A 71,839-nucleotide genomic window follows, 5' to 3' on the forward strand; every position below is an offset into this window, starting at 1 on the left:
ACAGCCCACGAAAGCTCACGAGACCATCTACGTATTTGAGTAGTCTTTCAAGTGCTTCCGGACTATTGGTTGTTTTTAAGGTTTTCCTGGTACAGACTAACTCGGCTACCCCTCTGAATTTTTTTTTCCCCCCAGTTATCAATCCACGAGAGGATCTTCCCTCTTATCCTATGATAACATACTTGACGGGAGAGCCTTTGGCGAGGGACCTTGTCAAAGGCTTTCTGGAAATCCTTCTAGTACACTAAAGCGGCTGGCTTCCCCCTCTTGTCCGCATGTCTGTTGACCCCTCCCCCTGAAAGAACTCTCCAGCAAGGCATGACTTCCCTTTCCAGAAACCATGTTGATTTCCACTCGGCCCTCCCCCCAAGAACAAATTCTGTTCATCTGACAATTTTATGCTTGAGCATGGGTCCAAGTAATTTGCCCGGTACCGATGTTAGACTTACCGTGTGTAATTGCCAGAATGCCCTCTAGAGCCCTTTTAAAACTAGGGGTGGTCCGGTTGGCTGTCTTCCCAGTCATTAGGTACAGAAGCTTGATTTAAAGGCTAGGTTACCAACCCCAGTGAAGACTTGCGCAGTTTCACATTAGACTTCTTCTTCTTTGGGAACTCTTGGGTGAATGGCGTCTGGTCCCGCTGACTTGTTACCGTGAAGTTTGATCAGCTTGAGGTGTCACTAGAGGAGGTTTCGGAACAGTCAGGGACAATGGCTCAGATTTGTCAGCTCGAAAGATTTGCTCGGCTTTGGGAATCTCCCTCACTCTATCCTCAGCTGTGAAGACGAAAGCGAAGAATTCCTTTAGTTTCTCTGAGCACCTCATGGTCTCGGAGTGCTCCTTCAGCATTTGGATGGTCAAATGGCCCCGCTGGCTGGCTGGCTGTTTAGCAGGCTTCCTGCTTCTGATGTACTTAGCCAAATGTGTGAGTTGGTGTTTTTTTTTTTTTTTTTTCCCCAATTTCTTTCTTTGGCTGCTTGGCTAGCTGTTGTTCAAACTCCTTTTGGCTTTTCGTCTTCTATTTTTACACGTAATTGGACCATTTATGCTCCTTTCTGCTTTGCTCAGTAGGATTGAACTTGCACTTCTTTTTGGAACGATGCCTCTTTCTCTCGCTGCTGCTTTTTCTTGGTGGTTCTGCTAGAGTGGTTTTTAATGTGGCGGACGCATTTAAGTTGTTGGGCCTCTCTTCCAGCGTCTTTGAAAAGTGTCCGGGCAGCTTGCAGGGATTTGACTTTTGTCACCGTACCGGTTTGATTTCTGCTTAAGCAACTTCCTCATTTCTGTGTAGTTCCCCTTTCCGAAATTCAGTGCCACTGGGATGTCAAACTGGATGACATTATGGTCACCACTTCCAAGCAGTCGGTTTCTATTGAGCTCTCGGATCAGATCCTGTGCTCCACTTGGGACCAAGTCAAGAATTGCCTCTCCCCTTGTGGATTCCGGAACCAGGTAGCCCAAGGATCAATCTTTTTAAGGTATGAAGAAATGTTCTCTGTGCATCCCGTCCTGAGGTGAGGTGTAGCCAGTCAATATGGGGATAGCGGGGCATTTCAACTATTATTACTGAGGTTTTTATGGTGATAGCCTCGCTAATCTCCCTTAGCGTTTCGTAGTCACTGTCGCTGTCCTTGTCAGGTGGAGGATAATAGTTCCCTAGGGCTATCCTCCTCTTCTTCTTGGAGCAGGAGATGGCTACCCACAAATATTGCGTGGCATATTTAGGTTCATTTAAGGTGTTTACTTGACTCGATTCTGCATTTTCTTTCACGGATAGTGCCGCTCCCCCACCAGCACGACCTGTTGTGTCCTTCGCATCCCTGCCCGGGGTATGGCTGTGTCCCATTGATCGTCCTCATTCCACCAAGTTTCCGTGGTGCCTATTGTATCGCTATCCTTCTTTGATACGAGGCAGTCTGGTTCACCCGCTGAATATTTAGACGTCTAGCGTTTGTGTAGAAGCACTTGAAAAGTGTCCCTCCTGATCTGTCTGCCACTTGCAGAGGTGTTAGCCCCTGTTTTGTTTCTCATCTGCTCTTACCCATACCCTCTCATCTTCCATCCTGTCTTTCTTACTAGACCGTAGAGACTCTGCATGAATAGAGCCTCCCCTAAGAGATGTCTGTGTAGGATCCAAGTGCTCCTCCGCACCCGTGGGCTTTCCCTTAGCCCTTAGGATGTACGGTTGGTGTATTGTGGGAGAAGAGGAAGAAAAGCATCCATTACAGCATGTCCCTGGAGAGGGATTGTTCATTGGGGAAGGAGAGGATTTGAGCCCAGGATTTGGAGTTTTAGTCCTTTAGCCCTGCCTACCATTGAGCATGGCCCTTCTGCTTGATCAGTGATTTGCAGATAGTTATGTATAAGATGTGTGCTGGGTATCAAAAGTAAAGGAGCATTTCATAACTTTAGTAGATTTTTCATGCAAATATATGTAACTCAACAATATTAAATTAAATATTCATTTGATATCTCTCCTCCCTTAGCATGCAAGAAGTATTGTGCACAAATGAAATTACGTAATGTGTGCTATTCATTTTACACTGCTTTGTCAGCAGTGTATGTCCTGTAACAATGTTAAGCTTGGATGAATCCTGTTTTATAAATCTGATTTATTTCTTGGAAGGAAAAGGAAGAAAACATCCTTTTTTGTGAACTCTCTAATTTATCCATCCTCATCAGGAACATGGTAGACTACAGGAGTAATCTGTAAGCCTTTAAATATTTCTAACAGTTTTGAGTTGAGTAAGAAAATGTTGAGTTTCTTTAATCTTTGATTTTTACTACAAGGCATACTTGCTCTTTGGGTAAAGATCCTCCACCTAGTGTTCAAGTAAATAAAAGCCTATTGTACACTAATGAAACATCGTAATTGATGCTTTAAAACTTAGATCTAGAAACTCAAAGCTACACTTCCCACAGTAACTATAATACAATATAAGTAAGTAATGATTAATAGGGCACAGTTACTGTTCTGGAAGCTTAACTTTAAATCTCATAACTTTAAATCTCATCCCCCAATCACAAAATACATGTCTCAAACAGCACATTACAGATGACCATTTCTGTTTCATTTTAAGAAAAACAGATTACACATTCAAAATAAGTGCATTGAGTTTATTTCCATGAGAGAGGCTCCACAACGAAGAAAAACAAGAGATCACAAAAGCTAAATACTGTAACAAATAGGGCTGGTTTAGATTTTATTTTGGCATTAGTTTTGTATCGTCGCTTCAAATGTTTTGAGAGGCACGGAAGAGAACCAGTGTGCACTTTGCTCAATGGCCAGCATATCCCTATTATATCAGTGACAAATGCCATCATTAATATGACAGTAGCTTTCTCAATGAGAATACTTATGTTTACATATATCATTAAGATCTGGCAGACATACATTATTACATGATTTACATAGCTAACCATTATTAGTAGGAACGAATAGCAGGTGGAACTGTTGCGCAGTCTTCTTCATTTAAAGTTTTGTCAATTACAGGTCTGTATTTTAAAGTAACCTAAAGATACAAAAGACAGTATTAACTAAAGCAAACAAGAGCAAGAAATCACAAATTATGTCATAGAAAATACTGGCAACTACTGCTCCATCACAATATTCAGAATTAGAAAATTGACAAAAAAAAACTTGCAAAAAGCAACATTAAGTCAAAAGCATCTCAAATGGGAAAAAAACCCACCTCTTTCCAGATCTAAGTAAGATTTATTTCTAAGTTCCTTCTTGCTTCCCTACCAGTAACATCTTGGAGCATTTGAAGGCACAGTCTGTATTCAAGGGAATAAAATGCCTCATGTCACTCAACAAATCACCCTTCTGGTACTTAAGGAGGTTAATCACCTGGAAGGGGAGGTGATCCTGAGTACTTCGTATTAGAGCTGTACTGTAGATCACCTTGCAGGGGGAGTGTGCATATAGGGAGGGGGTTGTAAGAGCAGAGATTTTTAAAGCTGTAAATTATTTATACTAAGCATCACCACACACATCTGTGTAATAAGAATTATGAACTAGCCTGTTGTAAGATGAAAAACTATTCCAGTTCCCAGCCAAGTACAAAATCAATTTTCTACAAAGCAATTCAGGAATGGCTCTCATCTTGCACATTTAGTTCTTATACTCCTAAATTATACTACTGTACAGTAGACTTCCACTAATCTGGCACCTTTGGGACCCAGGTGGTGCTGTATTACCAGATATGTCCGAGTACCTGGAGGTACTATAAAGGAGCATACTCCCAACCCAATCCCCCTTCTCTCACCTCCCCTCCCCTCCCCTCTACCAGAGCCAAACTCCTCCCCTCCCTGCTGTAACCCAGTCTCTCTTCTGCCCCAACCTTATGTCTGGGTTCCAAGGCAGCTCCCTATGCTCAGCAGCCAACTGCTAGCAAGTGCAGGCTGGACGCTGTGTGCACTGGGGACTGTGAGCGGAATGGCGCATGATGGGAGTGTGCATGCGGTTTATAGTGGCCCGGCCATGAGAGCGGCTGACTGAAGCACTTCCGCGTTCCAGTTACTGCCCGACTATTAGGAGTACCAAACAACTGGACACCAGACTATTGGAGTTTTACTGTATTTAACTAAATGAGGTACTTCATAAAGAAATTTCAACTAACTTCCATTACATTAATGCAATTTCCACTTGAAAAACAGGATGGGACAAAAGCCCCCCCAACCCCAGAATCAACATACCTTCCCAGTCTTGGCATCCATAAAAGAAAGGGTGTGTTTTCTCCAATGCTCTTCAAAGGGTCTTTTCTGTTGCCCTTGTATTGGCTTGGAAAAGTCATATTCATCTACCCTTACCTAAGCAGTAAAAAGAAAGTATTATGCAGTAGATCACAAACTGCATTTTCCAAATGAATTTAACTACCAACAAGATTAGGTCACTTCTAATTATACTGCTGTTAATACCAGATTAAGTTTTGTTCTACATTTTATGTTAATTCCTGTTTTTATTTCAAAATTAGTGCAGAATTTCAGCAAGTTAAGTAGGATTGTAACTGTGTGGAAATTTTAGAGTGCATTATCTTTATATAATGCGTACACTGTTTTCAATCTTTTTATTGCTATCCAGTGACCATATCATAGCTATTCTTTTTATCAATATTTTAAAAGTAAGATTCAATGGGACTGATTAGAAGCTGTGTTTATTGCATCAATACCCAGCTGATTCTGGTTACTGAGATACTGATCAATGGGTGTGAAAGGGTCATTTAGATTTACTTAAACCATTGAGGCCACAAATCAGTTTACAAGCTTGAAGTCAATATCAGGAACACTTTTTCAAGCATCTTAAATCAATTTTAGAGTTTTAGGAATAAGCAATGCAAACTGAAACCTCACCCTTCTCCCAACCTCAAGTATATGTGATTTAAAACCAAGATATGTTTGCCAAGAAAAGTTGTCCCATATGTATGAAAACCCTATTTATGAAACATGTTTAAAGTACACAAGCACCTTGTAGTCCTCTCTGGCATGAGCACCACGAGATTCTTTGCGAGCCTCAGCACCATAAATAGTTTGCATAGCACAAATCATCAAATTTTGCAGTTCCAAGGTCTCCACTAAGTCAGTATTCCACACCATACCTAGCAAGACATTACACTACATTGAAGTATGTTTAGCAACAAGTGTAAGTACTTCTCATCAATCTCTTTTGTTTGCTGGTACTGTACTTAGAAGACAGTACTGTAGTCACAACACGTTTTCCTACGCAAAAAGTGCATCTCCATCATAGCATGCAGACATCTCTCGCCAGTCTTGCATCTTTCATAAGCTGACAATCAATTTTCCCTCTTTTCCATCCATGTGCAGAATAAACTGTGTGCGCACTGAGGCATATGCAAGTGTGCGCCCCTAGCAGAAAGAGAAAACCAAGCTTTCTGCTGATCACTGGCTGTTGCTGGAATCTCTCCTAAGCAGCCACACAAGTGCACGGTTTACAGGCAACATGTCTGATAATACTGATTAACTGTGCAAAAGTAGCATATTTTGGTTTCGAGGCATGTGCCTGCCACTACTAGAGACAATTGTGAAATCAAACTTAATTATCAGAGTCAAAAATAATTATTAAAGACTAAATGTGCCCAAAATGAGATTGAATCTTGCATGTAATGCATCAAAACACAATTTTGTCCTCATACTCAAGCAGCGTTTGTTTCAGCTTACAAAACTTGGCTCCAAATTTAAATGAGGTCACTTAAAAAAAAATCTTTGGAGCTAGCTGGGCAAAAAAGCTTTTCCAGCAGAATTTTACTGGTATCCAGTGGATACAGGCTACGTTTTTAAGAAACTGTATAATCCAATTGCAGGGATCACCAATACGCTGATATCATGTCATTCATCCATAAGATCTTAAATTGTATGACAGGCTTTTCCTCAACTTGGTGTCTAACAATCACTACAGCCTGTAACACAGCCTCTTTTAGAATGTTCAGTTCAAAGCCCATCTCTACAAGTAGCTACAAAAAGAAAAGTTGCGGAAAGGAAAAAAATAATTTACCGATTATTTAAGAAACTCTTGAGTTGTATCCTATTTTTAAAGGAAAAGGTGTACACCCTCCTTAGAGAGCTTAGTAAAGCTGGATTTGTGTATCTTTTTTCCCCAAATAAACATATACCAGAACATTGTTAAGAATAGATTAACCTTTACACATTATACTATTTTCAGGATTTGTTTATAATAAATTAAGACTAATATCCTTCTGCATATTTGAGGTGAACACACACACAAGTTTTCTGGGAAGGAATAATATTTTCCTTATATTGAAAAGTGTTAGGTTTTTTTCTAGTTTGTGTAAGTTAACTAACATTTACACATGTCTGATTTTTTCTAATCTACATTTGCATTCTATAAAACATTCAAACAGAACCTCTTTAAAATGTTTCCATGCAAATTCACAAATGTCAAGACAACTACAACAATAGTTTTGAAACTGCAGCTCAAGTCAGTTGATTTTTATATTAACTCTTCATTGTAACTGAAAATACCTTTGAAATGTAGAGGTCAACACACGTACACCCACAGGTAACAAAATGAACACACAAGCTACTGTAGAACTGTACCTCTGTCAAATGTCTTCAGGTCATCCAAATCACGATAAATGTGGCCAAGTTTCTCACAGCCTTCCTGTAGTACAGAACCTGTTCGGAACACTGCAGCATGGCTTTGCATTGTCTACAAGACACCAAAATGTTTTAAAAAATAGTATACTTCCAAAACCTGTAAGAAGTTTCAAGGAAGGCATTAGAATGTCTTTTGTAATCTCAGTTTCTACAGAATTAAGCTTTCTTTTATAATTTCCCGTCATTGTGGTTGCAAACCCATTCTGTATGTGAAATAATGCAACGATTCCATCCTGAATAGGAAATCTGAAAAAGTTCTAAGGGCCAAACAATCCCCCACATATTTATGCAGGGATCGTCGAATTGAGGACATAAATGCGTGGTTGCGCAGGTGGTGTCGCAGAGAGGGATTTGGTTTCTTCGATCATGGGACTCTGTTCCGGGCACAAGGATTGCTAGGAAGAGATGGGATCCATCTAACCAAGAGAGGAAGGAGCATCTTCACGGGCAGGCTTACAATCCTAGTGACGAAGGCTTTAAACTAGGTTCGTCGGGGGACGGTGACCAAAACCCTGAGGGGAATGGGAAAGTCGGATACGGGGAAGAAATGCAGAGAGGAACTAGCAAGAAAGGAGGACCCCTGTTTCAAATGGAGAAGATAGGGTGATCAACTGGTTACCTGAGGTTTTTGTACACTAATGTGAGAAGTCTGGGCAACAAACAGGAGGAACTGGCCCAGTCCAAGAAATATGATTTAATTGGGATAACAGAGACTTGGTGGAATGACTCGCATGACTGGAGCACTGTCATGGAAGGGTATAGACTGTTCAGGAAGAACAGGCAGGGGAGAAAAGGAGGGAGGAGTTGCACTATATGTAAGAGAGCACTACGATTGCTCTGAACTCCAGTATAAAGAGGGAAAAAAACCTGTTGAGAGTCTATGGGTTAAGTTTAAAGGCACAAACAACAGCAGTGATGTTGTGGTTGGTGTCTGCTACAGGCCACTGAATCAGGTAGATGAAGCTTTCTTTGGACAACCAAGAGAAGCTTCCAGATCGCAGGCCCTGGTTCTCGTGGGGGACTTTAATCACCCTGACATCTGTTGGGAAACCAATATGGCAGTACACAGGCAATCCAGGAAGTTTTTGGACAATGTTGGGGATAACTTCTTGACAAGTGCTGAAGGATACAACAGGGGCCGTGCGCAGCTTGACCTTCTGCTCACAAACAGGGAGGAACTAATAGGGGAAGTGTGGAGGTGGGTGACAACCTGGGAAGCAGTGATCATGAGATGGTAGATTTCAGGATCCTGACCAAAGGAAGAAAAGAGTAGTAAAATATACACCTTGGACTTCAAAAAAGCAGACTTTGACTCTCTCAGAGATCTGATGGGCAGAATCCCCTGGAATGCTAACATGAAGGGGAAAGGAGTCCAGGACAGCTGGCAGTATTTTAAAGAAGCCTTATTGAAGGCACAGAAAGAAACCATCCTGACGCGTAGCAAGAGAGGCAAACATGGTAGGAGACCGGATTGGCTTACGGGGGAAATCCTTGGTGAACTTAAGCACAAAAAGGAAGCTTACAAAAAGTGGAAACTTGGACAAATGACCAGAGAGGGGTTTAAATGTATAGCTCGAGGATGCCGGGGGTTATCAGGAAGGCGACAATGGAATTACGACTGGCTAAGGATGTGAAGGATAACAAGAAAGGTTTCTACAGGCATGTTAACAAGAAGGTGGTGATCAGAGAGGGTGTGCAGCCCCTACTAGATGAAGGAGGTAACCTAGTGAAAGATGACGTGGGGAAAGCTGAAGTACTCAATGCTTTCTTTGCTTCCGTATTCACGGACAAGGTGGGCTCCCAGACTACTACGCTAAGTGACGCAAGATAGGATGAAGATGGACAGCCCTTGGTAGGTAAAGAACAGGTTAGGAACTATTTAAAAAAGCTAAACGTACACAAATCCATGGGTCTGGACTTAATGCATCCGAGAGTACTGAGGGAGTTGGCAAATGTCATTGAGGAGCCTTTGGCCATTATCTTTGAAAAGTTGTGGAGATCAGGAGAAATCCCGTATGATTGGAAAAGGGCAAATGTAGTGCCCATCTTCAGAAAGGGGAAGAAGGACGATCCAGGAAACTATAGCCCGGTCAGTCTTACCTCGGTTCCTGGAAAAATCATGGAAGGGATCCTTAAGGAATCCATTTTGAGGCACTTAAAAGAGAGGAAAGTGAATAGGAATAGTCAGCATGGATTCACAAAGGGCAAGTCGTGCCTGACTCATCTGATTAGGTTCTATGATGAGGTAACTGGCTCTGTGGGCCTGGGAAAGTCAGTGGATGTGATATACCTTGATTTTAGCAAGGCTTTTGATATGGTCTCCCACAATATTCTTGCCAGCAAGTTAAGGGAATGTGGTTTGGATAAATAGACGGTAAGATGGATAGAAAGATGGCTAGAAGGCCAGGCCCAGCGGGTAGTGATCAAGGGTTCGATGTCAGGATGGCGGTCGGTTTCTAGCGGAGTGCCCCAAGGTTCGGTTCTAGGACCGGTTTTGTTCAATATCTTTATTAATGACCTGGATGAGGGGATGGATTGCACCCTCAGCAAGTTTGCGGATGACACTAAGCTAGGGGGAGAGGTAGATATGCTTGAGGGCAGAGATAGGGTCCAGAGTGACTTAGACAAATTGGAGGATTGGGCCACAAGAAATCTCATGAGGTTCAACAAGGACAAGGGCAGAGTCCTGCACTTGGGACGGAAGAATCCCAAGCATAGTTACAAGCTGGGATCCAACCAGTTAAGTAGTAGTTCTGCAGAAAAGGACCCGGGGGTTACAGTGGATGAGAAGCTGGATATGAGTCAACAGTGTGCCCTTGTAGCCAAGAAGGCTAATGGCATATTAGGTTGCATTAAGAGGAGCATTGCCAGCAGATCCAGAGATGTCATTATTCCCCTTTATTCGGCTCTGGTGAGGCCACATCTGGAGTAGTGTGTCCAGTTCTGGGCCCCCCACTACAAAAAGGATGTGGACACACTGGAGAGGGTCCAGCGGAGGGCAACCAAAATGATTAGGGGGCTGGAGCATATGACTTATGAGGAGAGGCTGAGGGAGTTGGGTCTGTTTAGTCTGCAGAAGCGAAGAGTGAGGGGGGATTTGATAGCCTTCAACTTCCTGAAGGGAGGTTCCAAAGAGGATGGAGAGAGGCTGTTCTCAGTAGTGACAGATGGCAGAACAAGGAGCAATGGTTTCAAGTCGAGGTGGAAGAGGTCCAGGTTGGATATTAGGAAAAACTATTTCATTAGGAGGGTAGTGAAGCACTGGAATGGGTTACCTAGGGAAGTAGTGGAGTCTCCATCCCTAGAGGTGTTTAAGTCTCGGCTTGACAAAGCCCTGGCTGGGTTGATTTAGTTGGGATTGGTCCTGCCTAGAGCAGGGGGCTGGACTTGATGACCTTCTGAGGTCTCTTCCAGCTCTATGATTCTATGAGTAGGGCCTGGACCAGTAGGAAAGTAGAACCACACAGCACCACTCTACTCCCAGCTCTGCTCCAAACCTTTCCGAAGCCTCTGCCCCCAACTGAAGTCTGGCTCCAGACCTGGCCCTCAGCCCCCTTATCCATGTCTGCATTTTCCCCTGGTCTCATGTCTCTATTCTCAGTTCTGGGAAGAAAAGGGAGGGGGGCACAAGCCCGAAAAGCTTGGGGGACTACTGTCCTAAAATGTAAAAGCTACCAGGATTCCACAATGTAATAGGGAAGACTATAAAGGAGTTTAACTAGGAAGAGCAGAACTGAATGACAGAAAACTCCAATTATTCTAAGATTGTGGGTAGGGTTTGGGTAAAGTACCAACACTTTATACACAAAACTGGATCCCTGAACAGCATATACTGATTCTAGGTGCAAAAGTCACCTGTTTTGCTATAACCCCTGACTGGAATCAAATAAAGCTTGATGCATTTGCAATCTCCAATTATTAATTTGTGATGTTCAGAATTTTCAAGAGGTCCTGACTAAATCAATGAAAGTTTCTGAATCACAGTGAACTCAACTTACAAAAAGAACTGTTGTATTTCGAGTATAAGTCAATTCTGTGCTGAGTGAGGTTCAGAAGCACTTTAAAATGACTCATTAAAGTTATGACTATAGCCTAAATTATTTCTAAAAGGGCTTAAACTCACTTGGCCCACATTTTTGTTTGTAACTGGATACCCTCTCTCTACAAGTTCAACATGGAATGATCTCTAGGCTGTTAGTTAAGGTGGATTAAAGTTCTTGGAAGTTTAGCTTCATGTTGTGTTCAGCATCAATTTTCTAGATTTTGCTATAATTAATAAGAAAATTAAATGAAGGCATTGCATGAAATTAAAGGGGGTATTCAACACAGGTAAGAAGGATTTTTTTTTTTTAATACAACATATAATTATATTGTGGAACTCACTATTACAGCACATTGTAATAGTGAGCAAAATTCCGAAAGGGAAAGGACATATGTATTGATAACAAGAATATCCACTTATAAAAACATTTGGAAGAGATTAAATCTTACGCTTCAGGTTTTAATCCAATCTTTAGTAGAGATCATGGCAAGGCCTAATGTAGGTAGAAATTACATCACATGTTTACTGCAAGGTTCTTGTATCTTCCTCTAAATGATAAAATATGGTTGGAAGTGAATACAGGACTAAATGGACCACAAGTCACATCTAGTATTAGCTCCCGTGTTCCTAAAACTGTTGAAGTGGCTGTCTTACTACATTTCACTTCATGCATGAAGTGTAGTTATAGCCATGTTAGCCTCAGGATACTAGAGAGATGAGGTTGGCAATGCAATATTTTTCTTGGTCTAATCAAAGATATTACCTCATTCACCTTGTTTATATTTCACTTTTACAGCTAGGTGTTTCCTTCAGGAAGTAATCTTGGCTACCAATCAGATCCATATATAATGATTTGCAAACTAATCACTTAAGTCTTGTCTAAACACTTATAAAAACATAGTTATAGATTTGGCTTCTGGAAAACAGATTAAAGGCCACATTTTCACTTGCCGTGCTAGAGACCGATAATCTGGCATATGGTTTAGCAAGCCTAGTTAAAACCCATAAATCAAATGCTGAGGGCAGCTCCAGTCAGCAATGCCCTCAGTCCCAGTCATGAGAAGGGAAGCTGATGGGAACATTTACTCCTGTCGTCTTCCTTCTGTGAAGATGGCACCAAGCACATCTTAAGGTAAGCCAACTCCAGCTATGTATTTTACATAGCTGGAATTGTGTACCTTAACCCAACCCTCCTCTCTAGTCCTTATATATGCACAACATCTCAGAATTTGTGCGCGCTATGATTTATCAGATGCTGAGCTTAAAGCATAGACCAAAGAGCAAGAACAGAGCATTTTCATTGGTGAGTATGAAAATATTTCATTGGGAAAGGTGCATCTGATCAGATCAGACAAAAAGTAGATCAAAAGAGGATGACTGTTTCAAATAGACAGGAATAGAATTCCCTATAATCTGAGCCCTTGGACAGCTGCCCAAGTCAGATTAAAATGCCGCTCAGTTCATTAGTAGAGCGCCCACAGCTCTGATTCTATTGAAGGTGCACATCTGCTCATGCCTCAATGCACATTTTTTTTCCATCTAGGTATAGAGTAAATTGAGGGAACATTGGAGATTTCAAGTGGCATTTCTTTTTCCTAATTTAAAGGACAAGGGTGATCTTTTGGGCAGGTGATTCAAGCAGAAAGATCTTTGTGTAGAAAAAAGGCTGATATTGATAAACTTCAGTTTTCCAAAGCCTGAGCTTCATTTTACTAAATATCAACTTAGCTTTCATAAATATCCACAGTATATCTTAAATATCAACCTCAACTCAAGATATTATGCTCCAGTCACTGGTACTGAGGTCCTTACCTTCTGCATATTAAGTCTCAATTCTGATGTTCTTATGTTTCCATTGGCAAATCGTAGTTTGTCAAGATTTGCAACAGATTCTTCTCCAGCATTTGGTTTAATTGAGGGAACTGATTCTCCTATGAAGGGTAAATATCTTCATTTTTCTTATTCAATTATTTCAATAAGATCAAGATTTAACGATCCTCAGGCTTTCACAATCTTACAAAGCAATAATTATTTTAAGTGTTTTTTCTTCATTTTAATACATCAAAGTAAAAGTCTATGAATAAACAATAGAACCTGGAAAGTGATAAAATACACTTTTATGAAGCAAGACACATGTACTTTTTCTTGTATTATGTGGGATGCTTATATGAAAACATGAGTTCAGGATTCATCAATTCTCTGTGTTTATTCTCCACCGGAACTTGTTAGAAGCATGTTTAGTGGCTAGAGAGAGTATAAAATGAGATCACCCATGTTCCATTCCTGTCTGCCACTAACTTCATGTGACTTCAGTCAAGTTACAGCCTAACAGTACTATGCTTCAGTTTCCTCATCCGGAAAGTGCAGCTACTACTTACCTGCTTCATGGGGATGGGTATATTCAGTTCATTTATGTTTACAGAGAACTCTGGGATTAAAGGAACCAGAGTGCAATATATTAACTATGCTGTCGAACATACATTTTTGTATGTTTTGCATCACAGGCGGGCGGTAAGTCAGGATGCATAGTTGAACCAAAACATTTCAGAACAGACTTTCCACACTACCATTAAGTATGCAGTGTTTTACAGCTTGAAAATGGTTTAAATGTTAGTGTTAATTCTACTGTAATTCTGAAAATATATTTAACTTAAATAAAAGTGTAAATAGAATGTTAAGATAGTTAAGCTCAGAAGTAAGACAACAGTAAAAATTCCAGCCTTTACTCACACTATCCTTGATAACACTTCACACTGTGTCAAAGAAGACCTCATCAATACAGCCGCTCCCCGAGTTACGAACAAGTTATGGACCAACACTTGGTCCGTAACTCGAAGTGTTCGTAACTCGGATCCCATAGAGTTACATAGAGACCGCACAGTTCGTAAGTGCGGATTGCTGTTCATAACTCGGATCCGCATTTACGACTACTTTGGTCATAAGTGGAGGTGGTCGTAACTCAGGAAGTGGCTGTAACCAAAGAGGAAACCAAGTTTTATCAATACTATGGAAGTATGCTATCCTATGCCAAATATCTATCCATTTACATTCTGTATTAGGTCCCAAGGGGGATCTACAGTTGATAATCCCAGAGTGTAGAACAGGCCTGGGCAAAGTACGGCCCGCGGGCTGCATCCGGCCCACCAAGCTACTGGATCCGGCCCACAGAGACAGGACCTCCTGCTTGCCCCGCGTGCCATGCAGAAAATTAGTTGCCGGGCTCTGTTTCTGTTTTGAAACTGGAGAGCAGCGGAGCAGTTTTAGGATCTGCCCCGCCCCCAGCACATTCCCATTGGCCGGTTTCTAGCAGAAATCAGCCAATGCAACTTGCTTGTTAGAATAACAGGCAGCTAAGAAGAACCATGCCCCCTCTCCTGGGCTCAGACAGTCATGAAGCACATGGCCAGTCAAGCAGGCTGGGAAACATTTTAAGCTCTGTAGGCAGGCAGGCAGGCAGGCTAGTTTGGCAGCTAACAAGTAAGTCTCTTGGCCACAGCCTGCTTCTGGCACCCCAGCCCTTTCCTGCCCCAACTCTCTGCCCCCCCCCCAACATACCCAAACCCTCTGTCCCCCTCTCACACCCATACCCCCTCCCAGACCTGGCACCCCAATCTCCTACCACCCTAGGTCACATCCCAAACCCCTGCATTCCAGTCTCCTGCCCTAGATCACAACTGCCTGCTTCATCCCAATTCCCTCCCAGACTCCAGTCTCCCTCCTGCACCCCAGTCCCTTACCCAAAGCTCCCTTTTGCACCCAACCTCCATTCCAAAACCCATGTCTCCATGAATATCATGGAAGAGTGCAATCCTTGACCACTTTCCAAAATCTTGGAGTGGCCCCCCATCAAAAGTTATTGGCCACCGCTGCTGTAGAAGTTAATGTAGGCTACAGGACACACACAAGCATATTTGGGCACAAACTGATCTGTAGCACTTAAATGATGGGTGTAGACTCAAACTCATACTGAGGGAACAAGAGTGGTACAGCCCAACTGAAGTGGTAAATAAGGATGGAGTATCACATCTACTCCAGAGAAAATGCAGTGATTATCTTTGTTGACAAGAAAGATGTGGGGAAAAGATCTCAAGCCTATACCTAGTAGACAGACTCACAGTTCTCAGAGAAATATGTATATTTGTACTGAAGAATTATCAATGGGGAGGATGAGTGGCAAGAGTTAAGGTCAGCGCTGGTCATGGGAACAGGAATCTCTGATTTAATTTAGATATAAGAGATCTGTTTTTTGGTTGAAAATGTAAAGTGTTCTATTATGATTTAAGTTATCTCAACCTTAATGCTTAGAGTTTCATGACTATATATTGTTCCCAATTTCAGAAAGGCATAGGAAGTGAGCCTATCATACAATATTTAAATCCCATTTCTTCTCCCTGGCTAATATTAATAAAGCCTCTCTAATAAAAGAGTTAATCCAACTAAGATTCCTAGTTTGAGAGTACATTCCTTCTATATCTTGGCCCACATACCTAGTGGGACAGGGCTAAAGAGAGGTAAGTGGATGTTGCTTTAGATACAGATTTTATTTATACATGTAAACTAACCAGAAATGAGGGGCATTATGCTAACCTTTTTAAATAAACTAAAATAAAGTGTTCTTCTGATCCATAAAAATCAGAAGTTATTAAAATCAAAACCCACGGTAACCGTTTTAGAATGAGCTCATGTTTTTATATAAAAGTAGAACAACAGAAGTTACAGTGGAAAGATCTAAGTATTAAGTCATTCTGTAAACTGCTTTCTAAAGTATCAGATATGTTGCCATCTGACATGCACCTAAAGGAATTAATTTTATGTTAACATTTTAAAATGTAACATGTTATACATGCAAGGCTGCAGCAAATGTCATCATCTCAGACTTGTTTCAAGTAAGAACAAATAGTATAAGGTGAGTTTGCACTGTATCTTCCATCTTAAAATGTAGTACACTCCAAGACCTTGTTTCTTAAAACTCATGATAGCATCAGTAGTATTAAATTGTTCTGGTATGGAAGAAAATCCTCTCAATCACATCGTCCAATTGCTTTGTCAGAATTATATTGCCCTACAATTAGATACAATATAGGGACGTATGAGACTAGCCGACTATCCGATAAGCAGAAGTTTGTGTGACGAGTCACTTTCCACCCCCCCACTTTGCTGCCGGGGAGGGAGGAGAGAAGCCGGAGCTGGTGTGGGGGAGATCCGGCTTAAAAGCCAGTTCCCTCCAGCACCATCTCTGCGGAGGGCAGGGTAGGTAGAGTCACAGCAGGGAATGGCATGAGTGGGGACTGAAGCAGTCTCTGCTCACACTGCTTCTGCTGCAATTCTGCTATTGAAATGTACAAGAGCCCCATTTCTAAAGGAAGCCCTGAATTCCCTGCACGGCTTCCACTTTTGAACTGTAGCAAGAGTTCAGAAGGACTCTTGCTACAGTTCAAAGGCGGAGGCGCTCTTGTAGAGCAATTGAATAGTTGATGGAAATCCCGTCAACAATTTGATTAGTTTATTCATCTAAATTTAACATCCCTAATGCAGTATGGTGAATTCTTGACGTTAGTAACACTGCACATTATGTACAGCAACAATAGAAAATTGCAATAGCTTTATATTTTCAATAGTCTAGCTATTAACCCTATAATTACTTGCTAAGATGTAAAGATATAAAGTAATAGAATGCCTTTTAGAGGATGGGAATTGATAACAATTTGTTCTGACAATATTTAAGGAGTTAAACTTGAACAGTCTTACCAGGCTTGCATAATTCTGCAATAGTAAGGGCACAAGCACGACCAAAGACCACCAAGTCCAAGAGAGAGTTTGCTCCAAGTCGATTAGCACCATGAACAGATGCAGAAGCTGCTTCACCACAAGCATACAAGCCTGGAACAACTTGATCTTTGCCATTCACATGTGTAATTACCTGTAATTTCAAAAGAAATTCACTCAACATGTTTGCAAAACCATCTGTAAAATAAAGATCACTAGCAGATGAGGCCCGTTTTTGTCTGGGCAAAATCTTATTGCCTAAATTAACATAGGAAATTTCAAGAAATTAAATATACGTAATAGAAAATTTTATTCATGTACTTGCAAGAGGTAAAAGAGTTTTGAAATCCTGCAAAATTCAACTTCAAAGATTCATTTTATTGATTTACCATATATAGTAAATTTGAAATCAGAAACCTGTAAAGCTTTCATTACTCTTTCTGTAATTAATTTGAATTATTTTGTGATTTGCAACAGTAAAACTTTTCTTTGCACTAAAATTACAGTAGAATAGGTGACTCAATGTTAATTTTGTTAAATATTTTGATGAACTCCACTCATAATAGCCAGGACTTTTTTCTGATGGAAAACAAAATAATTATTTAAATCTTTCACTCAGCATATTCTGGTGTAAAAAGTAGTGCATTCAGCAAATTTAAGTGGCAGGATTTTATGAAAAATTTGGTATCTTAGGAAAGCATGAAGTATGACTATTTGGCACTAATAAATCCAGAAACTCACTCTTCAAAATATGTAACAGATTTGTAGTACAGCATCAAAGTTTCATTGTATTTGAATATCAGTTATTTATCTTGAAAGCACAAAGTCAGTTCAAATAGTAAGCAACCAATTTAAAGGTGGGAAAGGGAACACCATGAAAATAATTTATTAACTGAAAAATTGCATAAAAGAATGTGATATTAATTATCAGGGCTTGACAAACGGGGCGAAATCTACTAGCCAGCTCCGTGCTGCGGATGCGCAAGACCCGCATTGTGCATGCGCACGCCGCTGGTGAACGGGGTGACCGGATGAAATCTACTCACCATGGGCGGGTAGAAACAGTGATTTGTCGAGCCTTGTTAATTATGATGTTTTACCGGCATCAATGTGAGACAAAGCAGCATGGCTCACCAAAATATTTTTGTAGTAAAATTCAGAGCAGAGTGGGAAGAAAATTGGACTCTATAATGCCAGACCATGTTGACAAGGCAGAATTTTATATTTATTTTAAAAACTGATCTAAATAAACTAATCCAAGAAATCAGACTGGTAAATTCTCAGATTCGCTCAGCCTGACACAGGGACTGGTTGCCATTAAAATTGGTATTTACACAGCAGTGAACTTAAGTTACCAATTTTAGTGCAGAGAATGCAGTAATGGAGCTAATAATCCATATCACCTAAACCTTTAATGATTTATAGTTCAAGCCCATCTATACAGCCATTTTTAACTATACAGTATTACCCTCGTCTGAATAAACTTTCACATGGACAGTTTAAAGAACGCCTGTATACTTAATGCATATTGAAAAGACTACATTTCATATTTTGCATATTGTCTCTGGAGTTCCATCCCTATGCAAACATCCCAAGAATGCTGTGACAACTTGTTTACAAGACAAAGTTATAACTTTTTCAAGTTATCGTAATATTATATCATTTAACATACTTGTACATATAAATTTAGTAGCAAGCTCACTTCAGACTAATTTTATAAGGAACCCAATATTTCATTTCTACTAGAGAAAACAAGATTTCACGATACTGATCTATGATAGTTACCTGCCCTTTGTAGTTAGTAGGAATACCTCCCATATTGTAATGCACAGTAGGAAGAACAGGAATAGGTTCTTTTGTGACATCCACACCAGCAAATATCATAGCTGTTTCTGAAATTCCAGGGAGGCGCATTGCTAGCTGTTGTGGTGGTAAATGGTGCAACTGCAAATATACATGATCTTTCTCAGGGCCACAACCCCTAATGTGAAAGGAAATAGGAGTGAAAGGTTGGAATACTGCTCTCCACAGAATTTCCCCTATATAAAAGCACTCATTTCTAAAGTATCTTGACCATATTATCTAGACACTATATATAAAGACTTCAATTTTATCCAGTCATCTGCATGGTAACATGAACCACAAAAAACACCAGAAAAACAGAATTTAAGTCATTTTATTTCTGCTTTGAATAATCATTTGGGAGTTCAAAACAGATATTCACAACCAAATGTGTGTGTGTGTGTGTGCGCGCGCACGCGCTTACAGATGCATCCTATTTAGAAAACTGATGCATCTGGAAGCACAGAAGAGCATCAATAACTGACCTCCTTCCCCAACCTTAGTACACGTAAAATGTTCCCCATTCTACTGTCTTTCCTACCATAATTATGAAATTCCTGTATTTTAAATGAATTTCTAAAACAACTTTAATATGAAGTCTCCTAGTGTCCTGCAAAGATGTTGATGTTACAGCAATTTACAATTTGTAGATTACAGTTATCAGACCATTTAGAAATTATCTAGTGAATCATCAGGTGAATGTTAAGAACATCTGTGGTATCTTTTGACTTCAGAAAAATATCAAACAGGTATGGGCCAGATTTTCAAGAGCACAGCAGCTCTTGCTGTCTCCAATGAGAGCTGATGCGTTCTGAGTGTTTTTGAAAATCTGGCTTAAAGCTTTAATTTTACTAAAACAAAAAAGACTAGAGAACTTTTCTGATTACCCTTTTAAAAGGGATCAAGATTTTTGCCTAAAATATATGTAAAATCTTCAGCCTTCTACCAGTTTAACATGGCTGCTCGAGATGATCAAAAATCTTCCATGAACTATTGCAACTCCCTATCTGCTTTTACCAAATACAAAAACTTATGTCACTGAAAAATTAAACAAACCTTCCTTCGCGGATTTCAATCGTCATAGAACGAGACACAACATCTCTGGAAGCAAGGTCCTTTGCAACAGGCGCATATCTCTCCATAAATCTTTCACCTTCACTGTTAATAAGAATACCTCCTTCACCACGACAACCTTCTGTAATAAGACAGCCAGCACCATAGATGCCTGCAAAGCAAGAAGCAGCAATGTTATGAAATACTTACAAGATAATTTTGTAATCAAGTTATTGTAAAAACAAAAGTATTTAATTTAAAAGATACGGAGGATTCCATAAGACAAAAGTGACACAGATCTCTGGCAAAAGGTCCCCTGTTCTTTGCAAACTGCTCTCACTTCAGACCGACAAAAATATCTTATAGGATGTTTATCTATAAAACAGTAAAATGTAAGGGTACGTCTAGACTACATGGCTCCGTCGACAAAACCATGTAAACTAGTTTACCCGGCATAGTCAATGAAGCAGGGATTTAAGTAATCCTCGCTTCATTAAAATAAAAATGGCCACTGCGCTGTGCCAACGATCAGGTGATCTGGCACAGCGCAGCAGCGTTTCACGAGGCATACTAGAGCAGTCAACAATGGCTTCCCTTGTCGACCATGCCGCATCTAGACTACCGCGCTGTGCCGGATGAGCTGATCGTCAGCACAGCATGGTGGCCATTTTTATTTTAATGAAGCTGGGATTATTTCAATCCCCACTTCATTGACTATGCTGGGTAAACTAGTTTACATGGCTCCGTCCACAGAGGCATGTAGTCTAGATGTACCCTAAGGTATCTACAGAAATGTTTGACTTGTTAAGACTCAATACTTGTGAGATGTATACAAAAGTAATATTTACTGAAAATGTATTTATTCTGAAAGTATGCTTTATGGACTTGGAGTAAAAATTAGTCATGGGGTATTGTGTCTTAGTGATGACCTGTTCAAGCAAGGTAAATACAGGGCTGACATAGCCTAGAGAAGAATGCTTATGTGTTTGAAAGGCTGAAGGTGTCAGAAACCTGACACCCAGCACAATAAAAGACAGTCCCTTTTCCCAGAAGCGGGGAATAATAAGGTCACTCACAGTACTGGCTACCACGAGAACTGTTACACCTCTGAATATTAGAAAGTTAATATTTTAAATTGCTTTCTATTATATTCCACCCTTGGACTGATTTTATGACAGTCTGCAATTCCACATAATTGCTGCTCTACTCCTTACAGCTAAAAGGAAGGAGGAGGAGTGCAACAGATATGCTTCTGTGGCTCCCTGGATCACCCAGGGAGTAAAGACTTAGCTCAGTATTATCTTCTCTTCCCTCAAATTTAGCAAGACCCTCTTCATTCCTCTGGGTGATCCTGGGAAGTGACAGTGTTGACTGATTTACAAAATTTAAAGGAATACTGGTTTTGGTAATTCAAAAGCTTAATTAACATTCTTTGACCAAAAAAAATATTAATGTTATACATGTGTATATATATTATATGTACCACCACACAATGAAATAGTCAGAAAATTGTAGTTATAACACCTTTGACAGTTAAGAAATTCAAAGATCAAGTAACCATATCTCATTCACTTTTCAATGTGGACCATTAGCCTTCATTACCCCTACGTTAAATACAGGTTCTTTACTACAAATAACAAGGATAATCCGAAAGACACACTGTACTTCACTTTAACACCAACACCTAGTTTCTTAGCTTCCATAAACATTTTTATAATTACAATATAAGAAGCAGTCCAACAGATTTCCACCTACCCTAAAAATGAACAATTGCTGGAAGACGTCATGATATTTCAATACATCTTCCCCTTCCCACTCTCACTACAATTCAGATATCTAGCCAATTTACTTGGTAATTATGTCCCCACACCTTCTGAAATCACACAAACTGCACAACAATAAACTTATGACAGGCCTGGCAGGATGCAATTTAAATTGATAGTTGTCCATAAAGGTGGGCTTCTCCTAATAGAAATTAATGGAAAATAAATAGATGACAGTCTCAAACACATCCTCCCTCTCACATAGCACCCACAGGAATTCATGTTGTAGGCCCTGCAATCATATAGGCAATTTTTACAGTCCTGATGTTATGATTCCACTTGCTAACTGCTAGGAGCACAGAGGCTGCTTTCAGACAGAATCCACTAAGCAGCTGGGTTGGACTTCCCTATGGCTGTGGGTTAGTCATCATGGCCCTCACCAACTGCTTCTGCTCTCTCTGCCATCACCAGAGTTTTCTCCATACCTTGCACCTGCAAGGATCCAGTCAGTGTTTTCTCTAAGCTGCCTGGCAGCAGAGCTTCACAGGTGATTAATTAGTCAGTCAGCTCCATGCAAGGAGCCCTGGGAAGCTGTGCCACCACACAGCTTAGAGCAGCAGTTTCCAACCTTTTTAAGCCCAAGATCACTTTTTGAATGTAAATGCAACCCAGGATATAGCTCAAACCCAAATACCCTTGCTCTTCCTCCTTCATGCCTCTCCTCTCCGAGGTCCTGCCCCTGCTCACTCCATCCTCCCTCCCTTTCACCAGGTAGGGGCAGATGGGTTTGGGCACAGGCTCTGGTCTTGGACTAAGGGATTTGGAGCGTCAGGGGCTTTGAGCGGAGCCTTGACCACAGAGTTGGGGGTGCAGGAAAGGGTTCAGGTTACAGAATGTGTAAGAGTTTGAGTCCAGGGGGCTCAGGACTAGGACAGGAGTTTAGGGTGCAGAAGGGGGTTCATACCTCTTGTGGCTCCTGGGTGGTGGTGCAGTGGGGCTAAGGTAGGCTCACCCCTGCCCTGCCCCACTCTCAAAAGCAGCTAGCAAACTCCCTACAGCCCAAGCCCTATTGTGCCCCCCATCCGTTCTGTGGGGATAGAATACATGGTGGGAAGGGGCACCCTGACATCAGTGCCCCTCCTCTGCACTACAAGCAGGAGGCTCTGGGTGGGAGGGCGGAGGGGAGAGCTCCAAGGGCAGAGGGCAGGAGCAGCATGGCAGTGGGGGGAGTGCAGCTCAAGTGCTGTGCTTGATAGCCTCTTAGCCAGCCAGTCACGATCACCTGTCAGAGGCTCTAAGATCTATCAGTAGAGCTCAATCTACTGGTTGGTGACCATGGGCTTAGAGGGAACACTGGTCAAAGCCTGCTCACTCACTGGAGGGCACTGGGACTGTCAAAGGAAGAACCTTTCAGCAGCTGTGTGGCCTTCTCTACAACTGGGGGTTCATCACTCTCCTTAACATCCCTGGCCAAGGATCTCTCTTCCCCAGACCAGGACCAGAGTCTCCTACAACTTCTGTCTGGGTGCGTCTAACCCCTTGGCCATGGAGAGAGCCCCCTGCAGCCCTGCTCTAATCCCAAAATTCCCTTTAATTTCCCACAACTGTGAAAATAATGTATATTAATACTTAAAACTTCCTCCAGAATACTTGATGAATGAAATGGACGTAACATGGAAAATACAAAGGCAAACGTGCAGGGGCCTGAACTATGAAAACCCTGACTTCAGTTATTAGGATGTCTTTAAAGTTCAAAAATACAGTATTGATTAATTTGTTTCTTAATTCTGGGAAGCATTAGTGTCAAGAAATCAGTTGATAATTCCTAAAGAAATAAGATGAAAGTGTACAATCTAAAATTTAAAACATGAAAGGAAGAATTCATTTGTTATTTTAAAGAAAGACTCAAATGGAGGCAATAAATTACAATTCTGAAAGGTGAATATAAATTGATGTATAAAATTATTACTAGGGGGCTGCGCCCCATGCTCACCAATCCCCCTTCTTGTGGGGGTTAGGCAAACCCAACTCTCCCCACAGCCACCGGGGAGGTTGGGCTGTGGCTCCGCCAACCCAGGCCCCTTCTCTTCTCCCTTCCCTCTGATGGTCCAGGCCCCTGCCCCCCGCGAGCCTGGACCCCTTTTCCATCCCTCTCCCCTCCCCCCCCCCGCCAAGCTAGCCTGGGCCCTTTCTCCCTCCCCCCACTCCCCAGCCAGCCCAGGCCCCTTCTCTCCCCCATGCCTCCCCCCCACCTCGCCTCTCCCAGCTGCGGTGTGTGCCAGGCTCAGGTCTAACCCTGGTGGCCAGGGAGGCACAGGTAGTGCTGTGCACACACAGTGCTTTGGGGCACTGCAGCCAGCTGAAGTGGGAAAAGCAGCAGCGTGAGGGCCACTGTCCCGACCTCTTCCCCATGAAGTCCTGCCTGTGCTGCTCACTGCCCTATCCCTACCCACAGAGCCCAGGGTTGCCATCCACCCACCGAGAGCAGAAGGGAAAGAGCCTACAGGCCAGTGTGATGGCTCCCCGGATGGCTCGGGTGCTTTGTCAGCTGCGGCAAGTGCAGCTGCTGGAGAGGGGGTCAGTCTCCATGGGGGTAGATGGATTCCAGGAAGTCGGGCACCACGCTCCAGCTCCCCAAGAGCCTGGTGGCAGAGGAGCCTTACTCTTAGTACTTGTCACCAGGCTGCTGTCCCAAGCACTGCACAAACACTCCCACCCCGGTCTATCACAGCTGCAATGTGGGGTCTGCCAGCCACTGTGCCATGTTTCTTGACACTGAAAAACCTATGGGGTGGGATAGAGGAAGGTGAGTAGGTGCTTGGTTTAAAGAAACAATTGCAAGTGGTGAGAGGAAGCAGCGAGGTCAAGCTTCAGCTGGGGGGAAGGAGGAGGCAGGATGCAGAGTGACGTGATAACATCACCCTGTTGTCCCGCAGGAAAAAACTTTACTATATAGAGAGAGATTTGTTACAGTATTTGAAGCCCAAAATTAACGGAATGCAAGTACCAAAAGTACGTAAGTACATTTCTATGCAATTGTAAAAGTTTCTCCCACTTTACTTCATAAGACTCCTGAATTGAGGGATCTATATTTCTCCTACCACAATTGCAGATATCAAAAACATCTAAACAATTTCAATGAATGGAAATTCTTTGCTCCATTTAGTTGCTTACAATGTTAACTTTTGCATGAGAATCTGTAGCCTGAAAAGAGGTGGTAAGGGTAAGTGGTAAAGCTTTTAAGCTGTTTAACACACCACAGATCTTAATAATGTAAAACTGTGAGGCTTAATATTTCAGAGATGTTCTTTCTGAATATTTTAAGTTCCTGGAAAACAAAGGTTGCCTTCCTAGACTTGTAATCAAGTGGTTCTCAACCAGGGACAAACATACCCTAGGGGAGAACATAGGGACCTTCCTGGGTACTGTACATCAACTCATCTAAATTTTTCTCTAGATTTAACAATCATCTACACAAAAAGCACTATCAAAGATAGAACTAACTAAAATTTCATACAATTATCTATTCATACTTCTCTATATACTGAAAAGTACAATATTTATATTCCAATAGCTTTATATGGTAAAAGTCAGAAAGTATACAATTTGAGTAATAGTGTGCAGTGACACTTATATTTTTACATCTGATTTTGTAAACTAATTGTTTTCAAGTGAAATGTAACGTGGGTGTATGCACACCAAATCAGACTCCTGAAAGGGATACAGTAGTCTGGAAAGGTTGAGAGCCAATGTTATATTGTACCTGTAGGATGGAACTGTACAAATTCTAGGTCCTGGCAAGGAAGGCCAGCTCGTGTGACCAGAGCTGTGCCATCACCTGTGCTGGTATGAGCAGATGTGCAACTGAAGAAGGTGCGGCCATATCCACTAGAGAAAACATTTCAAAAATTAAAATTTGTCTGCAATAGTTTCCTTAAGAAATCAGTAGAGAAGCAGTCAGATATCATTAGAATATTCAGCTTATTCACTGCACTTTGTGCAATGCAGATTTATAATTCAACTAAAGCAGAGGATAATTTCAACACAGCATTCAGTCAGCCACTGTAATCATTTATCACACAATTAAGATATTCACACATTTAAAATTGAATCAACGGTGAACAAAACTGATAGATTATCTGCTATGTAACTTGACCACAGAGAGCATCATCTAGCGCAGGGTTTCCCAAACTATGGGTCGCCTTTACATTTCAAAAGGGTCCCCAGGTGGCTCTTAAGGAACCATTCACACATTTTTTGAATTGCCCTGTGCCACCAAATCTTCCTGAATTGTCAAAATGGGTGCCCATCTGGAAAAGGTTGGGAACTGCTGATCTAGCTCAATTAGTATCTGAGAAATAACTTGAGACCAGCAGGTGGCAGAGCAATAGCACTACCCTTTCTTCACAATTTCTAACCAGAGTTCTTTTCATAAACTGTCAATAGAATCCACTGGACACGGGTGGAGGGAATCGGGGTACAGGAAAGGATGCAGAAATTTGAGTTGTGAGCTAGGGCAGGAGGGGACTGATCTGGGGCAGGGGACTGGGGCGCCAGATCTGGGAGGTAATATGGATATAGGAGGGGGGCAGAGGGTTGGGGAAGGGAGGGATTGGGGTGCCAGAGGTAGGCTCTGTCAGGAGACTTACCAGCCAGCAGCAGTTCCCGAATCATCCTCCCTGCCTGCTCCGCCCCTGCACAGGCCGCAGCCATGTGCTCTGGAGCACCTTGTGCTTCATGGCTGCCTACTATTTAAATGGGCAGCTCCCATTGGCCAGTTTCTGGCTAGAAACCAGTCAATGGCATTGTGCTGGGGGTAGAAGCAACTCCTGAAGCTTCTCCCCTCCCCTCCGGACTCACAGTTTTTAAAGAAAAACTGCCCCACAGCTGCATTTCTGAGCGGTTTGTGTGGGTGAGGCGAGGCAAGCAGGAAGCCTGCCTGGCACTCCTCGCAGCGTTCATGGGCCGGAGCCAGTGGCTTGGCGAAACGGATCCAGCCCATGGGCCATATTCTGCCCAGGCCTGCAGTAGGCCCTACATATATGTTTTCCTGCCATAGCCAGTTTACATCTAGCATTTTAAGTAAAAGAAGAAAGTACAATGTAACTAAAATATTTAAAGATTATCCTTCACTTCACAGACTACATTAACTGCCTCCACAGACTCTAGCTTCATAACTTAAAGCCTTTTAAATTACTCAACCTTAAAATTCAAACTTCAATCAATGCAGTATATTAAAGCATGGAACTAAAACTAATTAGAGTAATTAAATTGCATGTATTCTGTTTTTTTACCCAAAAGATAAAAAGTGATTTAACTAGAGCAGGGTTTCCCAACCTATGGGTCGGGACCCAAATATGGGTCGCCATTACATTTCAAAAGGATCGCCAAGTGTCTCCCCCAGGTAGTTCTGCCCTCCCTACTCACCCCGTTTTTGAATTGCCTTGGGTCACCAAGTCTTCCTGAATTGTCAAAATGGGTCCCCATCTAGAAAAGGTTGGGAACCACTGAACTACAGGCAGTATTATTCTCATTTAACAGATAGGGAAATGAAGAAATATGAAGTAATACGTATTGTGCTAGGTCACAGTGTTCCAATAGCATAATTTGAACTCGAACCCTTGCCTACAACCGTATTTTTCTCCTCTAGCTTCTAGATTATGCTACCTCACATTATAAAACATTTTTCCATTACATTACCCAGTGGCAATAACAGTGTTCTTTGCTCTTAAACGATGTATCGATCCATCTTCTATGCAAAGTGCAATGACCCCACAACATTCACCATTTTCCATCAGGCGATCCAAGGCAAAATACTCAACAAAGTAGCTGGTATCATATCGTAGAGACTAGAAAAGAAAACATTTGTAACAGTTAAGGAATGTGCAAAAGTTAAAGCCACCCCACTTTTTCAATGTCTCATTAAAGGGCTTAGTTAACATAAGAATAAAATCAGACTCCGTTTTCATGGAAACTATTTTCCAGATAAGCCTGTATGCAGAAAGTCTGCGGCTCTTTTAGGATGATTGTATTCTAGAATATAAAAAACTTTTAGATTGAAGAGGTCACATTTAATTACCAAACCATTTAAAGGAATACAGTCTCACATCAAACTTGTCTGAAAATGTTTAACCTATCAACATGAAGTTAGGTGAGAAAAAAAAATACATTTTTCATTCTACTTTGTGTGTTTGACAATACCTAGTATATGGTGAATCTCTCTTTTTAGGTGATCTGTTTCTATCCCATACACTACTAGCATGTTATCCCTCAATTTACCAAGGGGAAACTTCACTTTACACTTCAAGCACTATAAGGGGGTGTTAATGGTGTGTGTTTTAATGGGACTGAGGAATGGACTGGCTTTTGAGATTTTGCATTTCAAATGCCACTTTGAGGATACAGAGTGCCAGCAATAAGTGGATCCCTGGCGCTCCCTTCATTTCTGAAAGAACCAGATAGCAAATTGAAGCAGGTTTCTGATCTCTCTTCACCTTCCCTCACCCACCCCCATACTATTTCTCTGTATTATGGTTCCACATACAGACTTCATTCAAGATTGAGAGGAACAATTAGCTAAGGCTCAGTAAACAATGCATGAAGTACATGGGCTGTTAAATTAGGTCTAGAAGCCATTTACTAGTTCTTAATGGTATGCTGGGTATTTGTTCTTTTTTATGGCCTTGCACAGCAGCGTGGTGGTAGCATTTTTTCATTGTCAGAATCACGCTTACTGTAACTGCCCATTTTTCTTGCTGTGATCGTGGAGGCTAGTTTTACTTGATACTTCCTTGTTGGGGTGTCCTGCCACTCTACTTGACCCATGAAAAGATCAAGATGAACTCTGATTTAAAAAAAAACAAAAAACCCCACCAACCAACAAATGGTCTGGCAGCAGTTTATAGACTAACAAAACATGTAAATGGTATCATGAGCTTTCGTGGGCAAAGCCCACTTCTTCGGATGACCGGAGTTATGAGTTTGGGATGTGAACACTCGAAATAAATAGGAGCAGGGAAGGGGGGAGGAGGAATAAGGGAGGGGCTGGGAGACAGATCAGTAAGTATCTGGAGAATGGATACTTAAACATAAGCAGATAAAAATCAAAGTCAGTCCTTCCTGACATAGGAATCGATCTATCAACCGTGATTTTTATCTGCTTAGGTTTAAGTACCCATTCTCCAGATACTTACTGAAACACACACACACACACACACACACACACACACACACACACACTCTCTCTCCCTCTCCTCCTCCCTCCGAGTGTTCACATCCCAAACACATAACTCCAGTCATCTGAAGAAGTGGGCTGTGCCCACGAAAGCTCATGATACCATCTACATGTTTTGTTAGTGTATCAAGTGTTACCAGACCATTATTTGTTTTTTTTTCTGTAACAGACTAACTCTGCTACCCTCTGAAGCTCTCCTTCTGAGTTGCCAGGGTAGGAGAGAGTGAGTGCGTGAGTGTGTGAGAGAGCAGCAGTAGGCGAGTGTATCATGACAGCAGCAAAAGGAAGAAACAGTAGCTTTCTCTGGACACAACACCGGTATACAATTTTTTAGACGCCATCTGCTTCAGAGATAAAATGTGCTATTTATTATGTTTTTTGATGTGCTGAATTCAAATATGACAATTAAAACAACTGATTGGCTAGTGTTTCAAAGATATTTAAGTTTTTACATTTTACGTCTATGTATATTGTGTAGATAGAGTTTTAATCATAAATTGTAAACCTAGGTCTTTTCATGTGTTTATGGTTGCTTTACATGATAATATTTCACCTGTCCGGTTTATGTAACACTTTAAAAATCAGCAAAAGGGTTATATAAATAAAAATTATGAAACAAAAGGCAAAAAACTACTATGTACATAGTTTAAGCCTATTCAGTGTCTACTCGGAACTTCTTGGATTGTCTCGTATTATTAAATGGAGCATCTCAACAGTTTTGGAACAGTACACATTTGCACATACTTATAGATAGTTAAAACGTCTCTAGTAGCCGTGTCAGTCTGTACCTTGTACATTGTTATTAATACTTTTTACTGTGTTGAAGTATAGAGTAACATTGCACTTCTCTAGTTCTCATTTATATAATCAGAAGTCTTATTTGCAGAAAACTTTTCACAAAATCACTGTAAAAATGTACATTTTAGTTACATAACAGGACTAAGCACACTTGTTGAATCTGTACTGTTTATTCTCACCACTCACGTTCTTTTCAGTAATTTTCTCAGGAATGCAAGACACGTGTGCTCACCTCTCACAAGAATCACACTGCACCTTTAATAGTACATGAGAAAACTAAATTAAAAAGTCACAATTATACAGATAATTTTGATAAAATGGTACAATTTACAAAATAATATTCCTTCAGAATATAATCCCCGCTGAAGATGACTATGAGCATTAGTGGAAATACTTGCTAATGTAAACTTTCTAACCGTCAGAGTGGTTAAGCACTGGAATAAATCGCTTAGGGAGACTGGGGAATCTCCATCACTGGAGATATTTAAGAACAGGTTAGATATACCTCTGTAAGGGATGAGCTAGATGGTGCTTGGTCCTGCCGTGAATGCAGGGGCCTGGACTTGACAGCCTCTTGAGGTCCCTTCCAATTTTAGTATTTTATGAGTCTATGAAATTTATTACAAAAAACATGATCCTTAAACAATTATTAAATTGGCACAATATGCAACTGGTTACATTTTTGGCCACCAACTTTGTGCTTGCACTGCTTGTGTTTTTCTCATTAGACTCCAGCCCGAATACAAAATTGGTATCCACATCTAAATCTGCAAAAATGAACTGCATATATCCGCATCCGTGGATGTGGATACCCACAGATACAAATCAGATATCTGTGGATTTGTAGGGCTCAATTTCTCGTAGCTTTTTCTTTCTTACCATCCTTCCAGCTGTACTTTTTTTACTGCAAGTCACAGAATTGCAATATAAACAATAGTCCTTTACTCTCTGGAAAAAACAATGAAAGATGGACAAAGCATGGTTACATTGTAAATTGTAAATAGAATTCTTGACTTATTCAGTAGCATTAATTCCATTAAAAATTAACTGTTTTGCAAACTTTTCCTTTGAGTGTGTGTGTGGGGGGAGGGGAGTGCTCATGGGTCAAAGTATATTTGGAGCCCCAGCCTATATTTCTATCCATTTTGGTTTATGGATGGTGGATATAATGGTATCCAAAGAGATTTCCCTGCTGAATCTATAGCACCCATTCACTCCCACCACATTTTTAACAGTACTTCCAGATATTATTCATGCAGAATCACCACTATAGAACTAAATCTGTTATAATATGTTAGAGTCCCACTAAGAATGTGGCACAGTTACTGTAACCTGATTCTTTTATTTAAAAAAATTGTATTTTTCTTCTGACTGCATTTAGCGTCTTTTGTGTAGTCTGCACTCTGCTGATGTCTTTAAACTATAAATATGTTTCTGCAAACTAATTACACTTCCACTTAGAAAAAAATTAACTCATGTATCACTATTAACAATGATGAACATTATAAAAATAGTTGACTTCTGGCACTGAATACCTTGAGGATTAGTGGTCCACAGTTGAACCCATCCGTTTATCTGTTGTGTTCTACCATTTTTGTTTTCCAATTCCCTGTTGGTGTTTCGCTTCTTTGAAAGAGGAAAGACCTGAAATTTGAAGGATGTACAGTAGCCAACTGTATAACAGTGCTTTCTTTTTTGTTGCAGTTTCTCAACATGTTTTGTAACCCTTTCTTTTTCTACCTTGAAACAATCAAATTAACACATCTATTCACTTGGTTTCATATAATCGTATCAGTGCTGCTACTAACTTCCTATGACTCATACTATGTGCTAGTGTTTTCTGCCCACTTTCAATGAAGAAGTTGGCCATGATCAGATTTCACAAGTTGACTCAATGTCCATTATGAAGCACAGTCTTCCTCAGTGTCACTAGTTTTTAAAACAGCTTGCACAATAACTATACATGTGAACAGGACCGGCTTTCGGAAGTGCGGGGCCTGATGCACGGGGGCGGCACCGCACATGCACCGTGCGGCCGGGGCGGGAGCCACACATGCGCCGCATGCCTGGGAGTGGGGCCCTCTTAGGCGTGGGGCCCCACACATAGGCACGGGGCCCGATTCCGGGGAATCGGCCTGAAGCCGGCCCTGCATGTGAACTATGAAACTAAGTGTCTAGAAAGATCCCTTCCAATTCCTCAGGAATTGTCTTTCATGCTTTATTTCATTGCCCAGGGGATCAATTATTACCAGCTCTATAAGTGACCATTTATCCACATGGTATTTGGAATATGATGATTTAACAGCTTTCTAATTATTTTTGTAAACATCAAACACATCTTATCAATTGTAAAAATACAGCAATGCAGACTATATTTACATTGCTGATAAAATTATAGCAAGGGTGAGCAATAATTTTTGGTGGGGGGCCATTCCAAGATTTTGGAAAGTGGTGTGGAAGAAAACATTGTCCTCACTCTGAGTTTGTAGCAACAAGTAGCCAGAGGCAGTTTTATTACGAGCTGCAGCAAGGGAAAAACTGGTTCGGACAGGGGAGAAGCCCCCCCCCTCCGAGGCAGATCTTCGAATACAAGCAATTATGAAGCAGTTTATATACTGTCTATTAGATATAATACCAATAACAATTAGTCTCCTTCCCATTACAAACACCAATGGCTAACAGTTATTTAGTTCCACCCAGATGCTCCTTATCTCAAGGTCCCTGCCAGAGTCAGCATTCGTCCTTATCTCCGTATGGAGGCGAGAGGCAAAGGCAGCGTCTAATTACAGATCTCGCGTTGTCAGGCCACAGACTTAGCCTGACTCTTGCTCTCTTGTTAACAAGACCAAGATGGCTGCACACAAATTCCCTTATTCCCTTTTCCTGCCTCCACAGTGGTCAAGGGCCACACTTTTCTGTGGAGGGGGTGCCAGGACTAGGATGGAGGTTGGATGCAGAAGAGTGCATGGACTATGGGACTCGGGCGCAGGAGACAGTGTGAGGTCTGGAGTTTGGGTGAAGAAGGGGGTTGTGATCTGGGTCATGAGATTGGGGTGTAGGATCTGGGAGGGTATTTGGGTGTACTTGAATTGATTTTATTCGCTTTTAGTCTGTGAAACCCTGTTTCTTTAAGTCATTAAGTAAAGGTGAGTTAATTCTAATTTAATCAATTAGATTGTTATTTATAATTGTTGTTTTGGAGTTAGGTCCAGATTATTACTGGAATAATTTTATTCCTGGAGACTCCTACGGCATACCATTAAGTGTCTAGAGGGCCAGCCAGGTGGAGGCACCGCCATTGTATGTTCCTTTAGGAGCAAGGGACTGCAGCAAGGGGGTAGATAGGGAATCCCAAACTAAACAACATTGCCACTGGGGTACTCAGGATATCTTTTTATGTTAAAACTATCAGGCACCTAGGCACACAGGTGAGCGTGGCATGCTGCCGCATAACCCAGGGAGGAAAAAGCAGGTTACACAGGGGTCAGGAAGGAGTCCAGAGAATCCCAGCCTGCCAACTATAGATTCCCCATTCCTGCTTTAGCGGGACCTCCTCATACAATTAGGCAGATTCAGTATATTGGATATTGGGGAGGGGCTAGTGGGGAGGTTTTTCATTACTTTTGCATGGCTGGATATTATACCCTCAAGAATGCAGCACTATAAAGGACAATCCAGGAAACTACAGACCTGTCAGCCTTACCTCAGTCCCTGGATAAATCATGGAGGGGATCCTCAAGGAATCCATTTTGAAGCACTTGGAAGAGGAGAAAATGATCAGGAATAGTCATTAAGGGCAAGTCATGCCTGACCAATCTGATTAGATTCTATGATGAGGTAACTGGCTCTGTTGACATTGGGAAGTCACTTTAGCAAAGCTTTTGATATGGTCTCCCACAGTATTCTTGCCAGCAAGTTAAGGAAGTATGGATTGGATAAATGGACTATAAGGTGGATAGAAAGCTGGCTAGACTGTCGGGCTCAACTGGTAGTGATCAATGGCGCAATGTCTGGCTGGTGTTTGGTTTCAAGCGGAGTGCCTCAAGGATCGGTTCTAGGGCCGGTTTTGTTCAACATCTTTATTAATGACCTGGATGAGGGGATGGATTGCACCATCAGCAAGTTTGCAGAGAACATTCAGCTAGATACTTTAGAGGATAGGGATAGGGTCCAGAGTGACCTAGAGAAATTGGAGGACTAGGCCAAAAGAAATCTGATGAGGTTCAACAAGGACAAGTGCAGAATCCTGCACATGGGACGGAAGAATCTCAAGCATTGTTACAGGCTAAGTAGCAGTAGCAGTTCAGCAGAAAAGGATCTGGGGATTACAGTGGGTGAGAAGCTGCATATGAGTCAACAGTGTGCCCTTGTAGCCAAGAGGGCTAATTACATATTAGGTTGCATTCAGAGGAGCTTTTCCAGTTGATCTAGAGAAGTTATTATTCCCCTTTGTTTAGCACTGGTGAGGCCACATCTGTGTCCAGTTCTGGGCTCCCCACTATAGAAAGGATGTGGACACATTGGAGAGGGTCCAGCGGAGAGCAACCAAAATTATTAGGGGGCCGGAGCACATAACTTATGAGGAGAAGCTGAGGGATTTGGGCTTATTTAGTCTGCAGAAGAGAAGATATGATAGCAGTCTCAACTTTCTGAAGGGAGGTTCCAAAGAGGATGGAGAGAGGCTGTTCTCGGTGACCGATGGCAGAACAAGGAGCAATGGTCTCAAGTTACAGTGGGAGAGGTTTAGGTTGGATATTAAGAAAAACGATGTCACTAGGAGGGCAGTGAAGCACTGGAATGGGTTACCTAAGGAGGTGCCAGAATCTCATCCCTAGAGGTTTTTAAGTCCCAGCTTCACAATGGGTGGGATGATTTAGTTAGGGTTGGTCCTGCTTTGGGTAGGGTGTAGGATTCGATGACCTCCTGAGGTCTCCTCCAGCCCTAGGATTCTATAATTCTATGATAACAATAACAATAAAAGGTAGCAAGTGCTATAAGAGAAACACAGAGGCTACGTCTACACCGTAGCCTTCTTGTGGAAAAGCTTATGCAAATGAAACACGGAGTGGAATATCGCTCCCCTAAGAGATGTCTCTGTCTGATCCATGTGCTCCTCTGAACCCATCAGCTTTCCCCTAGCCCTTAGTTTAAAAATTGGTCCACGACCTTTTTTATGTTATGTGCCAGCAGTCGGGTTCCATGTTGATTTAGATAGAGCACATCATTCCAGTATAGGATCCCCCTTTCTCCAAAGTTCCCGCCATTCCTGATAGAGCTAAATCCTTCCTTTCTACACCATGGTCTCATCATGCATAGAGACTCTGCAGTGCAGCCTTCATACTTGGCCCTGTGAGTGGAACTGGAAGCATTTCAGAGATAGCCTGGGAAACATCCGATAGGAGCTCTCAGGTAAGTGTGGCTTTTTTGGCGTGACGGGGTGGCATGGAAGGTGTGTTGGAGACAAGGAGCTGTGCTGTGGGCTGGTGGGATGAGTATCCTAGTGTCTGTCTCAGTGGTGCTAGTTGCAGGGAGTGTGTGACCATGTGTTTGGCAGTTGAAAGTGCTTTGTTGCAGATGGGGGGGGGGGGGGCCTAGAGAGGCTGATTGGGTTGGAGGCCAGGCTTGGAGACAGCAACCTTCTACCAGAGGCAGCCAGAGCAAACTAAATGAGCAGCCAACACACAAGTTTGCTTAGAGGCAGCCCCACAGAGGTTGTACTTTTTCTTGGTTTTTGTTTTTTCTTTCTTCTCTTCAGCCTTCAGGGGGCAATAAAAACATAGGAGCCTCTCAGAAGGAAGGTAGAATAAATAAAGATAAGCTGTTGGGAGTTGCACAGCATGTGCTATGTTTGTCTTCCTCCCGGAAGATTGAAGAAATTTCATCTGGATAGAAGACAGCATTTAATACTGCATACACTACATGCTGAAAAACCATTGAGGGGAGCCCAGAACAGAGAAGAAAATTGGCAGCATATGACTTCCAGGAGACGACAACTCCAGAATCCTGATAGAAGCAAGTAACCGCTCTTAGGGTCTCTTCACACGTATTACTGTGGGAAATGCTTTGGCAGAGACCTCCAAAGGAAGGCATCAGGAGGAGACCCCATTGACCAGAAGGCATGGATTGCCTAGGCTCGAGGGTTCCACCACCACCAGTCCCAAGAGGAGGAGAGGGGTGGTGGTGGTTGTCGTGGTCTCCCTCTTAAGAGGGATGGAGTCATCCCTCTGCTGTCCAGATCATAAATCTCAAAGTGTGCTGCTTACCTGGAGAATTCAGGATGTGACGGAGTCTTCCGAGACTGATCAAACTTTTGGATCACTACCCCTTCCTACTTCTCTATGGGGGAATCTAACGATACTGCCAAGAATGACCTTGAGTGGGTCACTGCAGATTATGCAGTGATGGGAAGAAGGATCAAGGAGTTTGAGGTGCAGGTGGTGGTCTTGTCAATCCTCTCTATTGAAGGAAATGGTCCAGGCAGGCATCTTTGAATTTTGGAAGTAAATGCTTGCTTGTGGAGGTGGTCTTCAGAGAGGGCTTTTGTTTTTCGACCATGGGATGCTGTTCTGGGCTCATTGATTGCTAGGAAAAGATGAGATTCATCTAATGAAGAGAGGGAAGAGAATCTTTGCAGGCAGATTACTTGCCCGTTGAGTCTTTAGGTTAAGCTTAGAGGCAAGAACAACAGAAGTGATGTTGTACTTGTTGTCTGCTATAGATCACCAGATCAGGTCGATGAGGTGACGAGGCTTTCTTCAGACAACTAAGAACCTTCCAGATCACAGGCTCTGGTTCTCACGGGGGACATCTGCTGGGAGACCAATACAGCAATATACAGACGATCCAGGAAGTGTTTGGAGAATGTTGGGGTACTTCCTGGTACAAGTGCTGAAGGATCCAACAAGGGGCTATATACAGCTTCAGCTGCTGCTCACAAACAGAGGAATTAGTAGGGGAAGTAGACATGGATGTCAGCCTAGGAAGCAGTGATCATGAGATGATCGACTTCAGGATTCTGACAAAAGGAAGAAAGAAGGGCAGCAAAATACACACCTTGGACTTCAGAAAAGCAGACTGATTCCATCAGAAATTATGGCCAAGATCCCCTGGGATGCTAATATGAAGGGGAAAAGAGTCCAGGAGTGCTGGCAGTATTTTAAAGAAGCCTTATTGAAGGCCCAGGAACAAACCATCCTGATGTGCAGTAAGAAAAGCAACTCTGGTTGGCCATCAGCTTGGCTTAGCAGTGAAATCCTTGGTGAGCTCAAACATAAAAAGGAAACTTACAAGAAGTGGCAACTTGAACAGATGTCTAGGAAGGAGTATAAATATATTGCTGGAGTATTGTTTGGAGAGGGAGTTCTCCAGGTAAAAGAGGAGTAAAAACGGGACCCTTGTGGTAAGTGGCTGTCTGGAGTGTGTGTTTGTGTGTGAGGGAGTTATTTACTGTGTGCTGAGCTTGTGTTTGTCTGTTTGGTTGGTTTGTTTGAAGGAGATTCTAAAAGGTTTGAAATCTAGAAGCCTCTGTTAATTGGCTGAGCCTCAGTCAGGGGGAGGGACTACCAGAGCTATATAAGCCTGTGACTCAGCGACCAAGGAGCTTGCGAACAGGAACAGCTAACAGGGAGTTTGGAGAGGGAGGTTAGAGGGCACTAGTGACTTATGACCTTCTTTAAAACATAACTCGTATAATAATCTATATTCCAGAGGTTTAAAAAGAATCCCAGTTTATACTTAAACTTATTCATTAGAAAAATGGAGACAGAAGCCCAGCAGCAGAGTGGGGGCTATCCTGTTTATTGCATCAAGTGTAACATGTATGATTACCTGCCCTGTGGGTGGGTGGCATATGTGTGCACCCGTTGCAAGGAGCTCCTGACCCTCAGAGACCGAGTTTGGGTTTTGGAGGCCAGCGTGGCTGAACTGGAGGAGCTAAGGGAGGTAGAGAGCTATGTTGATGGGACTTTCCGGGACACTGTAGTACTGTCCCACCTCCAGTCTGAGAGCCCCAGTGCTCTTAAGGAGGATGAAAGTCTCAAGGGAACAGAGCATTCAATGGGAGCAGAGGGAAACCATCCCGTAGTTGGGACCTTCCTCCCAGAGGATGTTGCAGTATCCTCTCGCACTGAGGATACCTCTAAGGGGGAGGGAATGCCAGTTATGAAGAGGCAGGTGTTAGTAGTGGGCGATTCGATCGTTAGAAACATAGATAGTTGGGTTTGTGATGACCAGGAGAACCATGTGGTCACTTGCCTGCCTGGTGCGAAGGTTGCGGATCTCTCGAGGCATCTAGATAGACTTATGTGTAGTACTGGGGAGGAGCCAGTAGTCGTGGTACATGTAGGTACCAATGACGTAGGGAAGGGTAGGAGAGATGTCCTGGAGGCCAAATTTAGGCTGCTAGGAAAGAGACTGAAATTCAGGGCCTCTATGGTGGCATTCTCGGAAATGCTTCCAGTTCCACGCGCAGGGCCAGGTAGGCAGACAGAGCTTCAGAGTCTCAATGCGTGGATGAGATGATGGTGTAGGGAAGAGGGGTTTGGATTTATTAGGAACTGGGGACACTTTTGGGAGAGGGGGAGCCTATACAGGAAGGATGGGCTCCACCTAAACCAGGGTGGAACCAGACTGCTGGCACTAAACATTAAAAAGGCTGTAGAGCAGTTTTTAAACTAAGAGATGGGGGAAAGCCGATTGGTGCAGAGATGCACGTAAATCGGAGGGAGACTTCTCTTAGAGGAGAATCCATTGATAGAGATTCTCTAAACTGTAGTCAGAAAGAGAGGAGGGGAGAGGGCAAATCATGGGCCAGAGCAGACAAACAACTGCATACAAAGGAATCCAATGCATCAGGGAAGGGCAGACAAATAAGCAGTGGCAAATTTTTAAAGTGCTTCTACACAAATGCTAGGAGTCTGACTAATAAGATGGGTGAACTAGAGTACCTCGTATTAAATGAGGAGCTTGACATAAGAGGCATCACTGAAACCTAGTGGAATGAGGAAAATCTGTGGGACACAATCATACCAGGATATAAAATATATCGAAAGGACAGAGTAGGCTGGGTGGGTGGCGGAGTGGCACTGTATGTGAAAGAATGTAGAATCAAATGAAATAAAAATATTAAGTGAATCAACATGTTCAATAGAATCGCTATGGATAGTAATTCCATGCTCCAATAATAAGAAATTAGCAGTAGGGATATGTTACCGACCACCTGACCAGGACAGCGATACTGACATTGAAATGCTGAGGGAGATTAGAGAGGCTACCAAAATAAAGAACTCTATAATAATGGGGGATTTTAATTACCCCCCATATTGACTGGATACATGTCAACTCAGGAAGAGAAGTGGAGATAAAATTTCTCAATGGCTTAAATGACTGCTTCTTAGAGCAGTTGGTGCAGGAACCCACAAGGGGAGAGGCAATTCTCGATTTAGTCCTGAGTGGAGCGCAGGATCAGGTCCAGGAAATAACCATTACAGGACCGCTTGGGAATAGTGACCATAATATAACAACATTCAACATTCCTGTGGTGGGAAGAACACCTCAGCAGTCCAGCACCCTGGCATTTAATTTCAAAAAGGGGAATTACACAAAAATGAGGAGGTTAGTTAAACAGAAATTAAAAGGTACAGTGGCTGGAGCCAAATCCCTGAAAGCTGCATGGAAACTTTTTAAAGTCACCATAATAGAGGCCCAACTTAAATGTATACCCCAAATTAAAAAACATAGCAAGAGACCTAAAAAAGAGTCACCGTAGCTTAACCACCATTTAAAAGAAGCAGCGAGGGACAAAAAGGTATCTTTTAAGAAGTGGAAGTCCAATCCTAGTGAGATAAATAGAAAGGAACATAAACACTGTCAAATCAAGTGTAAAGATCTAATAAGAAAAGCAAAAAAAGATTGAGGAATAGCTAGCCAAAAACTTAAAAAGAAATAACAAAATGTTTTTAAGTACATTAGAAGCAGGAAGCCTGCTAAAAAAAACTCTGTGGGTCCCCTAGATAATCGAGCTATAAAAGGAGCGATCAAGGACGATAAAGCCATTGCAGAGAAACTAAATTATCTCTTTGCTTCAGTCTTCACGGCTGAGGACGTTGGAGAGATTCCCAAATCTGCACCGTCCTTTGTGGGTAATGAATCTGCGGAACTGTCCCGGATTGAAGTGTCATTAGAGGAGGTTTTGGAACAAATAGAAAAACTTAATGTTAACAAATCTCCAGGACCAGATGGCATTCATCTAAGGGTTCTAAAAGAACTCAAATGGGAAATTGCTGAACTATTATCTGTGGTTTGTAACCTATCCCTTAAATCGGCTTCCGTACCTAATGACTGGAAGGTAGCCAACATGACACCAATATTTAAAAAGGGCTCCAGAGACGATCCTGGCAATTACAGACCGGTAAGTCTAACTTCAGTACCGGGCAAATTAGTTGAAACAATAGTAAAGAATAAAATTGTGAAGCATGTAGAAGAACATAATTTGTTGGACAAAAGTCAACATGGTTTTTGTAAAGCAGGGGTTCCCAAACTTTTTGATGCGGGGACCAGTAAATCCATTCACGAACTTTTGGAGGCCCGGTAACATTCATTTGCATATTTGCATATTCATTAATCAAATGATGAATATTCAAATAAATTGTTTCTGGTCCTCCCAAAACCCCCAGTGCCAGCTTTAGCAAAGCTTTTGATATGGTCACCCACAATATTCTTGCCAGAGAGTTAAGGAATATGGATTGGATAAATGGACAGTAAGACAGACAGAAAGCTGGTTAGACCAGGGTTTCCCAAACTTTTTACTTTAGTTGGAACCCTTTTTTTTTAAATACTGCTTTTTGCAGCCCAAAAATATAAACACATAAAAAACAAACTGAGAAAATACCAGACATAATACATGTCTGGTATTTTCTCTTTAGGTAAGTTGTATTACTACTAGATGTATCAGTTTGTAGTTTCAAACTGCCTGGCTGGTAAATGTGCTCAGGCTCCATAAGTGTGTCTACCAGCCAGACAATTCGCAACTACTCAAGGGAGGTTGTGTGTGTGTGTGTGTGTGTGGGCGGGGGGGGGGACAATAGAAACCCCGGGCCGGACTAAGTCATGTTTTGCGAGGGGGAAGGAGGGAACAGGGACAGCGTCCCAAGATCTACATATGGCCGGGTCAGTCCCACTCCCCTCAGGCCGATTCATTCCTCCCTCCTGCTCCCCCCGCTGTGCCTCTGGCCAGCCCCACTCCCCCAACCCATTCCCGGGCAGCCAGGTACCCCCCCTTCTCCTCCCAATCTCCCTTGGCCAGCCCCGCTGTCTGCATCCAGCCCTCTATCCAGCAGCTGCTTCTTCTCTTCCCCCCTCCCCACATCTTCCCTGGCCAGCTCCCTGCCCCCAACCTTGCACCCCCTGGCAGCCCTGCTTCCACCAGCCCCCCAATCTCCCCAGCCTGCCCCGATTCCCCCGTCCAGTGCTGCTTCTAGTGGCCAGCTCTCCCCTCCTCCTCACCCCAGAATCCCCTTAGCCCTGCACCCTCCTGGTGCCTCCCCCTTTGCCCTCTCTTTCCCTGATACCCATCCCCTCAGCACTCTCTGCCACATCCCCTCCTGCCCCTCTGTGCCCTCACACCTGACTTGCTCCATCCCCACCTCTCACATGCCCACCCCTTCTTTCAAGCCTTCTCCCACCACCTCCTCCTCCAGCCCCCAATGCCCTTCTCCTCTCCTCTCCTCTCCCAACATCACCCTGTCCCCCCGCCCACTAACACCTCCCCTCCTGCCCTTTCCCTCGTTGTCTGCACTTGGCCCCCTGGCATTTGTCTCTCTTTCCTGCACCCTGTTCCTTGGTGCCTTCCCCTCCCCCTGCCCAAGCCCCTTCTCCTTCCACTCCTCCCCCTCCACGCAAGCCCGCCTCCACTGCCGCTGCTGCCTCCACCCAAGCCTGTTCCCTACCTTCTGCCTCCCACATTGTGGGGCCGGAGGCTGCCGGAGTCAGCGTGGCCCCGCCACATGCCTCCGAAGACTTTTAAAATCCCAGGCCGTGACTTCGCGTCACGCCCGGGCGTCCTCCCCACCCACGTGCAACGCCGCACATGGGCAGCAGCAGGCGGTGAGGAGGAGCCACGCATGGCAGGGATACTCTGGGGGTGGGGTGGGAGGACGAGCGGGGGAACCCGCGCCAGGCAGAGCCGGGGGAGAGACCTAGCTCCTCATATCGGTGGAACAGGACCCCCAGCTCTGTAACTCGCCGGCACTTCCGGGTTCAGGAGCGTGGGGCTCGAATAGCCCTAAGGCCGGCCCTTCCGGCAACCACGAGCCATGCTGAGGCCCATTGTTTGGGAAACTCTGTTGTAAAGGGAAATCCTGTCTTACTAATCTATTAGGGTACGTCTAGACTACATGCCTCTGGCGACAGAGGCATGTAGATTAGGGTACCGGACATAGTAAAATGAAGCGGCAATTTAAATAATCGCCGCTTCATTTAAATTTACATGGCTGCCGCGCTGAGCCGACAAACAGCTGATCAGCTGTTTGTCGGCTCAGCACCATAGTCTGGATGCTCCCCTGCCGACATCAAAGGTATTTGTCGACCACCCAGGTATGCCTCATCCCAGGAGGCATACCTGGGTGGTCGACAAATACCTTTGATGTCGGCAGGGGAGCGTCCAGACTGTCACGCTGAGCCGACAAACAGCTGATCAGCTGTTTGTCAGCTCAGCGCGGCAGCCATGTAAATTTAAATGAAGCGGCGATTATTTAAATCGCCGCTTCATTTTACTATGTCCGGTACCCTAATCTACATGCGTCTGTCGCCAGAGGCATGTAGTCTAGACGTACCCTTAGAGTTCTTTGAAGGGGTTAACAAACATGCGGACAAGGGGGATCCAGTAGATATAGTATACTTAGATTTTCAGAAAGCCTTTGACAAGGTCCCTCACCAAAGACTCTTGTGTAAATTACATGGCCATGGGATAAGAAGGAAGGTCTTTTCTTGGATTGAGAACTGGTTAAAAGACAAGAAACAAAGGGTAGGAATAAATGGTGAATTTTCAGAACGGAGAGGGGTAACTAGTGGTGTCCCCCAAGGGTCAGTTCTGGGACCAATCCTTTTCAACTTATTCATAAGTGATCTGGAGAAAGGGGTAAGCAGTGAAGTGGTAAAGTTTGCAGATGATACCAAACCGTTTAGGATAGTCAAGACAGAAGCAGACTGTGCGGGACTCCAAGAAGATCTCACCAAACTGAGTGATTGGGCAACAAAATGGCAAATGAAATTTAATGTGGATAAGTGTAAAGTAATGCACATCAGGAAAAATAACCCCAACTATACGTACAGTATGATGGGGGCTAATTTGGCTACGACAAATCAGGAAAGAGATCTTGGAGTTATCGTGGACAGTTCTCTGAAAACTTCCACACAGTGTGCAGCAGCGGTCAAAAAGGCAAACAGGATACAAGGAATTATTAAGAAAGGGATAGAAAATAAGACCCATAATATCTTACTGCCCCTGTATAAAACTATGGTACGCCCACATCTGTGTACAGATGTGGTCTCCTCACCACAAAAAAGATATTTTGGCCTTGGAAAGGGTTCAGAAAAGGGCAATTAAAATGATTAGGGGTTTGGAACAGAGAGGTTCAAGAGATTGAGGCTTTTCAGTTTAGAAAAGAGGAGACTGAGGGGGAATATGATAGAGGTATATAAAATCATGAGTGGTGTGGAGAGGGCCGATAAAGAAAAGTTATTTATTAGTTCCCAAAATAGAAAAACTAGAGGACACCAAATGAAATTAATGAGTAACAGGTTTAAAACTAATAAAAGAAAGTTCTTCTCCACACAGCGTGTAGTCAACTTGTGGAACTCCTTGCCAGAGGAGGCTGTGAAGGCTAGGACTATAATAGAGTTTAAAGAGAAGCTAGATAATTTCATGGACATTAGCTCCATAAAAGGCTATTAGCCAGGGGATAAAATGGTGTCCTTGGCCTCTGTCTGTCAGAGGCTGGAGAGGGATGGCAGGAGACAAATCGCTTGATCATTGTCTTCGGTCCACCCTCTCTGGGGCACCTGGTGTTGGCCACTGTCAGCAGACAGGATACTGGGCTAGATGGACCTTTGGTCTGACCCAGTACGGCCATTCTTATACAGGGGGTGTAATTAGGACAGCCAAAGCTCAATTGGAATTGCAGCTGGCTAGGGATGTGAAGGGTAATGAGAGGGGGGAGGACAATCCAGGGAATTACAGACCAGTCAGCCTCACCTCAGTCCCGGGAAAAATAATGGAGAGGGTCCTGAAGAATCCATTTTGAAGCACTTGGAAGAGAAAGAACCAATCAGGACTAGTTGACATGGATACACCAAGGAGGGCAAGTCATGCCTAACCAAAATGATTAGCTTCTATGATGAGGTAACTTGCTGTCTGGACACGGGGAGGTTGGTGGCTGAGAGACTTTGCTTTTAGCAAAACCTTTGATACGGTCTAGCACAGGATCCGCGGCAGCCAGTTAAGGAAGTATGGATTGGATAAATGGACTACAAGGTGGCTGGAAAGCTGCCTAGATTGTCAGGCCCAACAGCTAGCGATCAACAGCTTGATGTCTGGTTCGCCGTCAGTTTCAAGTGGCGTGCCTCAGGGATCAGTGCTAAGGTCATTTTTTCCCCATCACCTTTATTAATGACGTGGATGAGGGGATGGGTTGCACCCTCAGCAAGTTTGCAGATGACACTAAGCCAAGGGGAGAGGTAGATATGCTGGAGGGCAGGGATAGGGTCCAGATTGACCTAGGCAAATTAGAGGTTTGGGTCATGAGAAATCTGAGGTTCAACAAGAATAAGTGCAGAGTCCTCCATGTGGGATGGAAGAATCCTAAGCACTGTTCCAGGCTGGAGACCGACTGTCTAAGCAGTAGTTGCCCAGAAAAGGACCGGGGGATTACAGTGGAAGAGAAGGGAGATGAGAGTCAACAGCATGCCCTTGTAGCTGAGAAGGCTAATGGCATATTAGGCTGCATTAGGAGGAGCATTTCCAGCAGCTCTACAGAAGTTGTTGTTCTCCTTTGTTCGGTACTGGTGAGGCCACATATGGAGTATTGCATCCAGTTCGGGGGCCCTCCCTACTACAGAAAGGATGTGGATGCATTGGAAAGTGTCTAGCGGAGGGCAACAAAAATGATTAGGGGGTTAATATGTAACTGCTGAATTTTTCAGCGGTTGCACATTTATATGTCAGGGGGAAGGAGGAGGCTCTACAGGAGCAGGTTTGTGCAGGGAACCACCCCACCCTTCTGCTGCCTCTGATACAGAGGCTGGGGGGCGGGGTGGCTTGCATAAAACTGTGAAGGTTAACTGTACACTATCAGAGCCCTAGTTTACGATGCACATTTTAAAATGTCCTCCCAGAATATCCCCCTGGTCAAACGAGATGACAGTTGAGAGTAACTGCTGCAACCACTTGCCAATATTTAGTACTAAAACACCTGACGCATTTAATCAGGTTACAAGGACCACTTTGCCTGCATTGTTTTTCCAAAACACTTTCCTAATCAATATTACATGAAGAATAAAAAAGTTATCAAAGCGATGTAATGATGGAAAATATTAGGCTTCTTATTCATCAGTAGGCATCCGAGTTCTTCTGCATATAGAAATGATTAGGCAAAATTTTAAAACCTAGCATGAAAACCAGTTGCAGAACTTCTCTCTACAGTTAAAGCCAAACTGTGTGTTCTGGTTGATATTTTCTACGTTCTGCTTATAAACGCCATCTATCTGTTTGCATAGTCTATATGCAACAATTAGAGAGAAGTACATTTTTTCCTTCCCCAAGAAATGGAAGCAACAGTGTTCACTTTTTGTTTGTTACCAGGGTCTATTCTGTTAATTGTAAGGCTTTGAAGTTATTTACGCAAACCTAATTCATAAATACCACAGTAACTTCTTATTCCTGCAAAGAAGCAGCAACCTAATTTACCTCTTCATTGGAATAGTCGTAAATAGTAAGTGGCTTAATGCAATCATGCACAAACCTGCCACAATACATGTTTAGAGAAGACATTAAAAGTAGTAAAGGAATGCAATGCTTGGTGTGATGACATTCACTAAGTCTTTTAAGGATTGATACCCAATCCCACAAAATGTGTTGGCTAAATGGAAACACGATTAGCTAGGTTTTTTGCCTCCGTCCCCCAAAAAGCACTGCAGCCCTCTCTGAGAAGATGTTTGTGTAATGTGTTTTGTAAACACTACCGTAGACCACAGCTACCTTCTCCATCTTATTTTTCCCATAAAATAATTAAGATGTAGAACTGGATAGCAGAGAATTGGTCCTGTAAGGATAATTTTTAATATGGAGATATGCCATCATCTCGTAGAACTGGAAGGGACTTTGAGAGGTCATCGAGTCCAGTCCCCTGCCCTCACAGCAGGGCCAAGTACCACCCCTGACAGATTTGCCCCAGATCCCAAAATGGCCCTCTCCAGGATTGAGCTCACAATCCTGTGGTTTAGCAGGCCAAGGCTCAGTCAGCTGAGCTATCCCTCCCCCCCAATCACTAGATAAATATAACTTGTTTCCTTTCTGTGCTTCTAATGTTAACATTTCCAAATTGAAGAGGTACTATTTCTTTCAAACTTCTTTGGTGTTTAAGAAAAAATAATACTTTCAAAATAATCACCTGCACTATACAGAAATGGCTTATTTTGTTTAACGTGTGAATCTGTCTCCGGTTAAATTGGGCAACCAATACTAATGGTACAGTGTCATAGGCGGTTCTGTTATGCTGAAAAAATAGCAGTGTCATGAATGCAGGTGAAAAGGAAGCAATAGAAAAATTCTTGATCACAGCTTGTATTGTAGAACAAGAGTGAGAAGGAAATCAGCTTAATTTTCAGTCTCTGCCCACAATTTTTGCCACTAATCCGGTACCTCAAATTAATGCAGCACAAGGTTTTACATGGATTTAAAAATTAAGTATTTTAGGGTGGGTCTAGACTACGGGATTTTTTTTTTTTAAAGTGGCCTTTCTTCCCCTCCATCTAGACAGCTGCCGTGTTCTTTCGAAAGTAAATCAAAAGACTGTGGCAGGTTTTTTGACCGCGGAAGACCTCGTTTTATGAGGAATAACACCTTTCGAAAAAAGGCGCTATGTAATGTAAACTGTGCTTTTTCAAAAGAAAGCATCCAGACTGCCTGAGTGCTCTCTTTTGAAAAAGCGGTTTGCTTTTTTGAAAGTACTGGTTATAGTCTAGATACTTTAGAAAAAGAGCATCTTTCGAAAAAGGCTTGCAGTCTAGACGTAATGTGAAAGCTAAAAGATGCCTTTAAGGCACTAGAGAACCAGTACTTAATTCTTGGTCACTGCAACAGATCAGTCAGGATGATCAGTGCCACAAAGCAGGCTTTAAAGCCAGAAAGGATGGCCATGATCTTTTAGTCTACTCTGACATGCACACTTCAGAATCTTGCTCTCCCATTCCGCAACAGACCCATATCTCAGAAGGAATAGATCCCCTCAATTCTTTGGTGGCAATTCTTTCATTACCACGTATGTACGGATCGATCTCTCATTGAACACGATTGCTTTCATAAAAACAAATTTACAAAATGCTTGCAAAGTAACCTTATTTTAAATTATGTAATTGCGGTAATATTAATGTGTTAAAGATGCAGTAAGATGAAGGCTACTTACGATGTTATGCTAACGTAGGCAGATGGTATTGCAAACACACAAATTGGTGCAATAACGACAGAGGTATCATGTGTCAGAACTCACAGTCCAAGCAGAGACTTCCCTGAGTTTGCCCCACCAGCTCCCCAAATACAATCTGCAAGAGAAATCAACTGTCTTGTTTTCTGCAATCCTTCACTGTTGGTTCCTCATAATAAAGCTATATATGTTAAGTCAGATCTGTGACCGTTGGAGTGCTTTTATTTATAGAAGTCTTGCTTTTAATGCATTGAATATTTAATTGACAATCTCATGCACTAAGTTTACTTTTACAGGATCGTTTTAAAATAGAAGGTTTAAAGTTAGTTTAGCTTAGTTAATAATTTCTTACGTGTTTAGTCAATTGAGTAAAGAGCAAAGCAAAAGGAACCAGTCCTGGACAACAATTGGTTCAAATGCTTAAAAAAAATAAATAAAAAATGCAACATTGAACAAGCCAAGCTTTGCGAGGAAACTATGCTTGAAATATGATAAAGAGAACTCTCCTAACAGCTTGGTTCTAACAGACAGGGGAGGGTTGTTGTCAGGGGGTACGCCCCTGACGGGGGCTGCTGAACCCCTTATACTGACCCGCGTCTCATTCTGGGCCCATACCGCACCCCAAAGTCTCCAAAAGTTCAGGCCCCTCTATCAGGGGATATACAGTATCAATGTCCCAACACAAAGTCCCGGCCCCTCTATCAGGGGATATACGGTATCAAGGCCTAGTCCCTCTGAGGAGCCTCTCCCGGCCTCAGGCCTGGTTATCCGGGGGGGGGGGGGCCTGCGTGGTAGGGGGACCCGGGCCCTCCCTCTCCACCGGGCCCCAGCCCAGGGCCCTTTTAGGCAGGGTCTGTGGCTCCTGCCGGCTCGGCGGGGAATCCGGCCGAGCCAAATTTTGTATCCCCTGCCCTGGGCTGCTTCCTACCGCGCCCTGGTTCCCCGGGGGCCCCTTGTCCTCCGAGGCAGGACCTGCTGGGGTTGTGGGCAGGTTCCGGTCTCCTGGAGTCGGGGTCTGCTTCTTCGGTGTCTGGGTCCAGCACTGGCAGCAGCTCTAGTCCCAGCGGCTGCACAAACACTGGCCTGGCTTGGTCTCCTCCTTCCCCCAGCTGTCTTCCTGCTTGCTGGGCTCCCTCTGCCTTTATACCTGGCCTCTGCTGGGAGCATGCCCAGCAGGGCCGGAAGGGCGGGGCCCTCTCAGCCAGCTGGGCCTAGGCTACTCCCAGCCCTGCAGTGCGGGGCCTGTTCGCCCCGTCACAGTTGTGTTATGGTGCATTTATAGTAATCTCCAAAATGCTAAAATTTTAAAATATGAGCCTGTGGAAAGAGAGAAGACCCATTGCAGCTAGATTTGACATCCATAAAATCAAAGGAAAAGGCCCCCTTTGGTCTTAGCCCCAAGGATGAGGGAAGACCAAGAAAAGCACAACCCCAGCTTGCCCAAATTTAGATCGTAGCAGAAGAAAGCAATTGGCAATGCAATCACTTGTTATACTGTGTAAATAACCCATATTTGCCAAAGATAGTTGTCATTCCCATCTGATTACATTGATGCCCCTCAGGATGAGAGGTATTTGCAGGATGGGCTTTTTGAGAGTGTGCCGAACACTTACGTTTGCTACCGTGTCCGTGTAGCAACCATAACACGGTTTCCAAATATTTCTGAAAGTTTTGGAACAACATTTGACCTATAACCCCTGACTGAGTTACTGAAGTCTTCAAATCCTGTTTTAAAGTTACAGGCCATTCACCATTTACTCATATAACCGTGCAAGTGACCCATGCCCAATGCTGCAGAAGAAGGTGAACCCCCCGAGACACTGCTAATTTGGCCCAAGGGAAAATTCCTTCCCAGTCCTAAATATGGTGGTCAGCTGGACCCCGAACGTGCCAGCAAGATCCAAACATCCAGACAATGTCTACACTACATTGATGTATTGGAAAAAGGTATGCCGCGTAGCGTAGATGTAGCTTCAGACTCGTAGGTAAAAAGACATTGTAGTAACTCCGAGAGCTCCACGACTAGAGTCTCATCACTGGCCACGGTGGGTATTTGCTGTTAACGGTTGCAGCGTGACTACGTGCCACTGTAAACAGTCCCCTCATACCACCCTCTCCGTACAATTATTAAGCACAGTCTTAAAGCCGGTAAGGTTTTAGGTCCTCCGTGCTTTTCGCTGAGGACTTAATCCAGAAATTCTCGCCTCTGATTGTTAGAAACCTTTGTCTAATTTCAAGCCTAAATGTATCGATGGCCAGTTTGTCTGCATTTTTTCTTGTGTCCACACTGGTGCTTAACTTATAATGCCTCTCCCTCCCTGGTATTTATCCCTCTGCTGTATTTAAGGAGTGCGAGCGCATCTCCCCTCAGCTGTTGTTTGATTAGGCTCAACAAGCCAAGCTCATTTAGCCTCTCTTGCCTAAGGAAGGTTTTCCATTCCTCTGATCATCCTAGCGGCTCTTCACTGCACCTGTCCCTGTTTGCACTAATCTCTCTTTAATCCGGGAAACCGGAATTGCACACGCTAATCCAGTTGAGAGCTCCCCAATGTCGTGTATAATGACATTAATGCTTCACTAGGGCTATTGGAAATACCTTGCCTGATGCATCCTAGCATTCCATTGGCCTTTTTCACAGCTGCCTCATGCTGGCAGCTTGTGGTCATCTCGTAACAAACCAGTTTCCTTCTCTGTTGCTTCCAACTGACAAGTCCCCAACTTAGAGCCAAAAAAATCTTTGTTACCAACTGCACTGCTAAATTTTATTCCATTCCAGTTTTGGAGATCATCCAGATTTTATTGCATGATATTGCCAATATGGCGGAGGACCAGACTACCTCTCTGCAAATTTTATGAGGCTATTTCCACTTGTTGTGCCAGGAGCATGAATACAAATCTTAAAGAAGATTGGTTCCAATACCTATCCTTAAGGAATTTCACTAATAACTTCACTCCAGCCTGACAGTTCACCATTCATTATAACCCAGCAGTTCTTTATCCAGCTTTCAAGTCTCATTAATTCCCATCTATCAAATGCCTTACTGAAATCCAGGTAGATCAGATGTACTGGATTGCTTGCATGTAAAAAAGTCAATTTCCTCAGACCGATCAGGTTGGTCTGGCGTAATCCACCTTTTGTGAAATCATGGTGTATTTTCTCTGTTAGCTTTTAACCTCTGTGTTCTTAACGACTCTTTCAAAATTTGTTCCAAGAGCCTGCATACAATGGAGGTTAAATTAGACATGCTATAGTTTCTTAGATCATAATTTTTTGTTTTAGAAAGAATAAACAGGCACAGGTTGACTCGCTCATATCTGGGACACGCTAGTCTGGCACGACTATGGCTATTGCTAGATCAGAGAGCCCCGGGTTCAGAAAGTCAGGTCCCCGGGGCCGGTCGAGACTTAGCATCCCTGGCAACCCAAGAGTAGCAGCTCTTTTATTACTGGTTTTAAGTTCCTTTGCAAGCTCCAGCTCTGCCTGGCTTTTGGCAGTCCATTCTTCCGCTACACTTTCTAACCAAGAGGTTGGTTTTCGTGCTGGTACGTCTCTCTTCCACTGCTCTCAGGCTTTCTGCTTTCTCTTAATAACATGCTTGATTGACACCTCGCTCATTCAACTTGGTCTGCAACTTTCATTTAAATGCCAAACCTCTTCCACATTCGGATCCTCAAGTTCTTCACTCCAGTCCACATCTACTACTAATTCCTCATATGTTTTCAAGTTTGTCTTTTTGAAATCAAGAACCTTAGTTGCACACTTACTTTTATGTATCCATCCATTTAATTTAAAATAAATTAGCTCACGATCACTTGAACCAAGGTTTTCCCCTACAACCAACCTTTCTGTGAGGTCTCGCTAAACCCTCGATATCAAATTTAAAATTGCATCACTTCTTGTTGGAACGGTGAGTTTATGGTGAAGAACTGTCAGCTATCACACATCCAGGAAAACTTGAGTCCTGCCATTATTAGGAGCACTTACCCTCCAATTTTTATCTTGGAAATTACAGTCTCCTATCATTACTTGAGTGCCAGCAGTATCTAGTTCAATAAAAACATTAGAGATCTTTATCCATATCCAAATCTGATCCCGGTGGCAATCAGCTGCAGCAGACTCTCTATACCCACTTGCAGGATCTGGTGCTTCGATGTTGAGCTTAGGCACTGTCTTGAAAAGCCACACCATTCTCTGAGGGGTGCAACGTCCGTGCAATTCAGATAGTTACTTTAGAGTACACAGGCTGCCCTTGTCCTGGGCAACAACTGACTCTCCACTAGGACCAAATTGGGCCCCAAGCTCTTCAAGGTGTATTACCTCCTGACTCACCTTACACATCCAGGACTTTCTATCTACTGGATTTTGCATAGCTCGTGGCGTGCCACACCTTCACTCCCTCCTGTCCCCACTAGAAGGGAGAGACGCTTGGTAGTTCAAGGCTCATCTGGTTTCTGATTGCATACAGTGTGAAGTTAAGATGCGGCCACTAAAGGAATCGGGACTGGTCTCTGTGCCAAAATCTGTTTACACAGAAGCCAAGCCAAATATTGCCATTTTGGCAATAACGTTACTCTCTCACTAGTCCAAAACCAGGAGAAAATTCCTTATCTGGCAGGGATGTAAGATCCCATTACCAACCGGTAAGGTTAGGGATGTTCAGGTGTACTTCTGTACACAGTTAACTAATAAGTAGGGAGGGAACAGAGGAGGGAGGAGCTGGTGCACATGGAGAGGCAGCAGCACGGAGAGTGGGGTGGGGGAAGGCAAGAGCCAATGTACGTGGGAAGCCAGAGCCGCCCGCCGCTCCTATCGCCTGCGCTGCTGTCAGGAGCCAGTACGTGCGGGGAGCTGGCTTTTAAGGTGGCTCCTGCGTGTGCCGTTTTCTGCAGAGCCACCTGCCCCCTATGCTGCTGCCTCTTTCCATGCTCACGCCGGCCCCCTGCGTGTAAATATATTTTAACATCTCTAGTTACAGGTGATTGTTTCCTGGGTAACCGCTTACCATTTAACATCCCTATGTCCAGCATTGCTATCAGCAGTTAAATCAGAAGCGGCGTGGAAGACCAAACTGTCACTGTCTACTCAGGCTCTAAAAGTCTTGGAGACTGTAGGAAAAACCCATCGTAGCACCAACTCCTTAGCTGGCATCAGGTTTGTGTCTATTTTCCATTGCCAGTACCTTTGTAATGTTACTGCAAGTCCATGCAGATGCCCGCCAGGTTAAAATAAAGCAGACCTTTCCACAGGTGGGACACAGTCAACCCTTTTCTCCTTAAACAACGAGAAGTTGTGTGGCACCTTATAGACTGACATGGCTACCCCTCTCATACCTTTTCTCCTTCGTAATATGAACCAGGACTTGGGGATCTTGATAGATGATCAGCTAAATACGAGGTCCACGTGAAATGCTGTGACCCAAAGGGTCGATGCAATCCTTGAAAGTATACACAAAGGAATATCTAGAAGGATGGGGAAGACTGCATTATCTTTATTTGGTACTGGTGTGACACCCACCAGAATAGTATTTTCAGTTCTGATATCCCACCCTTCAGGAAGGATTTTGATAAATTGGAGAGGATTCAGAAAAGAGCAGGAGAATGACTGCAACATGTGTTGGAGTGAAAGGCTCAAGGAGCTCAGTCCTTCGGCTTAACCAAAAGAAGGCTCAGGGGTCACTTGATCAGTTCATAAGTATCCCCATGAGACACAAAGAGAGGGCTCTTCAATCTAGCAAATGTATGACAAGATCAGAAAGCTGGAAGCTGATGCTAGACAATTGAAGCTAGAAAGCACAGGGTATTTGTTTTTAGAACGGTACGGTAATAACCATTGGAACAACTTACTACTGGCCCCAGTGAATTCTTTTCCATTACTGACAGCTAAGCTTTCTCTCCTTCCTCCCCCCCCCCCCCCCACCTCCCTCTGCACTTCCAAATTTTTCTAATTCTAACAGGAATTAATTCAGGGGGTCATACTAGACGATCCCTGTGGTCTCTCCCGACTTTATAATCTATGAATGTTCTCATTCAATAGGTTCTCAAGTAGCATTTAAAATTACATTTTATGCAAGGAGTAACGGAACCAGAGAAGGTTGACGTGCTCCACATCCGACACATCTTACCGCCTTCCCATACTAGAGAATTGCGAACAGGTGTTTTAAGTAAATGTTACTTAGCCTTTTTCTGTAAAATAAAAATTCCACACCAAATACCACTGAATTTGGATAAAACAAATGATGGAGGAAAATAGTCAACTATTTCAGTTTTCAAAGTGTGAGTATTTTTAAAAACCCTCATACTGTCTTTTCAAACTACAAGCTAATGTAAAATGTTTCCTTGCCTATTTATATTCAAATTTCCTTGTGTGTTTCTCCTTCGTGCAAACCTTGCTGCTCCAAAATTCACTATGTATAAACTACTCTTTTCAATCAGAAGAGTTAAAAGCTTCATATATAACAACACCTTAAATGGTTTAATTTACTTTATCCTACTGAGACGCATAATAGTAAAGACCACAAAAAGCAGAAGTGAAGCAGTCCGGACCAGCAGAAGTCAGGACTGCTTAGTCCCGGCTCGCACTGGGTCTGGGATCTATCCCCGGTGTGGCGCTGCCTTTTAAATGTAATTTAAAATGCAGAGCCACAGCGTTCGTGGACCGGGCGCAAAGCGGAACTGAGCTGGGCTTGTTCAGCGCCGGCGTAGCATCACAAACAGCTGCCTTTCAGAATGTCATACCTAGGCTGTAGTGTACATGCTCCGTAAGAGCTTCTGTTCTTTGCTGCTGTCCTCACTCTGTCCGTACGTGGCTTCAGAGGCTGCTCCCGACTCTTTCCCATCATTGAAAAGAGACTCGGGGGTGCATCGCAGCAGGGGGAGGGGGCAGGGTGTAAGCAGGGGGCAGAAATGTACCAGCCTAGGGGCTTCAATTAACTTTCTGGTGGGGCAGAAAGGGGGCTGGAAAGAAAAATTGGGCAGGGAGGGGAGTGTGATTGGAGCTGGGGCGAGCCCTTCTACCGGAGTTTTGCTCCCACACAAAGAAGGACAACGGGGGTAACTGTTACCCAGAGAGTGAGCCCCCTGCCAAGGGTGCAGATCTAGGAGAGGGGCAGAGAGGGGTTTTTATTTCCCTTTTCAGAGAGACACGTGCCTGAGCGCAGGGCAGCTTCCCGTCTGCTCTTAAAGGTACAGCTGCCCTAATATCTTGTCTTTCCCTGCCAGCCCCTGCAGTCCCTCCCTCTCTGCACTGACTGCTACAGTCCATGGGGCAAAATGCTGCAAGCATCCCATCCCACATGCAGCTGTGAGGGAGCATGTAACACATTCTGAGGATTTAAAAGTCTCTCATCAGTTAATACGTGAAGTCTCATAACTGTTCAAATATTTGTCTTATCTCTTGCTGTGACTCCCTGAATTGCATTCCTGTCCTTCTACCCCACTTTAATGGTAGCTTTGCTCCTTTACAAATGTTATTTCTTTTACTCTTATTACAGGGCTGCGTCCTCTGCGTGCTACGCTTACCAACCAAATCCCCTGTAGTCTGGAGGGGTGAATGAGCGGGCTGGGAGTGTGGGGTCTCGGCTTGGGAAGTTGGGGCCACTTACTTGCTTTCACTTGGCTCCCAGCACCGTAGCTCAGTCCCCGTCTACCACTGCTTTTAAAATCCATCTCATTTATTTTGCATTAATCGCTTCAACAAATTGAGCCCCTTAATTTTCATGCCACTCGATAAGTTGAGAGTTTGCCCTCACCTGCACTGCTGGCTGCGTTCCTTTCTGGTCACCCTACTCCAAAAAGATGTAGCGGACATGAAGAAATTTCCAATCAAAACAGTGGCAATGATTAGAGACCCTGCAAGGTTCTGTGTGAAGAGAGACATTACACATAGCAATGAATAAGCGGTTACGCACTGGGGTCTCGGACAGTGTAGGGGACCCAGCCCCAGCAGCTCTTCCCTGGTGATGCAGCCCCCGCCTGCTCCCGGGCTGTGAAGTGGGAGCCAGGGCTGGAGCAGCCCATGCCCGGAGGGCTCGGCGCCAAGGCTGCCTGCAATGGCAGCGGCATGTGGACGCTGATGAGATGATGATGTCATTCTGTAGTCCAGCATAAGAATTCTTTTATATATATAGTGAGAGATTACTCTGAACACGTCATTATATATCTCTACTAGCATTACCCGTCCAGGGCTTACCTCGAAATAAGCTACGCAAATTGAGCTACTTCAATTGTGTAGCTTATTTCGAAATTGGGAGCGTCTACCCAGCACTTATTCTGAAACAGAGCATTCTTCCTCTGACTGCTCTTACTCCTCGTACAATGAGGGTTATAGGAGTCAGAGTAAGAAGTTCTCCAGCTTGGCAATATTTTGACGCTCTTTTGAAATAACTGCTTACTGTGTAGATGCGGACTAAATTCTTTTGAAATAATGTGGCTGTGTCAACGTACTCTCCCTGAATAGCCGGCTGGTTATGGAGCGGTGGGACGCCCAGCAGTGACACCAAAACTTCCGAATGCAGAAGGCCACCTTTATGGAGCTGTGTGCCTGGCTCACCCCTGCCCTCTTGAGAACAGGACCCCCAGATGTGACCTGCCATCCCCCTGGAGAAGCAGGTTGCCATCACTGTCTGGAAGCTTGCCACCCCAGATAGTTACTGGTCCATGAGCATCCAGTTTGGCGTGGGAAAGTCCCCCGTCAGGGCCCTCCTCATGGAGGTAAGGCACTCTTGAGCTGCTGTCTCTGCAGGGTGGGGGAGTTCTGGAAAGGGGGACCCTAAGGAAAGCGGGATGGAGGGGCGGGGGTGGGCTGAGGGTTGGGAGAAGCCCTGTTCCCAGGAGGTTGTGCCGTCCTGCTTTCACACAGCCCTCCTGGGATGGCGGCCTCATGGGGGGTGACTCCTGGGGTGTTTGGGGTGGAGAGCGAAGGGGAGTAGGCACCTCCCAAGAGCTCAGGCACTCCCTCTCATTCTCTGTTTTGTATATTTCTTTGTCTCCTTATGCAGGTGGTGAGGGCCATCAACTCTGTCCTGCTGCACAGGGTCATCCGCCTGGGAGACCTGGACCCTATTGTCACCGGATTTGCTACGCTGGGCTTTCCATTTGCGTGGGAGCCATTGATGTAACCCACATTCCAATCCATGCACCTCATCGTCGAACCACCCAGTACATCAACCAAAAGGACAAGTTCTGGATGGTGCTGCAGGCCCTGGTCGACCGCTGTGGACAGTTCACGGATATTTTCGTCGAGTGGTTGGGCAGGGTGCATGAAGCCTGCATTTTCCGAAACTCCAGCCTCTACTACAAACTGGAGGCTGGCACTTTTTTCCCTCGGCGTGACCTTCGCATCGGAGACGTGCAGATGCTACTGTGCATCGTGGGGGACAAGGCCTACCCCCTCAAGCCGTGGTTCATGAAGCCCTGCACCAGCCACCTGAACCCCAGCAGGACCAATTAAATGCCCACCTCAGCCAAGCCCGCATGCAGGTGGAATGCGCCTTCGGGCACCTAAAGGTGTAGCTCCGGTGTCTCCTGACCCGCCTCGATGTGGGGGAGCACAATATCTCTGAGGTGGTCTCAGCCTGCTGTGGCTTCCACAACATCAAGGAGAGAAAGGGGGAGGCCTTCCTACTGGGGTAGGGGGCAGAAGCTGGCCAGGAAGGAAGGGCCTTCGAGTAGCCACACACAACTGCAATCCGCCAGGCCCATCAGGTGGGGGTGCGCATCCGGGAGGTCCTGAGGGAGAGTTTTTCTCAAGGACCCCAGTAACTCTCCCCAGGGCCTCCCCACTAGGGGCCTGTGCCTTGCCCCCCTCTGCCTTTCTCACCACAATCCCTCCCTTTCCCATTCCCTATACTGTCAATAAAGACACCGATTTTTAGTTGAAAAACAAAACCTTTGTATTTTTTCATAATAAAAGTAATTGGGAAGTGTAGAGGAGGGGGGCAGGCTGAGAACCTGGAGAGGGAGGGGGAGGGGGACTGAAAACCTGGATGGGCAAGGGGGACTGAGAACCTGGATGGGGGAGAATGGAGGGGAACTGGGAACCTGGCTGTTCCCCACTCTGGCATGATGATTGCAGAAGTGGGGCCCTGCAAAAGCACCCCAAAACCTTGTCTTTACAGGCTTTGGTACAAAAGACTTCCCCCCACACTCCTGATACCCGGACTGTATTCCAAGGAACCAGGGAAAAGATCACTTGGGAAACCTCCTCCCTAAAACCTCAGGGGTTCCTCAAGCTCTTTCCCCCAAAGAGCTTGAAAAAAGAAAAAAGAAACTAGCTACAGTCTGTGGTAGCTGACTCCTAGTCAAACAGACAGAGTGACCTCTCAGGACACAAAAATGAACCAATACTGATTAATAAGAAAAAGAAAACAAACTTTTATTATCAAAACAAAACTACCATTGCAAGCATAGTTGAGATGGCTAGATGGTAAGGGCCACTAATTGATATACTCAGAGAAAATTCCGTGAGTTAGAACGCTTGATTGCGAAAGAGAGAAAAAACACTGTTAACAGCTCAGACATCAATTCCAAATTCCCAAACCATAAAACCTGATGGGCTAACTAAACTTTGCCCTACTTACATATGGTGAGACTCAGACAAAGGAGGGAAAAGATAAAAGTTCCTTTGTCTCAGTTTGAAATCCCTACCTGCATTACTATTGGCTGATACCTGGCTAGGGACAGGAGACATAGTTAACCCCTTAGCCACCAGGCTGTTGGTCAGCCCTCCTGGTTATGACAGGGAGGGGGGCTCAGGCCTGGGAGCGGCGCATGGTGCAGCTAGAAGTGCAGCCTCAGGTCCAGGGACCTCGGCGGTGGGTGGGGTCTGGGACAACAAAGGTAGACAGGAGGGGGGCATAGAGAGGGGTCAGGTATGGTGCAGGGGGGGGTGCGAGCAGAGACAGGATTTCATGGATGGTGGCATCATTTCATGGATGGTGGAACACATGTTTTTGCCCTACCGCACAATCTGATCCCACATGCAGGTCTGCCACTGGGCGTCATCCCGGACCCTCTGTGCCAGGGTTTGCTGCATGTCACAGAGGATGGCCACGTGCTGTCTCGTGAGGTCCTCGTGGACCCTCCTGCACTTGCGGCTGCCCTGGTGTCGGGCGGCTGCCTCGAATGGCATTGCTCATCCCTCAGAGACGCTTGGTCTGGCTGTGGAGAATAAAGAGGGAGAGGTGGTAATTAATCTAAGCAGACACTGTCCCTGAGGCCCTGCCCTCCTCTGTGATCAGCAATCAACAGTCTTTGGGCTGGAGGATGGGGATGTCCTGGGAGCAAGGCCATGTGTGGCCTGCACAGCAGGCCCTGCCTCACAGGGGCCTCGAGGTGTATGGGGACCATGCTTCCACCCTCCACCCCATCCAACAAACAAGCAGACAAGGGAAGTGTCTGGCCACACTGGGATCCCATGGGTGGGAGAGGGCCCTGGAGCAGCCTGCCCCTCCATGGGGCTCACACGCACACCTGCGCCTGGCTGCGCTGCCTCACGCATGCAGGCAGGCATACCCGTGTGCGGCACTCCTTGGACTGTGTGGGGTCTTGCATGCGCCCTTGTGCCCAGCCTCCTTCCAGCGGTGGCTGGTGGTGGGAGAGCGTGGGTCAGACGTGTGAGTGGCCTCCCCAGAGCCCATGAGCAGGAGTTCAGGGGTGCTCTGGGGCTGCCTCACGAGACCACGTTGTGCAGACCGGCACAGCACGTGCTTTCACGTGCATGGACTGCAGCACAATGTCCAGGTCGAGCAGGCCGAGCGACAATCACAGCTCAACCCTGTGGGGTCCTGCCCTGGAGCGAGAGCTTTGCTCACGAGCTCTGGCGTAGCCCTGGCAGAGCTCTTTTACTTTGCTCCGTACCTGTTCCAAAGTTTGGGGGAAGGGGTGGCCCCATGCAGCCAGATCCTCAGCCATCCGGCCGTACATGTCTGCATTGCGCACCCGGGAGCGGAGGTTTTTAGGGTAGTTTTGCAGGCCCCCACTTCTGCATGCCAGAGTGGGGAGTTAGCCTTGACAGTGTATAACCGGTGCTCACAACGACTAGGAGGGAGAGGGAAAGAGCAGTTACCCCAGGGCCCAGTGATTTAAAAGAGCCCAAACCCTGTAAATCACTGCTAGAACACTGGGTGGCATGGGAAGGGCAGTGCTGAAGAGAAGAGGATGTGAGAGGCCTCTCTAGACCAGTGGCAGGCCACAGGCAGCCAAATAGGACACAGTGAACCCCCCATCTATCAGCATTAGCGCCCCTGGACCAGGGGATGTGAAAGGCCCCTCTGAACCAGTGGCAGGCACACAGGCAGCGAAGTCTAAAGCAGTGAAGCCCCATCTATCACCTTTAGCTCCCTCTGGACCCGGGATGTGAAAGGCCCCTGTGGACCACTGGCAGGTGCAAAGGCAGCAAAGTGTAACATAGTGCACCCCCATCTATCAGGATTAGCTCCCTCTGTAGCCATAAAAGGATGGGTAGCGAAAACTGAGCAAAGTCAAAACTGGCATACTAGTATGTCAGTAACCGCTACTGGGAGCTGATCTGGAGAGCAGCTGCTTGTGACGTTACAGGGCCTCTTGCTCCAGCCTCTTTCTCAAGACCAGCTATGGCCACTGTACCACACAGCACCAGCTGCGCTGGGCAACACCGCCACTTGTACACTTTGCCTTCCAAAAACCCTTGGCTGCACACACCAGTAGCCCCCTCCTTCTTCTCGACCACTTGCTCTGTGGGGAAGGCCTTTGAGGGGCTGCTCAGCTCCTCCCACGCTCCCTCTTCCCAGCCTTTCCCTCGCCCACAGCCTCATCAACACCTTCATCCTCTTCTCACAACCCTTGCTTTCTGCCCTTCTCCTTCCTCACATCCCACGCTCCTCAAACTCACGCCGTCACAAACTCAGGCACGGGAGCCCACGGTGTTCCAAGCGCTTCCTTAGGGTCGCATCTTCTCAGGCCCGCACATCCTTCCTTTCCATGCCCGCAGGACACACGTTCCAAACACAGAGCTTTCCAGGAGCCAAAGAGCTGCTCATGGACTTTGGCACCCAGGAAGAAGTCTTCTTGCTCTCCTTCCCATGGAGCTACTCCAGGGTATGTCTACACTACAAAGTTAATTCGAACTAACGGACATTAGTTCGAATTAACTTTGATAGGCGCTACACACGCTCGGAGCGCTTAGTTCGAACTAGGTAAACCTCATTCTACGAGGACTAAGCCTAGTTCAAACTTACTAGTTCGAATTAAGGGGTGTGTAGCCCCTTAATTTGAACTAGTGGGAGGCTAGCCCTCCCCAGCTTTCCCTGGTGGCCACTCTGGCCAACACCAAGGAAACTCTACTGCCCCCCTCCCGGCCCCCTTAAAGGGGCACGGGCTGGCTACGATGCCCGTGCCAGGTGCAAGCCTGCCAGCACCCAGCCAGCAGACCCTGCACCTGGCACGGCTCGAGCCAGCCACCCGATGCCCCCCAGCCCTCCCCCTCTTCCCGGGACCAGGCTGGCGGCTCCCGGGAGCTTGCCCGGGACCGCAAGAGGCGGGCACCCTCCTGGTCTAGTGCGGACATCGTGGACCTCGTCCACGACCTCGGCACTAGGCACAGGAAAGTGGCCGTCTAGGGCAGGAGAGCTGCCAGCCTGGCCACCCAGGAGCTGGTGTGCATGAAAATCAAGGTGGTCCACTGAGACCCCCCGACCCTGAGCCCTGAGCTTACAATGGCCGTACTGGGTCAGACCAAAGGTCCATCTAGCCCGGTAGCCTGTCTGCCGACAGTGGCCAACCCTAGGGATCCTGGAGGGGATGGACCGAAGACAGTGACCAAGCCATTTGTCTCGTGCCATCCCTCTCCAGCCTTCCACAAACTTTGGACAGGGACACCACTCCTACCCCCTGGCTAATACCACTCCATGGACCCAACCTCCATGACTTGATCTCACTTCTCTTTAAACTCTGTTCTAGTTCTAGCCTTCACAGCCTCCTGCAGCAAGGAGTTCTACAAGTTGACTCTTTGCTTTGTGAAGAACAACTTTCTGTTACTAGTTTGAAGCCTGCTACCCATTCCTTTCCTTTGGTGTCCTCTAGTCCTTCTATTATGGGAACTAATGAACAACTTTTCTTGATGCACCCTCTCCACCCCACTCATGCTTTTATAGACCTCTATCATATCTCCCCTCCATCTCCTCTTTTCTAAGCTGAAAAGTCCCAGTCTGTTTAGCCTCTCTTCATATGGGACCTGTTCCAAACCCCTCATCATTGTAGTTGCCCTCCCCTCTCCCACCCTCTCTCTTCCCCTCTCCCACCTCCTTTTCCCAGTCTCCCCCAGTTTTGTTCAATAAAGAGAGATTCTACTTTTGAACACAATTGTCCTTTATTTTGTACATCAGGAAGGGGGGCTAGGGAAGGGTAAGTGGAAGGAGGTGAGGGAGGAATGGGGTACGAGCCCCCAACGGGGAGGACTGGGCTGGCTCTGCGGGCTTCTGGGGGTGGAAGCTCTCCTGCAGCCCCCCAATTGCCCCCTCTCCCCAGATGGCAGCCTGCGGCAAGTGCAGCCGGTCTGATGGCCGAGCGCTGTGATGTGCCCAGTGTGGGTACTCCGGGCAATCCAAGCCAGGACTGCTTTGCAAGCGGGGCACCCCTGAGAATTGTCTGTCCGGGGTGGGGGGTCGGGTCCCTTTAAGCACAGCCCTCGGCTAGCCTGAGACAGCAGCTCCACGCTCTAAGTCCTCATCTGATGCCCTGCTGGCACTGCTTCTGGCCATCCTTAACCCTGGTTCAGGGTCCACTCTGTGTGGACATGCTAATTCAAACTAGTTTTTTAGTCTGGATGAGTTAGTTCGAATTAGCTTAGTTCAAATTAAGTAATTCGAACTAAGTTAGTTCGAATTAGCACTGTAGTGTAGACATACCCCCCACTCGCTGTCCCTTCCCAAGCCAAAGTCAGGGCCACCTGCCGGCTCTCTGTGCACATGGGTGCAATTAGGCTGAGCCAGGGCCTGCTGCTCTGAAGATCCCTCGCTAAAAAGCCATGCCGTGACTCCGACTCGAGCCGAGGTTGCTGCGGCGGCAGCACAGAGTACTAACCGCTATACAATCACGGCCGAGCCATGGGCCCCCACGGCAGCTGAACGGGAAAGGCTCAGCTCTGCGCTCGCACAAAGGCCGCTTTCCTCACCTAGGGCTGCAGCTTCTCACGCACCCCTCCTCTCCGCACCCACTGGAGTAACTGAATTTTAGCCCAGGGGGTTTCCCTGAGTATCCTTATCAATTGATTGCTCTTTCCATCTAGACACTTTCCTATGCTTGCAACTGTAGTTTTGCTTTGATAATAAAAGCTTGTGTCTTTTTTTCTAAATAACCGGGATTGGTGGATGGCTGTGTCCTTAGGACTCAGCGCCCAGTTATAAGGGCAGAGTCCATTGTTGTCTGTGTTGTCCTTCCGTGTTTCCCAACTCCAAGCAAAAGGGAGGTTGGGGCAGGGAGAGAGTTTTACCTTTGGGAGGAGATTTCCCAAGTGATCTCTTCCCTGGTGTTCTTGGAATTACTTGGGTGGGGGCAGCGGATTCCCCAAAATCTGGGTATTAGGATTTTGGGGTGAAGTTTTTGTACCAGAGCCTGTAGAAGCCAGGTTGTCGGAGTGCTCTTGCAGGCCCCCACTTCTGCATTCGTCGTGCCAGAGCAGGGAACAGCCTGACACGTCCCAAGCCCCAGCCAGGGCCAGCTGCTGGCTCTCTGTGCACATGGGCGCAATCCGGCTGAGCCAGGTACTGCCACTCCGAAGATCCCTCACTAAAACCCTCCCGTTGTGACTGGCAGTCAAAGCGACGTTGCTGCAGCCACACACAGCACAGAGTACTATCCGCTGTACGATCACCTTTACCATGGGCAAGCCAGAGCCACTGGCTTTGCAGGGTCATTATCTCTCTGCAGGTAAAAATCACCTTGTGGGGGCAGGAGTGCTGGTTCCTGTATGGGAATAGAGGGGCCAGGCACCCTGCTGGCCAGGCAGGTGGCATTTCTTTCTCTCCATGCAAAAAGCTGGCGGTAACAGCACTTTCCCATCAGGGAGTTGCAGCCCAGTCTCCGCCGCCAGGGATACTCAGCACGATATGAACAGAGAAGGCAGGCATTATAGCACTGAGGTGACCGGAGACTTTATGGAGGGTGCTTTTGGTCCCATGCGCTTTGCGCTTGTCCCCTCCCCAGAGGGGAAGGAAAAGAGAAATCCCTCCTCCCCTCGTGGGGTTAGCGCCAGCGAGCAAAGGGAGCCGCGTCCTCGGCGCGATTAGCACCTTAACCGACCGATCTAACCGAGCAGCCGGCGCACGCTGGTTTCAGAGCTTTGAAGTCAGGCGAGCAAGCGCTTTCCCTGCTTCCCTGCCGCGGGACACGGCGCGAGCGGCTCTGCTACTTGCGGGGCATTTCCGGCGGCATTTTCAAACCCCGGCAGAGCACGTGCGCGCAGACAGCCCCTCCCGCACTCGGGCCGACGGGAGCCCGCGGCGACAGGCAGGGAGCGCGCCCGGCGCGCGGCTCCAGCACGGGACATGCAGCGCAGGCGATGGAAAGGGGCCAGCTGGGGACCCCGCCTGGGGGGCGGAGCGGGCGGGGGCGGGGCTACTATTTGAAGGCACGAGGGGGGCGGGCGCAGCCTGGGGGAGGGGCGCCTGCCGGCGGGGAGCAGAGAGCGGGGCGGGGCAGCAGCAGCCAGGGGCGCTGAGCGGGGCGGGGCTGCCGCAGGGGACAGTAGCGCGAGTCCCACAGATATTGGTGCGCGTGCCGCCTCCTCGCCGCCTTAACCCCGGGGCCCCCGCGCCATGGCCCCGCCCACAGTCCTCCCAAGGCCTTCGGAAGCGCAGCGGCGTCCCCTTACTGCGCAGGCGCCAACTTTCCCGCCAAAAAAGGGCGAAACCAAAAAACCTAATAGGGCGGAGCCTGCCCCCCCCACCACGTGGTCAGGAGATGGTATCGCCCAGGGCTGAGCGTATAAAAAGGCGACTACTGGCCACGCCCCTTTCACTCCTGGACGCACACGCCGCCTTGCTGCCCGTCTCGCCGGTAGGGGAAAGGTTTGTCTCCGCGGACGCGCCTTGGCTGCTCCGAGCCGGGTAACCGCTGCGCTCGGCTCCCCCCCGCCCGGAAAGAGCAGCGCGGAGCGGGGAGACGCCCGGGGCCGCCTCCTGGGGCCGCTTTGCTCCAGCCCGGCGTGTTCCCCGGCGCGCGTCGAAAGCCTTTCTCTGTTTCCCGGCCAGGCTGCAGCGCCGCCCCCTGCTCCTGGGAAAGGCTCGCCTGAGAGAGCTTCGACGGGAGCTCCGGTGAGAGAGTGTGTAGGGGGTGGGGCGCGTGGGCGGTGTCCCCAATAGGCTGGGCAATGTATCTGCTAGTCTCAGTGTCTGGGTATCTTCCTTCACTGGTGCCGGTTGCACAGACTGTCTGGCCAGGCTTTGAGCAGTTTGAACTGTGTGTAAGGGGAGTGCTTTGTTACAGGTGGATGTACGAGGGGCCATAGATTGGGAGGCAAGGCTTTGAGCTGGGCCTGCTTCTTGCACCACCACCCTTACAGGAAAGGCAGAGGAAAAACGGAGGGAGCAGCCAATGGGGTTGCTTTTGAGAGCTCTGATGGAAGTTTGGGTAATTGAGGCAGTGCTGGGAAAGGGTTGGACGGTGGCTTGTGTCATGAACTGGCTGATGAATTCTCCAAAAGTCTGTGTGTCTGGTGATGTTCCCTCACTGGGGATGGCTTCGCACAGGCTTGAGCTGTGTGTTGAGCAGTTGGAATTGTCTCTAATGGGAGTGCTTTGTTACATGTGGATGGACAGGGGCAATAGATATGGAGGCAAGGCTGTGAGCTAGGCTCCTTTATAGAGCCACCATCTTTGCAGAGAGAAAAGTGAAGGAGCAGCCAACTGAGTAGTTTCCCAAAGATCTGATGGGAGCTTGGGTGAGTGTGGCCATTTTGGGGGCAAGGCTGTCTGTGTTTTTAGTTGGCTGCACTCGGTATCCACTAGTCTCAGTGTCTGGTGATTTTATGTCAGTGGTGCCGGTTGCACAGACTGTCTGGACATGGTTTGAACAGTTGAATTGTGCCTAATGGGAGTGCTTTGTTTCAGGTGGATGGACAAGGGGCAATAGAACTGGAGGCAAAGCTGTGAGCTGGGCCTCCTTTTTAGAGCCACCATCTTTGCAGACAGAAAAGTGAAGGAGCAGCCAAGTGAGGAATTTCCCAAATATCTCATGGGAGCTTGGGTGAGTGTGGTCATTTTGAGGGCAAGGCGGTCTGTGTTTTTAGTTGGCTGCACTCAGGATCCACTAGTCTCAGTGTCTGGTGATTTTATATCAGTGGTACCGGTTGCACAGACTGTCTAGACATGGTTTGAACAGTTGAATTGTGCCTAATGGGAGTGCTTTGTTACAGGTGTATCAACAAGTGGCAATAGAATTGGAGGCAAGGCTGTGAGCTGGGCCTCCTTTTTAGAGCCACCATCCTTGTAGGAAAGGCAGGCAGAGAGCAAACGCAAGGAGCAGCCAATTAAGGAGCTTGCCAAAGATCTGGTGGGAGTTTTGGTAAGTGTGGTCATTTCGGGGGCAAGGCGGTCTGTGTTTTTAGTTAGCTGCACTAAGTATCCACTAGTCACAGTGTTTGGTGATTTTATGTCACTGGTGCCGGTTGCACAGACTGTCGGGACATGGTTTGAACAGTTGAATTGTGCCTAATGGGACAGCTTTGTTACAGGTGTATCAACAAGTGGCAATAGATTTGGAGGCAAGGCTGTGAGCTGGGCCTCCTTTTTAGAGCCACCATCCTTGTAGGAAAGGCAGACAGAGAGCAAATGCAAGGAGCAGCCAATTGAGGAGCTTGCCAAAGATCTGGTGGGAGTTTCGGTAAGTGTGGTCATTTTGGGGGCAAGGCGGTCTGTGTGTTTAGTTGGCTGCACTCAGTATCCACTAGTCTCTGTGTATGGTGATTTTATATCACTGGTGCCGGTTGCACAGACTGTCGAGACATGGTTTGAACAGTTGAATTGTGCCTAATGAGAGTGCTTTGTTTCAGGTGGATGGACAAGGGGCAATAGAATTGGAGGCAAGGCTGTGAGCTGGGCCTCCTTTTTAGGGCCACCATCTTGGCAGAGAGAAAAGTGAAGGAGCATCCAACTGAGGAGTTTCCCAAAGATCTGATGGGAGCTTGGGTGAGTGTGGTCATTTGGGGGGCAAGACGGTCTGAGTCTTTAGTTGGCTGCACTCAGGATCCACTAGTCTCAGTGTCTGGTGATTTTATATCAGTGGTACCGGTTGCACAGACTGTCTAGACATGGTTTGAACAGTTGAATTGTGCCTAATGGGACTGCTTTGTTTCAGGTGGATGGACAAGGGGCAATAGAATTGGAGGCAAGGCTGTGAGCTGGGCCTCCTTTTTAGAACCACCATCTTTGCAGACAGAAAAGTGAAGGAGCAGCCAAGTGAGGAATTTCCCAAATATCTCATGGGAGCTTGGGTGAGTGTGGTCATTTTGAGGGCAAGGCGGTCTGTGTTTTTAGTTGGCTGCACTCAGGATCCCCTAGTCTCAGTATCTGGTGATTTTATGTCACTGGAGCCGGTTGCACAGACTGTGTGGACATGGTTTGAACAGTTGAATTTTGCTTAATGGGAGTGCTTTGTTACAGGTGTGTCGACAAGTGGCAATAGATTTGGAGGCAAGGCTGTGAGCTGGGCCTCCCTTTTAGAGCCACCATCTTTGCAGAGAGAAAAGTGAAGGAGCAGCCAACTGAGTAGTTTCCCAAAGATCTGATGGGAGTTTGGGTGAGTGTGGCCTTTTAGGGGCCAAGGCGGTCTGTGTTGTTAGTTGGCTGCACTCAGTATCCACTAGTCTCAGTGTCTGGTGATTTTATGTCATGGGTGCCGGTTGCACAGACTGTCGGGACATGGTTTGAACAGTTGAATTGTGCCTAATGGGAGTGCTTTGTTTCAGGTGGATGGACAAGGGGCAATAGAATTGGAGGCAAGGCTGTGAGCTGGGCCTCCTTTTTAGAGCCACCATCCTTGTAGGAAAGGCAGGCAGAGAGCAAACGCAAGGAGCAGCCAATTGAGGAGCTTGCCAAAGATCTGGTGGGAGTTTCGGTAAGTGTGGTCATTTCGGGGGCAAGGCGGTCTGTGTCGTTAGTTGGTTGCACTCAGTATCCACTAGTCTCAGTGTCTGGTGATTTTATGTCAGTGGTGCCGGTTGCACAGACTGTCGAGACGTGGTTTGAACAGTTGAATTGTGCCTAATGGGACTGCTTTGTTTCAGGTGGATGGACAAGGGGCAATAGAATTGGAGGCAAGGCTGTGAGCTGGGCCTCCTTTTTAGAACCACCATCCTTGTAGGAAAGGCAGGCAGAGAGCAAACGCAAGGAGCAGCCAATTGAGGAGCTTGCCAAAGATCTGGTGGGAGTTTCGGTAAGTGTGGTCATTTCGGGGGCAAGGTGGTCTGTGTCGTTAGTTGGCTGCACTCAGTATCCACTAGTCTCAGTGTCTGGTGATTTTATGTCACTGGTGCCGGTTGCACAGACTGTCGAGACGTGGTTTGAACAGTTGAATTGTGCCTAATGGGACTGCTTTGTTTCAGGTGGATGGACAAGGGGCAATAGAATTGGAGGCAAGGCTGTGAGCTGGGCCTCCTTTTTAGAACCACCATCTTTGCAGACAGAAAAGTGAAGGAGCAGCCAAGTGAGGAATTTCCCAAATATCTCATGGGAGCTTGGGTGAGTGTGGTCATTTTGAGGGCAAGGCGGTCTGTGTTTTTAGTTGGCTGCACTCAGGATCCCCTAGTCTCAGTATCTGGTGATTTTATGTCACTGGAGCCGGTTGCACAGACTGTGTGGACATGGTTTGAACAGTTGAATTTTGCTTAATGGGAGTGCTTTGTTACAGGTGTGTCGACAAGTGGCAATAGATTTGGAGGCAAGGCTGTGAGCTGGGCCTCCCTTTTAGAGCCACCATCTTTGCAGAGAGAAAAGTGAAGGAGCAGCCAACTGAGTAGTTTCCCAAAGATCTGATGGGAGTTTGGGTGAGTGTGGCCTTTTAGGGGCCAAGGCGGTCTGTGTTTTTAGTTGGCTGCACTCAGTATCCACTAGTCTCAGTGTCTGGTGATTTTATGTCATGGGTGCCGGTTGCACAGACTGTCGGGACATGGTTTGAACAGTTGAATTGTGCCTAATGGGAGTGCTTTGTTTCAGGTGGATCGACAAGGGGCAATAGAATTGGAGGCAAGGCTGTGAGCTGGGCCTCCTTTTTAGAGCCACCATCCTTGTAGGAAAGACAGGCAGAGAGCAAACGGAAGGAGCAGCCAGCTGAGGAGCTTGCCAAAGAGCTGATGGGAGCTTGGGTGAGTGTGGTCATTTTGGGAGCAAGGCGGTCTGTGTTGTTAGTTGGCTGGACTAAGTATCCACTAGTCTCTGTGTCTGGTGATTTTTATGTCACTGGTGCCGGTTGCACAGCCTGTCTGGACATGCTTTGAGCAGTTGGAATTGAATGAACTGGGAGTGCTTTGTTACAGGTGGATCGACAAGTGGCAATAGATATGGAGGCAAGGCTGTGAGCTGGGCCTCCTTTTTAGAGCCAACATCTTTGCAGACAGAAAAGTGAAGGAGCAGCCGACTGAAGAATTTCCCAAAGATCTGATCGGAGCTTGGGTGAGTGTGGTCATTTTGGGGGCAAGGCGGTCTGTCGTTAGTTGGCTGCACTCAGTATCCACTAGTCACAGTGTCTGGTGATTTTATGTCACTGGTGCCGGTTGCACAGACTGTCTGGACATGGTTTGAACAGTTGAATTGTGCCTAATGGGACTGCTTTGTTTCAGGTGGATGGACAAGGGGCAATAGAATCGGAGGCAAGGCTGTGAGCTGGGCCTCCTTTTTAGAGCCACCATCCTTGTAGGAAAGGCAGGCAGAGAGCAAACGCAAGGAGCAGCCAATTGAGGAGCTTGCCAAAGATCTGGTGGGAGTTTCGGTAAGTGTGGTCATTTCGGGGGCAAGGCGGTCTGTGTCGTTAGTTGGTTGCACTCAGTATCCACTAGTCTCAGTGTCTGGTGATTTTATGTCAGTGGTGCCGGTTGCACAGACTGTCGAGACGTGGTTTGAACAGTTGAATTGTGCCTAATGGGACTGCTTTGTTTCAGGTGGATGGACAAGGGGCAATAGAATTGGAGGCAAGGCTGTGAGCTGGGCCTCCTTTTTAGAACCACCATCCTTGTAGGAAAGGCAGGCAGAGAGCAAACGCAAGGAGCAGCCAATTGAGGAGCTTGCCAAAGATCTGGTGGGAGTTTCGGTAAGTGTGGTCATTTCGGGGGCAAGGTGGTCTGTGTCGTTAGTTGGCTGCACTCAGTATCCACTAGTCTCAGTGTCTGGTGATTTTATGTCACTGGTGCCGGTTGCACAGACTGTCGAGACGTGGTTTGAACAGTTGAATTGTGCCTAATGGGACTGCTTTGTTTCAGGTGGATGGACAAGGGGCAATAGAATTGGAGGCAAAGCTGTGAGCTGGGCCTCCTTTTTAGGGCCACCATCTTTGCAGAGAGAAAAGTGAAGGAGCAGCCAACTGAGTAGTTTCCCAAAGGTCTGATGGGAGCTTGGGTGAGTGTGGCCATTTGGGGGGCAAGGCGGTCTGTGTTTTTAGTTGGCTGCACTCAGTATCCACTAGTCTCAGTGTCTGGTGATTTTATGTCACTGGTGCCGGTTGCACAGACTGTGTGGACATGGTTTGAACAGTTGAATTTTGCCTAATGGGAGTGCTTTGTTTCAGGTGGATGGACAAAGGGCAATAGAATTGGGGGCAAGGCTGTGAGCTGGGCCTCCTTTTTAGAGCCACCATCCTTGTAGGAAAGGCAGACAGAGAGCAAACACAAGGAGCATCCAACTGAGGAGTTTGCCAAAGATCTGATGGGAGTTTCGGTAAGTGTGGTCATTTTGGGGGCAAGGCGGTCTGTGTCGTTAGTTAGCTGCACTAAGTATCCACTAGTCACAGTGTTTGGTGATTTTATGTCACTGGTGCCGGTTGCACAGACTGTCGAGACATGGTTTGAACAGTTGAATTGTGCCTAATGAGAGTGCTTTGTTTCAGGTGGATGGACAAGGGGCAATAGAATTGGAGGCAAGGCTGTGAGCTGGGCCTCCTTTTTAGAGCCACCATCCTTGCCTGAGAGAAAGCTATAGGAGCAGTCAAGAGGGGTGCTTACCAAAGACCTGACTGGAGCTCAGGTAAGTGTGGTGTTTGGGCGGGAGGGTTTGGGCTGTGGGTTGTCGTGAACTGTGTGGGTTAACTGGTCAGTAGTCTGTCTGGTCATTTTCTTTTACTGGTTCCCATTCCTGGACTATTTTCTCATATGTTGAGCCATTTGAATTGTGTATAATGGGAGTGCTTTGTTACAGTTGGGTGTACAAGGGATAGATTTTTGAGGCAAGGCTTTGAGCTGGGCCTCCTTTTTAGAGCCACCAGCCTTATGCCAACGGCAGAGCAAAATCGGAGGGAACAGCCAACAGGGTTGTTTTCGAAAGATCTGATGGGAGCTTGAAGTAAGTATGGTGTTCGTGGGGCCTTTGTCGTTTGGTGGCTGGGCTAGGTATCCAAGAGTCTTAGTGTTTGGTGGTGATCCTTCACTGGTGCTGGTTGCACAGACTGTTTGGTGGTATGTTGAGTAGTATGAATTGTTTCTATTGGGAGTGGTTTGTTACAGGTGAGTCTGCAAGGGGCGATATAATTGGAGGAAAGGCTTTGAGATGGGCCTCCTTCTTAGATCCTCCATCCTTGCACCAAAGGCCAGCAGAGAGAAAACTGAATGAGCAGCCAAGTGAGGCACTTGCAAAATATCTGATGGGAGTTTGGGTAAGTGTGGCAATTTTGGGGGTGAGGGTGCTGTGTCGTAGTTGGTGGGCTAAGTATCCACGAATCTTCGTGTCAAGTGATTTTTCTTCGTTGGTGCTGGTTGCGCAGTCTGGCCATGCTTTGAGCAGTTTTATTGTGCCTAATGAGAGTGCTCTGTTACAGGTGGGTCTACAAGGGGTGAGATTTTTTTCAGGCAAGTCTTTGGGCTGGGCCTCCTTTTTAGAGCCACCAGTCTTACACCAAGAGCAGAGGAAAAACGGAGGAAGCAGCCAACAGGGTCACTTTGGAGAGATCTGCTGGGAGCTTGGGTAAGTGTGGTCTTTGTGGGGGCTTTGTCGCTTGGCTGGGCTAGGAATCCAAGACGCTTAGTGTCTGCTTATGTTCCTTCACTGGTGCTGGTTGCACAGACTGTTGGGCTGAGTTTTGAGCCGTTTGAATTGTGTGTAAAGGGCGATAAGATAGGACAAAGGGCCTTTAGCTGGGCTTCCTTCTGAAAGGGACCAGCCAAAGTATGGTCTCTAGAGCCCTTTTAAAAATATGGGCATTTCTGAGTGGTTACAGCTAAATTAATCCCCATGGTTTTGTATTTCTAGTCGGGAATTTTTTTCCTCCCGTCTGCAAACTTACATTCAATGACATGTTATCAATCCATTTGAGGGTCCTCCCTCTTATACCATGACAA

At 45.6% G+C, this 71,839-nt stretch overlaps 1 protein-coding gene across 1 annotated transcript; it reads right to left on the reverse strand.

The window, feature by feature from the left end:
• Positions 1-3,103: 3,103 nt before the first annotated feature.
• Positions 3,104-27,461, reverse strand: LOC142827239 (succinate dehydrogenase [ubiquinone] flavoprotein subunit, mitochondrial-like). Its single transcript, XM_075921631.1, has 10 exons — positions 27,301-27,461; positions 25,364-25,488; positions 19,841-20,009; positions 18,728-18,923; positions 16,925-17,096; positions 12,989-13,107; positions 7,075-7,186; positions 5,467-5,597; positions 4,699-4,812; positions 3,104-3,512 (listed from the first exon to the last, which is right to left on the reverse strand). The coding sequence occupies exons 1-10, from the start codon at positions 27,393-27,395 to the stop codon at positions 3,426-3,428; spliced, it is 1,320 nt and encodes a 439-aa protein (XP_075777746.1). The 5' UTR covers positions 27,396-27,461; the 3' UTR covers positions 3,104-3,425.
• Positions 27,462-71,839: the final 44,378 nt, after the last annotated feature.

The sequence above is a fragment of the Pelodiscus sinensis genome, chromosome 2 (genome assembly GCF_049634645.1).
Source record: "Pelodiscus sinensis isolate JC-2024 chromosome 2, ASM4963464v1, whole genome shotgun sequence".
Lineage (NCBI taxonomy): Eukaryota > Metazoa > Chordata > Testudines > Trionychidae > Pelodiscus > Pelodiscus sinensis.

What these genes read in the sequence shown, in the direction of transcription:
- LOC142827239 (XM_075921631.1), bottom strand. Translation starts at nt 27,395, where the DNA reads ATGGAAAATGGTGAATGTTGTGGGGTCATTGCACTTTGCATAGAAGAT. An exon ending in TGTACAGTTCCATCCTACAG is followed by an intron (nt 20,010 to 25,363) that starts GTACAATATAAC and finishes CTTGCTTTGCAG; the next exon opens with GCATCTATGGTGCTGGCTGT. An exon ending in ATTGAAATCCGCGAAGGAAG is followed by an intron (nt 18,924 to 19,840) that starts GTTTGTTTAATT and finishes CTTTCACATTAG; the next exon opens with GGGTTGTGGCCCTGAGAAAG.